At 35.1% G+C, this 70,812-nt stretch overlaps 5 protein-coding genes across 7 annotated transcripts; 2 read left to right on the forward strand and 3 right to left on the reverse strand.

The window, feature by feature from the left end:
* Positions 1 to 204: 204 nt before the first annotated feature.
* LOC142609057 (protein CUP-SHAPED COTYLEDON 3) lies at positions 205 to 3,371 on the reverse strand. The gene is made up of 3 exons (XM_075780699.1): positions 3,006 to 3,371; positions 1,804 to 2,078; positions 205 to 1,161 (listed from the first exon to the last, which is right to left on the reverse strand). Exons 1-3 carry the CDS (start codon positions 3,205 to 3,207, stop codon positions 418 to 420), a joined length of 1,221 nt encoding a protein of 406 aa, XP_075636814.1. The 5' UTR covers positions 3,208 to 3,371; the 3' UTR covers positions 205 to 417.
* Positions 3,372 to 19,315: 15,944 nt separating this feature from the next.
* On the forward strand, positions 19,316 to 21,676 carry LOC142644127 (cysteine protease XCP1-like). The gene is made up of 4 exons (XM_075818808.1): positions 19,316 to 19,845; positions 20,397 to 20,632; positions 21,106 to 21,246; positions 21,366 to 21,676. The coding sequence occupies exons 1-4, from the start codon at positions 19,386 to 19,388 to the stop codon at positions 21,579 to 21,581; spliced, it is 1,053 nt and encodes a 350-aa protein (XP_075674923.1). The 5' UTR covers positions 19,316 to 19,385; the 3' UTR covers positions 21,582 to 21,676.
* An 8,590-nt stretch (positions 21,677 to 30,266) lies between these two features.
* Positions 30,267 to 37,482, reverse strand: LOC142622835 (putative inorganic phosphate transporter 1-8). 3 transcript variants are annotated; one of them, XM_075796393.1, is made up of 4 exons: positions 37,019 to 37,482; positions 34,411 to 34,467; positions 33,623 to 34,298; positions 30,267 to 31,414 (listed from the first exon to the last, which is right to left on the reverse strand). In XM_075796393.1, the coding sequence occupies exons 3-4, from the start codon at positions 34,231 to 34,233 to the stop codon at positions 30,574 to 30,576; spliced, it is 1,452 nt and encodes a 483-aa protein (XP_075652508.1). In that variant the 5' UTR covers positions 34,234 to 34,298; positions 34,411 to 34,467; positions 37,019 to 37,482; the 3' UTR covers positions 30,267 to 30,573. The 3 variants fall into 3 exon arrangements, with proteins under 3 accessions (XP_075652508.1, XP_075652507.1, XP_075652506.1); XM_075796392.1 differs by having other exon boundaries at positions 33,623 to 34,467; XM_075796391.1 differs by having other exon boundaries at positions 34,411 to 37,482.
* A 5,557-nt stretch (positions 37,483 to 43,039) lies between these two features.
* On the reverse strand, positions 43,040 to 43,658 carry LOC142619099 (putative inorganic phosphate transporter 1-10). Its single transcript, XM_075792196.1, has 2 exons — positions 43,394 to 43,658; positions 43,040 to 43,305 (listed from the first exon to the last, which is right to left on the reverse strand). The coding sequence occupies exons 1-2, from the start codon at positions 43,656 to 43,658 to the stop codon at positions 43,040 to 43,042; spliced, it is 531 nt and encodes a 176-aa protein (XP_075648311.1).
* A 5,277-nt stretch (positions 43,659 to 48,935) lies between these two features.
* Positions 48,936 to 50,826, forward strand: LOC142619188 (uncharacterized). Its single transcript, XM_075792289.1, has 4 exons — positions 48,936 to 49,356; positions 49,399 to 49,778; positions 50,101 to 50,297; positions 50,514 to 50,826. The coding sequence occupies exons 1-4, from the start codon at positions 48,936 to 48,938 to the stop codon at positions 50,824 to 50,826; spliced, it is 1,311 nt and encodes a 436-aa protein (XP_075648404.1).
* The last annotated feature ends 19,986 nt before the right edge of the window (positions 50,827 to 70,812 follow it).

The raw sequence follows: 70,812 nt of genomic DNA on the forward strand, positions 1-70,812 counted from the left end.
CTACCACACTATCACATTGCATGTGACTGATCATCCAATCCCATCATCAATCATAAATAAAGGAAACGACGTCACCTCCAATCCCATCCATGGCATCACATCAAACATGCAGATCCTGTTCACCAATCTCGCTGCCTCATAAATCTATAGGAAATATCCAAATCCTATTTCCAAAGCGGCCAAAAATAGATGGATAGATAGATCTAAAAGAAAGCAATCTTTGTACAATAATAAAATACAACTCCTAAATCTCAAGCTGCAGAAAATGTCCCAATAATAATACATAGATGCGTGCATGGATAGACTACGAATTTTAGCACTCTACATTTACAGCACATACACATAGATTCTATAGATTGCCATCCGTATAAAAACTAATAGAATACTCCATATATAAAGTTAAAAGTAGAGATGATTTTAAGCATCCAAGGGCCAAGATTCTCCATGGATCCTCATTGGAGTGTCTAACATCAGTTGAAAGCCGGCCCTGTTGAAAGCAATTGAAGTGGACATCTCATGAACAGTGGCATCCGTAGTAGGAGAAGAAGCAAGTGCTGAGAGCCCCAGCAAACCACAATCAATCTGAAAAAGCAACGGGTTTTGATTTTGATATGTGTTTGGGAGAGTCCTATCCATCATCCATTGCAAGTTAGCTTCGGCTGGTAGTTGGAAATGGGAAAAGTTTCCCTCTGTCTTGCACTGTTTTTGAATAGTCACGTGTTCCTTAAAAGTGCACTCTTGATGTGAGAGCAGGGACTTGAAGAGCATCGATGGTAGTGGTGATGGCGATGGGTTGTTGGTGGTGTCTGTGTTTTTGTTTGTCGCGACTGTGGTGCTGCTCGTGATTGTGGTGGGAATGGGTGAAAGGGAGGGTTGGACTTGAAATCCATTTATTGGGAATAGGTGGGATTGAGACACAACTGGGTTTATCAGGCTTTTGAGGTCATTTTCTTGTTGATTGATCAAAAAATGATTTTGGAGATCCTGCATTGAGTTTTGAGATTGACATTCTAATAAAGTTGTAGTTGGGGTTTCTAGCAATGGAGGCAAGGAACCACTTGTGGGTGATGAAGCAGCTTCCAGAAGATAGCTTTGTCCTTGAAAAAGTGGATTTTTCTTCTCCCCAGCTTTGTGGAAAATCCTGCAAATCACCCATTCCTCCTGCAATATAACCATTTCATAAACAATACGCTACTAATAAATCCGATAAATATTTTCTCACTCCCTTTTCACAACACTTGTGCACAAAATAACTCCAATTGCATGCACTAATGTCCACATCATAAAATGCAATATGTGAAAAGTGTAGGTATACTGAACCGGTATAATAGATACCCTGACAAATAATACCACAAAAAGACAAAAAAAGACAAATTGAAATAGGCCGGGTACATGTTTAGTAAATCCATTAATGTTGCTTCAACTCTTTAATGTTTTTTTTTTGGCTGAATATGTGTGATGCAGCAGCACCCAGCAAAGTATAAAGGTAAATAAATCACATGTAAGGCATAATATAGCATAAGAAATAGTGGCCATGGACACCCACACAGATCTTTGTTAAATCAATCTTTTCCAGTCACGTCAAAATCTACCCCGAGGGTTAATAATCCAAGTGAAAATGTTATAATATATGTTCTGGTTGGCATGCACACACACAGATACGAGTACCAAAGAAAACAAATAAGTCAACCCAGAAAGTGACAAAAGAGAGAGGGAGTGCAAATATGCAGTGCAAAATAGGTAACTTGATTCTCACGGCGCACGTGTGGGGGGGAAAAATGTAGAAGTGGGGTGTTACATTACCTTACACGTGTGGCGGTAGGAGAAGTCACCGTCAAGGCGGTACTCATGCATGACCCACTTGGTCTTCTCGCCACGTGGGGCTCTGCCTTTGTAGAAAACAAGGGTCTTCTTCATCCCAAGTAGGGCTCCACTTGAAGCACTGTACACTTCTCTGTCTTTTCCTGTTGCTTTCCAGTACCCAGCTCCGGTTGCTCTGTTTGTTCTTAACCCAGTTGGGTACTTCCTGTCTCTTAAGCTGAAGAAGTACCACTCTCTCTCACCCATCTTTGCCACATCTATTAAAAACAGAAACCAACAAATACATGTTAAAAGTGAAGACCTGAACACACAAACATTTAACTTTTCTTCCCTTTTTCTCTTCTCTGTTTCAATGCACATTTATTTGTGATTGAGATATGTCAGCAGGTTAAGGGATTTTGCAGGTGTGGAGTTAGATTTTCTGGCCAAAAATATATGGTGGGAGGCTAGGCTTAAATTATAGCATATGTGAATCACGTACTCTACTTTTTCTTTTTAAAGAATCATCAATCATGTACTCAACTTGAAGAAAAAGATAAGGACAAATCTCACGGAAATATAGTGATGCATGAACTGTTAATTACAGAGAAATATTATTGGAAGTATATATTGGGTTGAAAGTCAAGAAACCCTTGCTAGTTTGGGAGAAATTAGTGGAACTATTATGTCCATTGGGAGGTGTTTAATCACAACCTCGTCTTAAACCATAAGATCCTCTAATCTAGTTTTACTAATTAGAAATAAATATTCAGTTCTATAATTTCCTATGAAGGTTTTTATTTTTATTCTTTTATTTTGTAGTTTTTATTTTTATTTTCATTTTCATTTTTAATAAAAATAATGGGTTGTTAAGTTTTGTATTAGTGGGGTTGTTAAATTTTGTGAGAGTTACATGACCAATAACCAGGATCATGAAGGAAGACCGTAGACCATAATAAAGCTTAGCTCAAATAGTTAATCTTAACAACATGTTTCACCCAAAAGAGAAAAAATTCATTCCAGGAATAATGAATAGTGAAGTACTATATTCTCATAAGAAAGGGGAAAATAAAACTCTCATGGGTAATATATAAGCACATCAAGCGAAAAATATACATGAGAATGCTAAGGAAAAAGTAAAAACAAATATACTTGGCCATATAGTTTTTATTTTTTCCATGATGAAATGGAGCAAGCTAGCATACCTGGAAGCTCCCATGGCTCACATCTATTAAGGTCGACCTCTGCAATCTCCACACCACAAAAGGCTCCATTAAACACTTTGGAAGCCAGATAAAAGGTTATAAGTTCTTCATCAGTTGGGTGAAACCTAAACCCTGGTGGCAAACCCCGCTCGTTTATTTCCTCCCCAGCAAGCTCACGCAGGACGTCTTCCATTGTCAACATGTCCACACAAACGTAAATCAAGTGTGTTTCTTCCCAGGGAGTATTTACTTGTCTGTGTTGTGAGTGCTTTGAGGGTAAGAAATAGAGTGATAATGCATAGGCAAAGTGAAGAGGAAATGTGAATATATAGGGGGAGAAGAGAAGCACTGAAACCAAAGGAGAAGGAAAAAGCTAATAGAAGGAGAGAGGGGATAGATTTTGGGTTCATAAAAGGTTATGTGGGGGACCTAGAGAGGCTCACCTGAAAGGCTACAAAAACAGAGACCAAAGAAATTTCGAAAAGTTATTTTTATAAAAGTTTGATGTGTGTGTGTGTGTGTGTGTGTGTTGGGTGGGGGTGTAGTTAATGCGAGGTTGGTTGCAGAGATTTATGCGTGCGTATGTTAGCATAGATATGTTTAGGGGATATAGACTCAGGCTTTTCTTTTAGACAGTCACAGAGATAACACGAGGGTAGCTCTCTGAGCAATGATATCATCATCACCTAATCCTTTCTTTTCTTTTTGCTCTATTTGTAATCTTTTATATATATATATATATATAAATTTTGTTAATGCGTACATGCAACTAATAATTAATTATTTTTAAAAATATTTTTTTAAATATTAAAAAATTATTGACAATTTTTTTAATTTTAAAAATAGATAACTAAAGGGATACATTAAGTTATTTATTTTGAAAATATTTTATAAGAAATTAAAAAAATTGTAAAACTTATTCAATTCTAGATAAATTTTTTTAAAAAATAATATACTATTGTATGTTTAGAGTACACGTTAATAAAATCTTATATATAATTACAATCAATTTATTTGTTTTTAGTATAATGTGTATTTTGAGATTATTATTATTACTGTGCTGAGCTTAAAAAAAAAAAAAAAAAAAAAAGCTCGAAATTCTAGGGTGGAGGAAAATATGATACCACTTTCTACGTGGTAAAAGGATATTATCGTTGCTGCGTAATTTTGGCAACATTTTCACTTTTTGTCCTTTAGATTCCATTCTCTACGTGGATTAGAGAATTTGTAATAATCGGTGCAAATTTTTTTTGCCTATTTTAAGGTGGGTTACATAATTATATATTTATTAATGTAGGTTATTTTTAGATAAAATGTGTAAAATTTACACATTTTTTATTATATACACATCGATGTGAATGCTTTTAATATTTAAAAAAGATGATTTGTTTATTTACAAAATATCAATAAAAGTACATTCAAAGATGAAATTACTTTAATTATCTTATAACAAATGATCCCTTTTGAACGAGTAAATAATTTCTCTACAAATATAATAAAACAAGATTTTAAAATTTTATAAACAAATTAATAAGCTGAAAAAATAATTATATAATAAATAAATAAAAAACTATTCCAAACTCGGAAAAACTCAGCTAGGGGCCCCCTCGTTCTGCTCATATTTGTTTGGCTTGGTATGCCTAACATTCCACTTTCCGAAATTTTTATTTTAGTCATTCATATTTTTGGAAATGTCTTAGAAATGAACAATAAACTGCTTCCGTGCATAACTAGTGCTTTTATATATATATATACCTGCACTTTCATTAATTAGAGAAACAAAAATAGTACTAAGAGGATTAGTGTGAGGATTTAGTTTAGGGTTAGTGTTACTGATGATCTACTCTTTCAACTGAACTAGAATGGTCCTTTAAGTTAGTCAAGCGTAGTCAGTAGCAAACCTTTGCCAATTTAAGTTTGTGCCAAGTAAATACTCAACAAACATGGCAGTCTTCATACTAAATTTGCGCAATCATGTCAGCAAAACGTTCTATAGTTTGGAATAATTAATTATTAAGCACTACAAGAATGTAGCGACGGGCAACTCCTTCATCCCAAAAAATAGTTAATTACTAATTAAATTTATAGTAGAATCTAATATTTATGCATGCAAGAGGATAACATATCACAGCATCGTATTCTAAAAATACTAAAAAATTATCTTAAATTGTATCTTCATTATCTAGGAAGTTAGACTATGCTCACAAGAGAGGAAACTGCGTGATTGGCTGATTGGCTGGGTAATTAGAATCAGTTCTCGAAAATAATAGACTATTCAAGAACAAGAATAGAAAATTGTATCATGTTGTAAAGGAGAAAAGAAAGGGAAGGCACTCCCTATAGAACTCTATCTTCTCTCTCCTTTCCTTCTAATTTGGGAGGAACGAAAAATAGTGGACCTAAGAAAAAACAATTCTCTCCATTTTGATTTTCTCTTTAAATTTCTCTTCAACCAAACAAAATATTTTTCCTTCCCTCCCTCTTTTTCCTTCCTTTACCTTCCAACTTGTCTCCAACCAAACCTTAAGAAATCCTAGGAAAGCAAGAGTGGGAGGATCCTTAGAAACCATCAGATTGAGGATCCTTATAAATCCTAATTATTAGTATCTATTGATCTCTATTAGAGTGTGGGCGTAAATGTGTAGAAAAAATAGTATATTGATAAAAAAAAAAAAGGTCATGTTAACAAGTTCCTTTATAGTAATTGTAAATAAACCATTTTTAGGAAAAAATTTATACCACTTTTATAAGAAATTGAAAAAACTACCAAAATATTAATTGTTTTTTTCTCATTTTTCACAAAAAATTTCCAAAAATAGTTCACTAACAAATGCCCTTAGGGCATTCATTAACATTTCCCTTAATAAAAATATTTTTTCCCACCAAAATCAAAAGAGCAAATTGAAAGTTACAAGTTCAAATATTGTACAAGCAACATTTTTTTACAAAGAAATACAGTTTTTGCGATAGCCAGTAGAAAAGGATCTCATGATCGTGCACCAATCTTACCTGGGATTGCAAATTCCAAGTTTGTTTATGAATAGCAAATCCAATTATATTAGTGTTTATAATTAATTTGTTTTCTATGTAATACTAATCGATAAGGCCTCATTGGTAAGTTCTACAAGATCTCGTACATTGAAATTCAGGTTATGGACTTGAATCCCATGTCTACAACTAAATTCATCTGATTACAAAATCAGCGGTTCGTATAACAATATGCACAACTCCTTTGTGAGCTTCATAGCAAGAAATGATATATTCTTACGCAAATTATTTGTTATGATGAGAGGTATCTTTATCCATATTTATCTCATCAAAGATGATAGTATAGATATAGAAAAAAAATTTAGATAGAATATATTTGGAGAAAAGATTAAGAAGAGCCCCTCAAATTGAGAATTTTCATTCATTTTATCATTTAATAACTAATAATTAGATCTTGATAACTATATTTTTTTTACTACTTGACAATTTAGTGTGCATTTAGATTTGGATGAAAATTATTATTTATTTTAATATTCAGCTTATTTTTACTACTATTTATGAGCCCACTGCACTTTTTAGTACTATTCATGGGCTTCACTGTACTATTTCAGCTAATTTTTACATTTATCTACAGTACTTTCAACAAACAAATTTCAGTTTCAACAAAATAAATGGATCCCAAATAGACCCTTAAAATAGAGTTTTCTAACCCCCTCATCTGAAAATCTTGGTTCAAACCCTTCGCAAATAAATTATTTCAAATTCATGTTACTAATTGAAATTAGTAATTGAGATTATACAGAATTGGAGCTAGAAAGTCGGGCTGTCTGTGCTTCTGTGTCATCCTTTCCGCAAGGCTAGTGCAAGTGCAAATGCTTTAGCCAAGGAAGGAAGAGGGCAGGAGGAGCAAGTGAAGGAATACTTGCACTGTCCAATGTTTATTAGGCAGGCGTTTGACAATGATCTAAGGAGAATAGACACTGCTCATTGAGTCATTGTATGACTTCTTTACCATGGAGTTTTGAACAATTAATGTGTTTTGCTTACATAAAATTTTCTATTTTAAAAAAAAAACAATGGGGATCTTTAATTTTTATGTTCCGCAAAACACTTTCTGTGTAGGTATTCCTTCAATAATTAGACAATTGAGCATATCATCAAACACGTCGGCGTTGCACTTGTAATATGATCAGGCTTTTTAAATAAGGATTTTGATAATGTATAATAATTAATTATTTTTTAAAATATTTTTTTGCGAATTGAAAAAATATATATAAATATTTAAATTTTTTTTAAAATATTTCAAATGTGCCTACCGGACCCCTTAAATGATTAGAATCGTTCTGATCTTAGTGACTCAGTCAAGCAAAAAATAACAACAGCTAGGATATACTGACTGCTGCCCTATATAAAAAATTATATGAGCCTACATGCCCTACCTCTTCTATTTTAATACTCCTATGTTAAACGTCTCTGATAGACCTTAGACCATTGATTGGTCTCGATATTTGCACCAAACAAATAGTAATATTCCATCCTGATAAATTTAGTCTATATGCAACATGTGTTTTCCTTTCCGAGTTATACAAATACGTAGAAATTACAAATATAAAGAGCATATGGTTGTAACAAATAGTTATCATTTTCAATAAAAAAAATTAATATTGTTATATATTTTACAAATATAATTCTTAGATTGTATATTCTTTATGTCCTAACATGTGTGTCAAATTTTGTATCAATCGAATGTTATATACTATTTGATCTATAAATTTATTTTTTACATATAATTTTAAATTACTAAAACTAAAAATATCAATGGATCATATAGCTATTTATTTTTTGAAAATTTTTCAAACATGAAAGATAGAAGAAGAAAAATCAATTTAATAGTAGATTTGTTAAAATTCAATTAAACATATCCTAAACTATTTATTTTTAGAAAGAGTTTTATTTCTTAATTTTGAAATCAAATGTGAGATCATATTATAAATCTCTATTCAAAAGAGTTATTCTACACAAAGATCAAAGAGTCTAGAATTAATGAACATAAAAATATTTAAAAAATTGACAATTTACATTCTACCTAATAACATTCTTACAAGATTTGTTAAAGAGTTGAAAAAAATATATAAGAATGACTATCAATAATATTTAAATTATATATGTAAGAATTATACTATGCATTTTAATGTGTATCTTTTAAGTATATCCATGCATATGCATGGGTTACAAGCTAGTATATATTAATAGGTAAAACTTAGAGAAAATCCAATTAGATTCTACAATTGAAGTCCAATTTTGCGCCATGTGTCCTAAATTATTTATTTTTAGAGAGTTTTATTTCTTAATTTTGGAATCAAATGTGAGACCAAATTATAAATATCCATTCAAGTGAGTTATTGTGTACAAAAACCAAAGAGTCTATAATTAATGAACATAAAAATATTTAAATAATGGACAATTTACATTTTTTACCTAATAACATTCTTAGAATACATTTTAAAGAGTTAAAAAAAATTTATCAATAATATTCAAATTATATATGTAAAATTATTATACTATGTATTTTAATGTGTATTTTTTAAATATATCTACGCATATGCATAAGATTATAAGCCAATTTATATTAGAGTTGGGAGATTGGTAAATATAAATATCCAGGCATATACGAGTAATTATTCATTACAGGTATGTTGTTGAGTTCATAGTAAGCTTACCCCACTATGGAATTGAAACTTGAAAGTCTCTACCAGAAGCCTCAATAGCCGCACTGAGGGGCTGGTTTGCGAGTGCCTTCAAAAGGCTTTGCTCATTATTTTGGGGCACGTCATGGTAGCCACTTATAGTCACTACATCCAATTCTCCCTGATAAAAAAGAAAAAAGAAAAAATGTTTTGGTAGATAGGAATTTTGATTTTCGTAAAAAGAGTAAATAAGATCAATTTAATTGGATGTTAGCAAATTAGCATATATATATATATATACTTGCCATGTTCCACAAAATATGAACAAAATGAAATTAAAAATCATTTTATCAAAAATAAAATAAAATAATCAAATTCAGTAGACTTCAACTAAATTTACAGCACACAAGCTCCCACATTTATGACTTTGAGATCTCACTCAAAAGTTTCAGATCATAGTTGTTGTTGATCCTGTTGCAGCAACTAGATTCCACCAGCACTTGATTGTAAATCTTGTTCCGGTAGACACTTGTACAGTTAGAAGGTTACAGAACTTCTCAGATCTCACAGGAGTAACTCACAAGTCTTCCAAGAGTCTCCAAAACGTAGTTAAAGTTTTCTTTTTATATCTAGAAGTGTTGGACTGAAACCTTAAACATTTTCGCAAGCTTGCGCTTGATTAAATTTTGCAAAATTTGATTTACTGCAATTTTTGATCGGTCGAATCTAAATTTCAATCGGTTGAGCTTCACTGAACTTGAACTCTTCTTTCTACAGCTTGAATGTTCTTAAATCTTAATTCGTACAATCTTGAACAATGTCTAACACCTAATCTAGACATATTTTTGTTCTTGGTTTGCCATCATACATAAAATTGGAATCTAAATATTTAATCTTAAATCTTTAGAACTTAACAGTATCACTGTATAAACTACAGAGGAAGTTGGTGTAAGACTAAATGAATTTGGTTTCCCATATGATAATGTAGATATGATTAATTAGAGGTCTAATGGGAATGTAACTTCATATCCTTAAGAATTTGGACGTGGTTGGTTAATAGAAAAGTTTTGTTTAGTTAACATACTTTGATGGATAAGTGAAGACTAATTGAAGAAGGAAAACCGGTCCTCCTTCAACACATAAGAGTAGTATTCAGTTTTTCCATCAATAGATTGAATTGAACATTATAGATCAAACATTATAAATTAAGTTTTTTAATTATTTAATTATATATATTTTTACATATTTGTGAAATTCATGATTGTACGGTTATTGACCCACTACCAATAGGTCTAAATGTTATGGGGTGGATGATGGTTCCACAGTGGGCCCAATCTATGTTGCTCGATAGCTTGAGCCAGGGATTGTTAGGACCTCAGGGGTTTGATCCTGTTCAGGTTCTATCCCAATGTACCTCGATAATGGCCTGAGGGATACTGCCACCGAGAAGCGTTCGACGTCTGGAGCAAGTCCCAAAGATAGAGTCCTTATTTTCAAAGTGGGGCCCCATTACATCAAGAATAATTCTAGTGGACCCCACCCGCACGAGAAATGCTAAAAGTAATCATAGCTAGCCCACTAAGGGAAGGCTATAAATAAGAGAAAAGCAAAAGAGAAAATGGTTGGACACTATAGGGAAAAAGAACTAGAGAGTGTGAGGAAGAGAGAAGAAACCTAAGAGCAAGACTGTTTGGGCGACCTAGTCGGTAGTATTACAAGCTTTAATTCTCATCCTAATGAGCTTCCTATTGTAGGATATCCATAAGTCTACTATAATAAATAAATGGTGAGCCCAACAAATCAACAAGCCCACTAGCCAAGGATTAGGTGCGCACAATGATAATTCTAGTTCCCGGGATTGGTGAAGTTGATAATGATCAAACGTAAATAAATTTAACACTTGGGTTGGGGGATAGCAATGAGCTTGTGTGACCGAGCCTGGTGACTACAATGGCGTAAAATTTTGAGGAAAGCCGAATGGCAACTTTAGGTAATGAATGACGTGACATACTTCAAGCTTTTGCCTTTTGGATCTTCGTTTGTGACGTGGTGCAATGCTAACCTTAAACTCGGCTATGACGTAGCTGAATACGTGCATGAGATTATATTTAGGCATAAATACACTTTTAGTCCCTACCATTTAATTTCACCACTTTTAGTCTCTAAATCAATTAACGCGTATTATTTTGGTCAAGTCTGCCAGTCAACAGATGAAAATATTTGAGGTAGCAACGATGGCGTTGGAGCCCCGGATCGGAGTAGTCGAGGTCGCTTTGCATTAGGAGTTTTCCGCCGGAGAAGGAAGGTAGAGAAAATTGGTGCTTTTGTGTTGTTGATGGCAGATTTGGGTTTATTGACAGCGGATTTGGTGTTGTTGATCGGCGGGGTGTTATTGTTAATGGCAAATGCTGGGTTTGTTTGTGTTTGTACATTTTTTTGGATTTATGGATTTGATTTCCTAGAGCTTTCAATGTTGATTGTGTTGGAATTTTTTGTGCTGAGATTGATTTTGAGTGGGTTAGTCAATTGGGTTTGTCTTGATTTGGAGAAGAACATGAAGAATGAAGTTCATGTTCTGGGTTGGAGGTTTGATAATTTTTCTAGGTTGGTTTTCTCATGTGGGTTTGGGTTTGATGATTTTTTCATGTTCTGGAGTTTTGGTGGAGAATAGGGATTTTGTATGAAATTTTGCATTGTTCTGGGTTTGATTGTGCTCTTGTTTTGGGTTTGGTTGTTCTTGGATTCGGGAAGAACATGAAGAACAAGTTCTTGTGTTCTTACCTAAATAATAATAATAATAATAGATTTTCATTGGCCATGTTAGCATTTGATGTACCAGCAGTGCACTCAATTTGTTACCTTGGATATTTTTGTCTGTTGACTGACGAAAATGACCAAAATAACATGCGTTAATTGATTTAGGGACTAAAAGTGGTGAAATTAAAATGATGGGGTTAAAATAGAAAAAAAAAACCAAAATGTAAGGATTAAAAATGTATTTACACTTATTTTTTAAATGTCTTAACGATAATTTTTTTTTTTTTTGGTAATTGATATTGTTGTACATATATAGAAGAAACCCAGGAACTAGGAGCACTTTTTTTATTAATTTTTTTTTATAAAAGTTAAAATATTATGGGAATATCATAAATATCGTACACTATCATTTTGTAGTATATATATAGTATTATATGAGGAGGTGATATATTAGGGCATTTGCATTTATTTTTATTTTTATTATTTTTTTCTATTTTAGGATCAGAAGTCAGAACTGACTTTTTCTATTATAACTAGCCACTTTTCAAAACAGGCACCTTAGCTTTTTTTTTTTTTAACGTTTTTTTTTTTTTTATTTAAATGTTTTATATCATTTTTTCATTCATTTTTTTTTTAAATTTCTTTCACTTTTTATTTAAATATTAACATACACAGCTACAGTAGTATCTTTCTAAAATGGAGAACCAGAAGGGAATATCAACATATTGCTAATACTCTATCATCCCACTCACATAAACGTGCGTCTCACTTTTTTTTGTATGTAATTGTAATTTTGTTGATTTATTTTTAATTTTTTTTATACAAGATATAATTTCTACTCTAACTTAATCTAAGTGTATATGTGTGTGAAACTCCCTTCTGGAGACTTAAACCTTAGCCCTTGCCCCCCACACCCCACAAACACCTATATTTATGAAGTGACCACCGCACCAAGGGTGCACAGTGGTAATTTTGTTGACTTTAAACAAATAAATAAAGGGTCTTGTTAACCGTATGTTTAAGACAATTGTTAATAAACTATATATATATATATATATATATATAAAGTTTAAACACTTTTTATGAAAAATATAAGAGCAACTGCACTAGTTCTTCTAAAAGATTCCGTCTGTTTTACACAAAAAAATTACCTTTCTCTATTTTACACCGTCATTTTTACAAAATATCCACATTAGTTCATCTATTATACATTATATTTTATATAAATAATATTTTTATGAGTTGAAGAGAGAGAGAGAGAGTAAGCGGAAGAGAGAATGTGAGGGGAAAGAAATAATACTAAAATAATGTATAGAAGAGCTACAGTTACCTATATGCACGATTACTGTAAGAGCAACCACATCAGCTCATTCATTTTACACCTTCATTTTTAGACTAAAAACCTACTTTTTCTATTTTACACGTTCAATTTTACAAAACACCCACATCAGTTAATCTATTTTACACATCTTTTAATTAAATAATCAATTTTCTCACATTTTTTTATTATTTCTCTAACTACCGTTATATATATACGCGCCTCTCTCTCTCTCTCTCTCTCTACCCATTTCTCTCTCTCTCTCTCTCTCTCTCTCTCTCTCTCTCTCTCTCTATACCCACACTCTCTCTGAATCAACTCTCCCTCTCCCTGAAAAACTCTCCCTTCGAATCAACTCTCCCTCTTGCCTGAAAAACTCCATAGCTCCGAGCTCCAATCCGCTCCGTTCCACAACCTCCAAGCTCCGATCCAAGCTCCGATCCGCTCCGTTCCACAACCTCCAAGCTCCGATCCACTTCGTTCCACAACCTCCAAGCTCCGATCCAAGCTCCGAGCTCTGATCTGCTCCGTTCCACAAGCTCCGAGCTCCGATCCAAGCACCGATCTTGTTTGTGTATCTCTGTTTTTTTTTTTTTTTGAGCAAGTGTATCTCTGTGTTGTGTTGATTTGTCTGCGTGGATGGGTTTGTGTGTGGGTGTGTTTGTGTGCATCTGAGGAAAAAGAAGAAGATGAGCAGTTAACTGTTTGCTGAGCACAGAGAAGAGAGAGAAAAAAACGAGCGAATGAAAATTAATAAAATAATCTATAAACGAGTTACAGTAACCGTGAAAATATACACGGTTACTGTAGCTCAGAGATGGATTTGCACAATTTTGCATGTTTTTACACCACTGATGTGTGCGTTTTTTAGCTCAAAATGTGTAAAATTGGTAGTTTAGATGATTTTAACTGGACTGATGTTGTTGCTCTAACATTTGTGCATTTATACACAAATTTATACCCATTAATATGAGTTTTTTTGGTTAAAATGTGTAAAATAATCTACTTTTTGTATTTTGTAATACTTTACAAGAGCTAATGTGGTTACTAGGAACCATAAAAAAAATGTAATTATTATTTTTCTTTTATATAAAAAGATCTTAAACCAGCGCTGCAATAAATGTTTCCATAAACAAATATAAAGTTTTCAGCAAAAAAAGAAAAAGGAAAAGAAACCAAATACACGTCAAGCTGATTGCATGTTGCACGGTGGAGAATAAAATGAAATTTTAGGGCTGGGGCAATAGTAGTATTGAAAGAAAGTTTGAGGGTTTTACAGAGCAAGGAGATGGAGGAGTCACATAAGAAAAGTTGTAGTAGTAATAGTAATAAATGAACGGGTCAGAGAAGGACCTGGCAGCACCGACCTGGTCTAGGTCTAGCCTCCCACAACCGCCCTATGAGATATATATATATATACATATGTGTGTGTGGGGAACCCGAGCACACATTAATTATTTATTTTAAAATTTTTTTTATAAAAAGTTGAGAAAGTTGTCAAAATAGTTAATTATTTTTTTATAGAAAATTTTTAAAAATAGTTTACAAATATATGCCTTAAAGGCATACAATATTATACTATTTTTTTTTTAAATTTTATAACGAATTAAAAAAGTTGTAAAATTTTTAATTTTTTATAAAATATTTTGAAAAATTGATGAGTTAATGTGTTTCTGTATAATAAAATACAGGGACATGTCATAGAAACCTAGTCAGTCGTCGTCTTATGAAGCTCTGTGGATTTTTTGAAAAATACGAATATGCGTAAAGCAAGTAAGCAACTCAATCATATAGAGAGTGTGCCATCTGTCTGGGAATCCAAGGCGACCTCAGCCTTGGCTCCTCCTAATTAAGATGCTCACTTTTTTTATCCGTACCTGACCATTTAATACTCCGGAATTTGCATCAGGGCCTTGGCTACAATAATCTATGAATCGATCCATATAATAGTTGGATAAACAATCTCCTCTTTTTTTTGTCGACAAGAATTTACGTTTTTTATTTTAAAATATTTTATATTAAATTATTTATTTTATGAATATGACTTGTATTTAGTGTCCAGCTTAACTGGACACAAAAAACTGCATTTCATTAAAATATTATTTTTATTTTTATTTTTAATTATTTTTTTTCATATACAATAATTATCATCTTTTCTTTTTTCATTCTATAAATACGAAAAAAAAACTGAATATAGAATGAATAATACTAATGTTAGTTTACATATTGTATGCATGTAATTTTACGTAATCCAGATATAAGTAAATTTTGATTTAATTAACTAAAATTAATGTTGTCTTTTTTCTATTATACGGCGTTTGCTTTTAACGAAGTAATTAATGAAGAATTATATGCACACGTGAGAAGGGTGGCTTTCTTGTGGGTGAAAAGTTGAGAGAGACAAGACAAGTCAGAATGCACTCGTGCAGGTTGGGTGGTATCTATTACGAGCCTTGGGAATAGGTTGGGGCACACACCTACTTCTTTTGTCGTTTTTTATTTTATCAATTATCAATTTTTTTTTTTTTTGAGGTTGAGTGGTCACTGTTGTGAAGGGTACTTTAACTTAGGCGATTCCCTCAAAATCCCCATAATTAATTCCTTTAAACGGCCAATCAATTTAGTAATTTAGATTTTGTCAGTAAAGATCAGATGGCCTTGGTCAGAGGGACAGAACAGTGCAACACTAGTTATTTATACAAGCTGGGCTCGTTGGAGCAGGCCCATCTCCATCGACAACAAAGACAAGTGCTATGAAAGACCGCCAAAATAATAATAATAAAATTCTAGAGACACCCCATTGTACCTCCAATTTTGCATCTTGTGCAATTATGAAGTTTTTCATTGATTATTCACCACCGCACAAGTTAGTAAATTGTAAATTTGAGTGTATGAATGGTTGCATCATAGTATTATAAATATTGTTGGAAAAAAAATGTTATAAAAGATAAGTTTGGGATGATAACAAGTCGAATAGAATTAGATCATGAACATCTGTTTTTGAAGTATTTTAAGCAATATTACATCATATAAATAATTTTTTATTAGATTAATTTTTAAAATATCTCATTGTTGGACTATAAGTTTTTTATATTCTTAGTAGTTAATATGCTTGCTAAATTTCGTATCAATCAGATGTTATTTATTATTCAACAAATTTATATACAGACACATTCACATACAAATGCACTTATAACGAGGCATAGCGATCAAAACTTGTCCTCACCTCATTCTTTATTCAGGAAAGGAAAAAGGTATGTGAGACAAGTCATATTGGGTGAAACATTTTACCATCCATAATCCAGGTTAGTTAATTTAGACCTGATGTGCTTTATCATGATTAGGAGTTCACACTAATTACGTAAGGATAAATGATGTAGGATGTATTTATTTTAATAAAGGAGAAGTTATCGTTCATCCTTGGTGGTTCGACCTAATTACAATTTAGTTCACAAAACCAACTGTTATGTTTGATCCCTTTTAAGGTTTAGATTAAAAAAAAATTGTTAATGATCTATATACAGAGATTACACAATTATTTCATTTTAATCCAAATTTTATTGGGTTATATGTAACCATTAAAAAACTTACTAATTGTGATGAGACCAAACTTTGCTTAATTATAGCGGCAATAATATTTGAGTTATATGTGGGCATTTCGTTGAACAGCCCAAAAGCAATTAGCAACATAGGACTGCCTAATAAATTATTAATCCTACTATTTTGTTATTAAAATTTTTTAAGAAGATAAAAAGCATTATAAGTGGCTACACATTGCAAATACTGCTACTTTCACATATTCTACTGATTTTGTATAGTTCTTCACTGTTACTACTACTACTACTTCTTCATCATCTTCTTCTTCTTCTAAGTTCTAACGCCAAATGAAGCTAATGGATAATACGGAATGCAACTAAAGATTTTGGTCCCTAACTCCTAATAATCTGAGTCATCTGACTAATACATATTCATTCTCCTAACAAATATAAGATGATGAGAAAACAACGTTTCATGGTGGAGTTATGAATTATGATACGGAGCAGCATCTTGTGTATTATTTGTCCGAAAATTCTAAAAAGACGTGCAACAGTTATATCATTGCCTTTCCTCGTCAAGAAACCGATTCATTATCTTCAATATATGATTTGCAGGAGATCATACAAAATCTGAATTCACTGTAAACTGAAAAGTAAAGGCCATTCAAAAAGTTGTACAGTTGCCAATTCCTTTGCCAACGTTTATTTATTTATGAAACTTTGCGAATGTTTATAGTTATAATCAATATACAAGACTAACTTTTGCAATGATTTTCTGTAGTCATGAAAATTATTTTCACATAAATTTATCATTTTTTTTTTATAACAATTTACAATCGACTCTATACTTTAATTAATAAAGTTGTATCCCCACATTCTCTTATATGATTTTTGAGTGCTGGTAAGGTTGTAGCGGTAGAAAATGATGGTTTGTAATTTTTTTAGTGGAAGATTGTAATTTGTTATTACTGTTTTTTTGATAACCTTGTAATTTGTTATTATTGGGAACTGTACGAGCTTGCCTTTAATACTTTTCAGTTCTCTATTCTGTCTTTTTGACATGCTATCAGCTCCAGTGAGGTAAATATACAGTCTTTCAAATTCAGAGCGTCTTTAGTGACTGCACACAAAGACACAGTATTAAAGTGCAATCACCAAAGTATTGAGGTAAAAAGGTAGTACAGTGGTTGAGTCCAAATGTACATCTTTCTCTCTGTCTCTGTATTATGTTTTCTGAAAAGTTGAGTGTTTAAACTTTAAAGTTTCTGCTTATTATGATGAACTCAAGTCGGTCAGTATGATATAAATCCATAAGCAACATTAATGAATTTCGTAACCATTGTTGCTCATCCGCATGCAAGTAGTAATTTAATTTCCTAAATATCAAGTAAAAAAGAACAAGTTATGATAACAATTTTCCTTTCCTTAAAGCCTTAGTATCATCAGTAGTTTTTGGTATAGCTTATTTGTATATTGTTTAACAAATGTAGTTATTGGTGACTTTTACGCTAAAAGTATTGCAAAAAGTTAAAAATTAGTTTAAAAAAAGAAGAAGAAAAGCTATATATTTAAAAACGACTGAAACACAAATAAAAAAGCAAAAAACTTTTGCCAAACGCACATATATTTGTATATATGCTGAATTATCAATTATGTTCAATACCTAGGGATTGAAATGATTGTGTGCGCTACCGCATGGATGATCAGCCTAGTAGCTAGGGAAATAGAATTGAAAGGTGAATTTTGTAATTTAAGTTATGTTGGCTAATTCTTGTGTCAAAACTTCATAAAATCCTTTCCTTTTTTGCTATAGATTGAGTTTCTTATAGAGTTTCTCATTCAAACCATTGATACATACCCGTTACTAGCTACTGAGTTCATTGGGGTATCCCTTCAAAGAATTCTTTGGAGTACCAGTAGAGTTTTGTCGATTGCATACAAGAATTTCAGAGTTCTGGAGCTAATGTGATGGGAGGTCCACAGTTTGTTTGTTGAGGTTGTGGGAAGAGTTTATTTACAAAGGTTTTGTAAGTTTATATTATTTGTATCTGTTACTTCAATAGTTAAATTTCTCGTGGGTAGGATATGCAAGAGTGGTTTTTTCTTTTAGGGGATTTTCAAAAGTTTTTTACTTTGTCAACAATTATATGTGCTCTTTATCTTCTTTTTATTGTTTTTATTGCTTTTGGATTGTGGTGGTAACAAACTTGAAAAATTATTAGGTACTCTCAGAGTACGTACTCTCTCTTCTCACATAAATGGTGGGTTTTATCATGAATTTAATTAGTAGGACTCACTATTCATGTGAGAGGAAGGAATACACATTTATGGTATTCCGGGAGCATACAATAATTTTTCGACAAACTTATAGTTGATTTTATTGTAATTGTATCGTCTGTTTGATTACTATTTATTAAATTGTTAGTACGGGGTCTATATCAAAAATTTAAAATTTCATAATGAACTTTTTCATCCCTATGCTAAGGGTCTTGTAGATGAATTGATATCTTTTAATTATAAATAAAGTGTTTGAGAATTTGGAGGGAAATGATTCGAGTTTCAGGGTTAGCAGTATACTGTAATTATCTTTAAAAAAAAAAAAGAACTTTTTTATCCTCATATATACACACACATACAGTGACACATAATCTAAAATCTTCGTTAATTGAAAAATGATATCTGATTTTACAATTGAAAAAGGATATATAATTTAAAATTACGTAGCAACATATTCATTTTTAGTTAATGAAATACTATATTTAAATGGATTTTCTCCATTGGGGAGCCCTTTGCGTGAATGTAATTTTTGTGACTGACTCATTGAAACTTCTGTCGTGCAATATGATAACACACGATAGAGTTGGTCATCTGCTGTATTATTAAGGCACATGATCGTATGCTTTGATTCAAAGCCTGCTAAAAGAACCAAGCTTAAAGACTCAGTATTCAGAGGAGAATTCTAATAACTTTACTTGAAAGAAACATATGAAACATAACCTATAAAGACGATCCCCATCTTTCCCTTGATCTCCACCCCTTCATTTTTCTTCTCCCTTATTCAGGAAAAAACCTACTATAACCCTAGCTAAAAAAAATGGTTCTTTCTTCATATTCTAAGGCACTCATTGCCTGCTCCGCATGCCTCTTGGCTTGTTCTGCTTTAGCTCACGATTTCTCCATCGTGGGCTATTCGCAAAACGATTTGACATCCATTGGTAAACTCATTGAGCTCTTTGAATCGTGGATGTCAAAACACAGCAAAACTTATGAGAGTATTGAGGAAAAGTTGCATAGATTTGAGATTTTTAAGGATAATTTGGAACACATCGACGACACTAATAAAAAGGTTAGTAACTACTGGCTTGGATTAAATGAGTTTGCAGATTTGAGCCATGAAGAATTCAAAAATATGTATCTGGGGCTGAACGATGCCTTGCCTAAGAAGAGGCAGTCCCCAGAAGAATTCACTTATAGAGATGTCACGGATTTGCCCAAGTCTGTGGATTGGAGGAAGAAAGGAGCTGTCACTAAGATCAAGAACCAGGGCTCATGTGGTAAGTACTTATACGTAGTTTTAGTCGCATCAATTTTTCAACGAGTCATTTGACTTATTTAAATAAAAATAATAATACATATAAATAATCTTATAAATGATCATGTAATAAGTTTTGCAAAAGATAATTTCAAATTCGTTTACAATTAGTTCCTCAAAAAAAAAAAAAAAGTTTACAATTATACTTTTTTTTTTTTTTTTTCACACATAGTATTCTCCATATATATAAAATACTCTAGACATTCTTATTACTTTAGGATATTAAACTTTATATAAGTGGAATTCATGATTTCATGTTGACATATATCAACTAGTTTTAGGGACAAATTGTGGGACCTATCACTCTGTCCTATGGCCTATTAGGCTTGCTTTTTATTAATTACTATTATCATAGGTGTTTTTATTTACATGGTTATATTCGATCCCACGCATCAAATTCATGTTGACTGTAATCATTCAACTTTTTAAGAATATCTAAATTAAGTGAACCTAATCTAGGTGCGCCTTGTCATGGCTAATATCCTGATTGACAAAATTTTTGGGAATACACAGGTAGTTGCTGGGCATTTTCGACCATAGCTGCAGTTGAGGGCATAAACCAAATCGTTACAGGAAATTTGACTTCACTGTCTGAGCAAGAGCTAATTGATTGTGACACAAAGTTCAATAGTGGCTGCAATGGGGGTCTCATGGATTATGCGTTTGCTTACATCGTCTCTAGTGGAGGAATTCATAAAGAAGAAGACTACCCTTACCTCATGGAAGAAGGGACTTGTGAGATGAAAAGGGTGAGTAGAAAAGCCATATTTTAAGTCTTTTTTATTTCCCGTGAGTCTAGGCCTAGGCCTGAGAGCTTTACAAATTAATGGTCAGGTTTGGGTAAGAGAGAGGTTTCATCAAAGCCCATCATCAAAACTTTTACATGGGCCCTGTATAATAATAGATTTTTTTTTTTGGATGAGCTGTATAATATTAAGGCAGTCGACCCGTTTATTACAGTAATCCCCTAATTAAGCTAACATTATAGTAATTTAAATATATTTACATATCACTTGAAGAGTTGAAGTCTACCGAATTTGATGATTTTAATTTATTTTTGATAAAATGATTTTTAATTTCATTTCGTTCATATTTTGTGGAACATGGCAAGTATATATATGCTAATTTGCTAACATCCAATTAAATTGATCTTATTTACTCTTTTTACGAAAATCAAAATTCCTAGCCACCAATACATTTTTTCTTTTTTCTTTTTTATCAGGGAAAATTGGATGTAGTGACCATAAGTGGCTACCATGACGTGCCCCAAAACAATGAACAAAGCCTTTTGAAGGCACTCGCAAACCAGCCCCTCAGTGTGGCTATTGAGGCTTCTGGTAGAGACTTTCAATTCTATAGTGGGGTAAGCTTACTATGAACTCAACAACATACCTGCAATGAATAATTACTCGTATATGCCTGGATGTTTATATTTATCAATCTCCCAACTCTAGTATAAATGACATATTGATGAATCTGTAGGGTATTTTTGATGGCCATTGTGGAACTGAGCTAGATCATGGTGTTACTGCGGTTGGATATGGGACATCAAAGGGTTTGGATTACATCATTGTGAAGAATTCATGGGGACCAAAATGGGGAGAAAAAGGTTACATAAGGGTGAAGAGAAATAATGGCAAGCCTGAAGGGATATGTGGAATCTACAAAATGGCCTCTTATCCTACTAAAAAGAAGTAAAAGGGAGAACAACAATGGTTGTATTTTAAAGATTTGCGTCTTTCTGATGTTTCGATACTCATATTAAAAATAATGTGATTTTCTGATTTTTATTAGCCAAGCCATCTCCTTTTTATTTTTTTTAATATTATTTTTTATTATTATTACATACTATAAATTCTATATGAGAATTTTAATTCTCCTACCTTTATAAATTGAAGTCTTCATTCCGTTTCAAGAAGGAAATCATCTGAGAGAACAAACTAATTCTCCAAAATACATGGGTATCCATTTTCACTATTTAATGAGGTAAAAAATTGAGGAAAAGGTTTTCCTCCAAATATTTTTATTATTTTTTTTTTAGAGTTGTTTACCTTCAAATGATTTTGGAGGAAACCTTATTTAATCTATTCCGTGGTGGTTAAAAAGGACTATCTAGGTGTACTTTTCATTATATAATTTTATAAATAAATCATATGACTTATTTAAATAATACACATAATTTTAACATTTTATAAACCATCGTGGGTTGAAACTTGGAAGGAATTCCTCCAAACTGATTTGACGGAAAACCTTATCAAAAAATTGATGTTTTACCTTTTGTTAGGTCTAGAGAACAACTTGATAAATTATATGATAACAATTCTCTCTTCTTTTACTTTTTATGTAGAAATTAATATCATATACTATATAATAAAAGTAGAGTTTAAAAGCTTTGGTTACGTCAAGTGGCAACTCTCACTAATTAGTAAATTAATTTTATATCATATATTAGGATATATTTCCTCTAATTTTTCTTATTAGTTTGTTAGAGTATCTGTTCTTATTAGTTATCAACTAGTCTTCTATTATAAAAAAAAAAAAACTATTATTCTATTATTACATTAAAAAAAAAGGATAAATTGCAAAGTATGCTCTTAACGTTGAGGTTGTTTAGATTTTACACCCTAATGTTTGAGAAATTAAATTTTATACTTTAAACTTTCATTCCGTTAGCAAAACTCAACCCTTCACTGGTGACTCGCTTACGTGGCTGTTAAATGACACGCTAATGGCTGATATGTATTTTTGTTTTTGTTTTTTGGGGTCAAATCACACTTCAAAACAAAGTCGTTTAAAAGAAAACACCATGGCGCTACAAGCAGCTTCCAAAATAGCGCCGTTTGGACGAAAATAAAACACAATATCAGCTAGCAATGACCCCATTTCACCAAAAACTAAATTCCCAAACCATCGCCTTCGATCTGAAGAGATCTCTCACCATCGCCGGCGAGCTGGAACAAACAAGATGGAGAGGCTTTGTGGGGAGCCATCTGCAATAACTGTTAGTAATTCAAAATTTTTAATTCTACAAGGTTCACAAAACGAAACCTTAGATTAAGAGAGCTGACTGTGCTAGATGAGATGAAATCCATGGAGGTACTTGCTTCAGTAATGTTTTTTTTTGTTTTGAGTATTTCGGTACAAATGGCATCCTTAAGGGCTAAAATGCCCTCTGTAACTCGTGAAACTGTTGGCCTCTCTGCATAAATTTTTGGTCATATGGTAGTTCTCATTTTGCAAAGTTTTTTTTTTTTTTGCCTCTCTCTGTTAGTTTATATTCTGACAAGAGAAGAACCTGACAGAAGAGGATGAACCAAAGAGGGCTGGGTGAGTGGGGATTGGGGAGCATCAGCAAGTTTGTGAATGGGTTTTTGATTTCTAGTGAAATGGTGCCGCAACACTTGTTTTGTGTTTTGATTTCAGCCAAAACGGCGTAGATCAGTAACCCAGGTGTCGTGGAAATCAAAGATACGTGGAGCCAACGCGTTTTGGGAGTATGATTTGGCAACAAAAAAAAAAAAATTACACGTAAGCTGCCAGCGTGGTATTTAACAGCCACATATGCGAGTCACTAACAAAGGGTGGGTTTTGCTAACGAAATGAAACTTTAGGGTATAAAATCTAATTTCCCAAATGTTAAGGTGTAAAAACCAAACAACTCCAAACGTCAAGGGTATACTTTGCAATTTATCTTAAAAAGAAACTATTATTTTATTGCTTTATCAATTTTAGGAATAAACGCAAAAGCTTAATTGTTGTTAATTTCTTATTAATTTTTTTTTCTTAATTGTTATTGTTAGTTACACAATTAATTCACGTTGAAGTTACACTCTTTTTCTAATATGTAGATCTTATCTTCTTTCTTTTTCCCCAAATCCCGGGTCTACTAATATTCCTATAAAACAAGCTATTTAGTATATAAATTCACCCCCACCAAAAAAGTTGATATATATATATATATATGTGTGTGTGTGTGTGTGGGATTTCACCATATGAGTCAGGTATACCCACCCTTCTTTTGTTTTGTTTTATTTACTTTTTTTTTTTTTTTTTCGTGTGAGGATGAGGTAATGAAAAAAAAGAATATTTGAATTTGAAAAAGAATGAAAATAAGCTAAGTTTTAATTTTATTTTATATGAAACCAAGTGGTTCCCAATATAAACCATGCAACACAATCACCACAAGCTTGATCCAATGATTACGAGGAAGAAAAAGACGAGGAAGAGTACTGTTAAATGATAGCATCAAGGTATTTATCATTACCAATTTTTTTTTTCAAATATAAATGAAATAATGATCTTAAAATATATAAACTTATATAATTCCCTTAGACTATATTTGATCATATATAATGATTTAATTAAGTAAATCGTCTATTTATTTACAATATCTTATGTTTAAGTACTACTAAAAAAATACTAATTGATATAAGTGGAAACATTTTTGTGGGTGGGGGGGGGGGGTGAACTTGATTCCCAGCCGAGGCTTAAAGGCTTAGAAGATCATACTTGAAGGAATTGGCCATACCCATCTTTATGAATAGCAAAGGGGAACATCCCAAGACGATTGCCACGGAGTTCTAAGTATGCCACCAATACTGAAACTCTTATTCGAGGTCATAAGCACAGGTGATCCTTCGGTGGACAAAAGAGGGACCACGGGGAATCGATTCCCCCTTTTTAGCCGAGGTACCACTTGTACTAAGTGCACCTTGGGAAACCTCCTGAAAGCATAAGGGTCATAGGGGCCGTCACCTTCATATTAATAAAGGGTTCTTTACCTAATCTCTTCCACATTAAATATATATAGGACAACCTAAACAGTGCAGATACCTCCCAAAAGTCATGTTTCATGATGAAAATGGTAAAGAACCAATGGAGGATGTGACAAGTATCCTGAAAAATCTGGTTGGGAGCAGGCCAGTTGGAGAGATGAGGGAAGGAAAGATGTTTATAAAAGGGGAGGAGGTTGCAACAGAAAGGAGATTAGGAAAGAGAAAACCGAAATGGGTTTCGAAGCGGTATTCATAACACTCTAAAATAACAAGAGAAAACCCTAGAAAAAAGAGTAAGAGAGAGTGCCATGTTGTATTTTTCTTTTGTTGTTTACTCCCCACACTTCGGGAAAGTGACCTGTATATAATTGAGCATCTCATCTTTATTCCTACTTTCTTAGTCAGGTGTTCGAGTTTTCCCATTGTGGAATTTCTACCTTGTTTTTATTATAAATTAATTGTGCAAGTCAATTATCTAGACATTACACCACACATCTATTTGTGTTTGAGTTTTTGACCCTCACAATTTTAATTCTCTAATTTAATGAAATTAATTATGTTTGACTGAAAACTAATGTTTTGCTCTTTGGGACCATATAAAATGTTTAAATGAAATAAGATTTTTTGATGTTTAGATATGCTTTATGTTTTCAATTGTAATTATTTTTGAATATATATAAATTTGGAGCAATAAATATGTTTTTTTTTTATATAAAAAATTAATCTCACACAGCATGCGTTCATTATATAACTTAAAATAAAAGATTACTTCACTTCCAAAGAAAAAAAAAAGAAAAAATTATTTTTATTATCTATTTTATTATTTAATTTTAATGAAATTAAGAAATATTTTCTTATTTTCTTTAGTTTACATGTGATTAATAAAAGTTGGGCTTAAAAGCCATGATTGCGCAAAGTGGCTACTCTCACTAAGGACAAAGTTTAGCTACAAAATTGGTTGTAGCCTAAGGCTACAACCTTACTCAATATCATTTACATTACTACATATTTTGAAAATCTAACCGTTGAATTGCATGTTCTTTATGTTCTTAATACACATATCAAATTTTGTGCTAATTGGATATTATTTATTATAGGATCTATAAGCTTACATTTTATGCATAATTTTAAACTACAAAAATTTGCAATTTAAACAATTTATTGATAACATAGTTATTAATTTTTAATTTTATAGAAATTTTGCAAGTATGGAAGATATAAGAAGAAGATGTAATCTAACGGTGGATTTGTCAAAATTTATCTCCAATAAAAATATATTGAGTAAGGTTGTAATCTTAGGCTACAACAAATTTTGTAGCTGTGCGTACCCAAATTGTGATTATTAGGCTCAACCTCTACTTTGGGCTCACAATCTATTGTATTGTGGGCTTAGGATTTCCTACTATGGGTGGTCCTGTGCTTAGTGACCCAAATACTCTCTAGTTTCTGCAAGCCCTCCTCTGCAAAATTGCTTTCCTTTCTCTCTTAGTTTCCTCACTCTTTTCTATCAGTTCTCTCTCCCCAGTTTTCCAACCCCCTTGCTTCTCATCCTAATCTCTTATTTATAGTGTAATGTCAGTGGGAATGTCATGATTATTCCTGATTATTAGTGGAGATGGGGGTCCAATTCCATTGTTTTCAAGTGGATGTTTGTTGGGAGTGGTAGTAGTGGCATTGGAATTAGTTCCTGCCTCCTAAAGGCTGTTCGGCAACGATATTCCCCAAGGCCTTACCGGACAGCCAAGATGTGTACCCTCGAGCAATCACGTTCTTATCTGAAAGGCAGTTGACGGAGATCATAGGCCCAATGTGCCCTGGGGCCAAGCACCGTGGCATAAGGCTTGGGCCCACGGCTTTGTGGGCTTAGGGTCTTACCCTGTATAAGGGGTTGGGCTAGGGACTTTTCCATAGGGCTGGGGTCGAAAACCCAAAGGGCTCGAGGATCCTGTACCATATAGGAGGGCATAGAAATTATATATACCATTTTTTCCACTTTATGTTCCATTAATTATAGTATGCTATGTGTCTATCTTTTTTTGAAGATGGGACAAGGCCTTTGTCCACTTCCATTTGGTGTACATAGATATTGAGGGTCTTTGTAAGTATTGATGATCCACATCCATATCTATGGACACCGCCAAATGACTCGTCCCGAAAAGGTTCTAGAAAAATAAATAGTTTAGGAAGTCAAGAAATTTTGAAAAATTTAGGAGTCCCAACTTATTTTATATTTTTTTAAAGGGAAAATTTGATAAGGGATTAAACCCCTTTTGAAAAAAACAACCCTATAGATAATAATGGTTTACATTCCACCAAGTATGAGTTCGTTCTTTCCATTAAAACTTCCAAATAGAAAAAATGAATGAAATATTCCAACATTATTATTAATTTTCAATCAATTCCTTTCCCTCCCAAACGGGCTGTTACAGTATTGTTTTTATTTAAAACACGTGTTTTTGTTTTATATGAAAAAATTTGTTAGTTATACATTTTTTCCTCCTTTTTAAGAATGTCCAAAAAAAAAAAAAAATTTTTTGAGGAATGCTAGAAGTAAAAAATTCGTCCCAATCAACAGTATCAAAGTGCCTTTGGTGTTGCTTGTGATTGTCTTTGTTTGCTGATTCTCAAATACTCCATTGTTGTTGTTGCTCTACAATTGCTTGTTTGTTCTGGAGTTTTGGTTAAGTGAAAAAGGTTGGATTTTTCTGGGTTTTCTTTTTGTGAGGCTTTGGGTAGGCGAAAAAAGAGTATTTTTTCAGCCGAAATGCTTGTTCTGGACTGAAATAAGGAGGTAACCTTTTTTACTGCTCCTATGCACTTGATCTTGTCAATGGAGGCGAAGAGTTTCTTAAATCTTGTCTTGCAGAGAGAAGATCTGCACAATATGGCGAGAAGGTAGATGTTAAAGAAGTTGAAATAGAGGAGAAGAGAGTTGTTTGAGTGTGAGAGTGTACTATAGTGTGAATGTTATTGCGAACAATAAAAGAAGATGATGAAAGTAAGGTCAAAGAGAGAAGGAACATTGAGAAGTGGGAAAGTAAAATTAAAACTAAAAAAAAGTAGAGGAGAGTCCAAGAGTCACGTGGGAAGGAGTTTGTGGGCCTTATTTTCTGTTTGGTGGGGAATCGGTGAAGTTGAAGATTTTTTTTTTCTTTCCCTTTGGGCAAATGACACCGTTTTGCATGTGCCAGGTCATCACTTCATTGCCATTGAAACTGTATCATTTTAGGGCTTATTTGGCAAAAAAAAAAAAAACACGTCAGCAAGATGATATGGCAGTTAACAGCAAAAACTAATTGAGGGATGATTTGCTAACAGAACCAAACGTTAGGGTGTAAAATCAAAATTCTGGAATGTTGGGGTGTAACATCCAATCACTTCCAAATATTAGGGGTGTACTTTGCAATTTACCCTAACATTTCAATAAACTTACATTTAAGCATTGTTTTGAGATTCGAACTGGATTGGCCGGTCCGACAGGGTTAACTAGGAACCGGTCTTTAGACTGGTTCTATAAGAACTTGATTCATCCATGTCATTATTTTGGTAAAAATTGATGCATATATGCACTGGCAAGACTTGAACCTACTCTCAGCAAGTGAAATAACATGTTCAGCATGCAAACTATTCGACCACACGCATCTTGTTGGTTAGGAATGAAAAATTAATAAACATAAACCAATTTAAGTACCAAATATATTAAAAAAATTTAGGGTAAACTACATATTTAGTCCTTAGCCTTTACACCATATTTCAATTTGGTCCTTAACCTTTCAATTATGTCAATTTGGTCCTTAATTTTTTAATGTCGTGTCAATTTAGTCTTTGCCATTATATATTAGATGAAAATTGTTTACATAGCAAATAGCCAAAATAAAATTTTAGTTTATTATCACATCAACAGAAGCTAATTTTTTATTTTGGCAATTAGACATGTCATTAATTTTCATCCAAAAGATAACTGTAAGGATTAAATTGACACGGTAAAGAAAGGTTAGGGACCAAATTGACACAATTAAAAGCTTAGGGATCAAATTGAAATATGGTGTATAGGATAGGGACCAAATACGTAGTTTACCCAAAAATTTAAATGACATATCACGGTTTGACCTTAGTTGAACCTCAGTCCAACTTCAAAAATCTTGAATCTCTCACTTTCCTGGTTCATTAAATGGTCTGGGTTTCAAAACCATGCATTTAAGTTGGATTTTCAAATGAGTATTAGAATTGATTGAGTGTGGTTATGCATATTCTATAATATGTAATATGATTATATGACATGTTGGGATTGAATGAGTAAAACTTGGGTTTTACACTACACCCTTACAGAATTTAATCTCTAAAAATTATATATAAGAGAATGGAAGCGATATTTCAAAATAATTATTTTTATTCAATTCCTTTCCCACCCAAACAAGCCACTATAGTAAAAATCACTTAATATTGTCAAGAATCTTGTAGTTTAATTGACATATATTAGTCTTTTTAAAGAAGATGTTCAAAATTTAAATCTCATTTTTCCCAATTATCAAAAAAAAAAAAATACCACTTAATAATCACATAAATAAATAGTTTAATATTTTTCATATTAAATTCAAGTACAATATGTGTATATGAGGCCAGTAATGCATATGAGTGCATAGGTGCGCGTGTCAAAATAATTTAACCTCTAAATCAAATCTCAACTCTGTTATATATATATAGGAGGAAAAATAAATAAATAATCTCAACTTTGTTACTACTCCGAGGCCGCCTCACAAATACAAGGAAGGAACCACCATTGGACAATTGCCCCCCCCCCCCCCCCTCTCTCCTAATTTAAAAAAAAGAAAATTATTATATACATGTATACTAATTTTAGAAATTTTATTCTATAAAATTTCATTTTATTTCCCTTTAATAATATCATTGATTTTTTTCTATGAGTAATGTTATACTCACAAACTTTTTTATAACATTTTTACAAATTATTTTGGTAGCAAATTCTAATTGGTTCGCATATAGGCCCACCACTCACATCATTTTTTTACTTACTAGTAACCATTTAATACATCAGTAATTTATAAAAAAAACTTGTAGCTCTAACATTTTCCTCATTTTAGTAACTTTAAAAAGATCCAAAATTTAAAACAAAATATACAAGCCTAAAAAAGAAAGAAAAAGCTCAACAACAAAAATTACAAACAAAATTAACAAAAATTACCAACAGAACTAAAAAAAATAGCTCAATTAACTAATTTTATCAAAAATAAATAACCCTACTCTTTAGAAAATTCTAAACAAAAATAATTTTGTTCTTACCTACAAAAAAAAAAAAAAAAATCTCAACAGCTAAGTAGCAAAGTTAGAGGTTAAAACCGCCGCACACAGCCAACAATATAACCACCCTTTAACTCAAAGTTTTAACCCTGTCCCTGAATAAAAGAGTTTTAATTATAGGATATGACCTTCTTCTTCTACTAATTTTTGTTTGGTATAAAACAACTTAATAAATTGTATGGTTTAAAATTCACAACCATTTGGAAAAAAAATCTTGATGACTTGCTTCAATATCAAGGATATATCATATATTGTTACAATCTACAAAACAGACGTAAAATTTATTGGATTATATCAATAACAATGTACAAAGATGTTACTTTGACATGGAATATGACGTACAAATTACTATGTGCAAAGTGCAAACAAATAGTTAGTTTTCTAAATACAGGAGGTTCAATTTTAAAAGAATATTTCAATTCAATCGAGTTTGTCGCATCTCAATTATATTGCACGATTCAGTCTAGCATGAAGGGAGATCATGAGGCCTAAACATGCATGGTTTGGACTTTTGACATAAAACAGATACAACCTTGCTCTTTAGGAAAACAACATTAATTGTATACTTATTCTCGATAAGCACAGCGCTAATTAGGTTAATCATCATTCTCATTCTCCTCTAACGATCTTCCCATAGTTTCACGAGTGAAAAAGAATGTAACCGCCATCCCTAGCAAACAAACTCCAGCAAGTATTATCAATGAGGCAGTCATTCCAAGTGCTTCGGGAAAATTCTCTTCTTTTTTAATCTCTTTTTTCCCATTTGAAGCCCATAAAAATCCTACAGAACCAATAATTGCCCCTACCTTCCCAATAGCCCCAGAAATGCCATGACATGTTGATCTATATCTTGCTGGGAAAAGCTCCGCTGGAACTATAAAAGTAGTTGTGTTAGGTCCAAAATTTGAGAAGAAGAAGGCGATGCCATAGAGGACTAAAAAACCTTTATTGGGTTTAGAGTTATTCGTTTCTTTGTACCAATATTGGTAATAGGGTATCCCAAGTGCTAAGAAAACCATTGCCATAAAGAAAAAACCCATCATTTGAATTTTGACCCTTCCAATCCTATCAATGAAATAAACAGTGAACCAATAGCCTGGAATTGTAGAACAAGCTGCGATAATTGCTTGGAGTTTTGCAACTTCAAAAGCATGTCGATAGGCATTCATGTTTTCATTCTTTGGGAGATGTTGATTATATATATGAGACTGGAAGAGGGTGCTACTGTAAAAAACAATATCAAGAAGAAACCATGTGAAGGAGCAAGAGAATAGATCACGACCATGGCGATGGAAAAATTGCTTGGAGTGGAGGGGATAGGGCGGTGGAATAGGTGACAATAGCTCATCTTCCACAATCTGACTCATTGGAAGTTCTAACACCTTCTCCATGTCCATAGCCGCTTGGACGACATTTTGTTCCACCAAAGCTGTGTATCTAGATGAAAAACAATACATAACTCAAAGAGATAAACTATCATCCATTGAATAAGATCAGAGCTTAATATATCAATTTGAAACTGTCACAGGCGATATCCCAAACCCCATTTCAATTAATCTTCTTCCATTTTGAAAAGTCCAGGACTATTGTTTTATTTCTAAAAAATATCACATAGTTATAACATACAACGGTTTTAACGAGTAATTCAGCTTTGTCACTTGAACCAGAATTAAAATTTATAAACCACAATGCTTTGCACAATATCGGTAAAACGGAAAATTTATCGTTAAAACTACTAGCGATGAACTATATATGTGACTTTTCCTGCTTAAAACTGATCGAACTCCTGAAATAAAAGTGGAATATATCATAATAGGGGATTAGTTGTGGACATTATTGAGCCTATTTTATTTTATTATTTCATCTATATATACTCTCAATTGAATTCAACATGTATATTAACAAATGAAGAATATGATTTAACGGACCCATAAAGAAGAATTGGTCGTTTGATACCTATTCCCATCCAATAATTGTGACTTTTTCCAAGAATAAAGATGCATTAAATTTCATTTTGTATAGAACTAGTATAAAATATAAATTTAGTTTTGCTTTCTTCTCTTACCCAAATAGCTAGGCTTCTACCCAATGGACACGCTGGTCCAAATATTTTAGTGGCTGTTATGTAAGACACAATATTCTTCTTGTAAAAGTCTAACTAAGGCACAATATTCTTGTTGTAGAAGTCTAACTAAGACACAATATTCTTCGTGTAAATGTCTAACTAAGACAAAATATTCTTCGCCTAACACTTAATGGGCCGTACAAAGTCAACTAACTTCAAGCAACATGGTCAACAACTTAGTAACTTATTAATACTTTTTAGTGTGTTCAAATTTCCTATCTTTCAAATATCAGATAAAATAAAATTAAAAAACTGGTCATTTGGGATCTCCTCTCTTTATGGGCGTATTATGTTTAATGTGCGCTTAAAAATTTATTTATTTGTTAAAAGTTGAAATAGTATAATTGTATTTAGAATACAAGTAATTAAAAAAAAACTATATATAAATAAATGTGTTAAAGAAACTAATAGAAAAAAAAAAATACACAATTTTTCTTTTTTCTTGTGTAAACGGAATGAAAGTTTTATACTTGCTTAAGTTACTTCGTGGTTATTCTCCAAAAAAGAAAATTAATGGTTAGTACTAAAAAATTTATAAGGCTGAGCTAAAGAGCTCTATTTTAGGAATTTTCATGGACTTCACCCCTCTCAATTAGTTAAGACATTCTTATACTCTTTCTTCATAGGATAAGATATATACAAGTTATGATAAAATATGTAGGTACTTAGGCTTTGAGGGGCAATGTCCCCCCTAAAATTTGATAAAAAAAATATTAGTATATTCATACAGGTACTTATTTAAATTTTGTAACAAAACTAATCTATGAATTTAAATTTCGGTCCTTCCATCAAACTCCCAAAGGAAAAAAAAAAAAGAGAGAGAGTGAGAGACGCATACTGTCACTGCAGCACAAGCATAACATGTGCATAATTGATGTTTTGGAGGACACTTGAGAGAGAGAGAGAGAGAGATAGAGAGAGAGTTTACAGTGGACGAAATGGACAAAAAGGAAGAAGGTAAAACGAAGAAAGAGAAACAAGCTGAAGAAAGAAAGGGGAAAAGTAAAAATGATTAATTGTGTGGATGTGGAAGAGGTGGAGAAAAATCAAAGAAGGGTCTGGAGGATAAGGAATGGTTGAAGGAGAATAATAGAGATGAAAACAAAAAACGTGGCTTGTAGATGGGTGGGAAAACTAAAACCATTGGACTAGTGGGATTATATGATAAAAGAAAAACAATTATGTAAATTGGTTCATAATTACTCAAAGATGATATAATTCTAGTATAATATATTTTCATATTACTATATATTAGATTAATAGATTGGGATTATACCATGTGCGGATTATTATTATTATTATTATAAAAGTAGCAAAATTTGAAATCCGTACTAAAATATTTTGTTTTCTTAGCTTAATTGAAACGGTTTTGGATACGAAAAAGAGTAAAAGACCTCCTTGATTTGCTATTACTACTTAGAATTTTCATTTTATGTACAGCCCCTAACTTGGAGTCCTGGTATAAAATGTTCATCAAAGAAAGTAAAACAACAATTTTTCAAATATAAAATTATATTTACCTGGCAGTTTCGGGCATCATCATTCGCCAATAAAATGTTAACCCAGCGGGAATTGCACCAATCATCAGTATCAACCTCCATGCGATATCTGCTTCCTTGGGCGTTGGATCTTTTGCTGACAAATTTGATGCACGGTCAAATATAGCACACACCACCATGGTGACCGCCGAAGCAGCCAAGATCCCAAAGCCTTGCATTGAGAACACGGCAGCTATAAAAGCACCACGCGTCCTCTTGTTAGCAAACTCCGACATAATCGTAGCCGACAAGGGATAGTCCCCACCGATCCCTAAGCCCAGAACGAACCTGAACAACCCCAGACTCACCAGAACACAGTTCCTTGTGGTGCATATAGAGAACCCACATCCAATGGAACTCAGCACCATGATCATCAAAGCGAGCCCGTACACGCGGCGCCTACCTATTTTATCACCGAGCCTTCCAAATACTAGTTGACCAATCGCGGTACCCAAAAGAGCGATAGCCACCATGGTGGACGCTACGATTGGTGGGATCACAAACTCAGGATCGTTCTCGTAGTAGACGCGTCCGATGAGTATCATAATCGGAGCGATACAGAAGAGGTCGTAGGCATCAGTGAAGAGGCCCATACCAGCTATGATGATGGCCTTGAAATGGTATAACTGAGTTTTTGCAGTGTCGAGGGCTGAAAGAACTTTCAACGCCATTGCGATTTCTTAGCAAGATTTGAAAAGCTAACCTCCTATCGAATTTTAATAAGAAGAGCCAGAAAGTAGGCCTTCAAAATTCTTTGGCCTCTTACTTACCAGGTAGTTTCCTTTGAAGTTGATGGGAAATGTTATTGCCGGGGAAGTACTGAACATCTGTTTCCACGATTTTCATCATGATTTTCCATGAATAGTATTTATTACACATATTAAGATCATTCACAGCAGTGGAGCTAAATAGCTATATTACTATTTTAGCTTCACTCAAACCATAAAAACCCACCTGCAACAGTGGAGGCAAAGCTAAAAAATTTTAGCTTTGCGCTACAGTGCTCATGTATTGATACATGAGCACTGTAGCTGAAAGTTATAAAAAAAAATACTATTTTATTCGGGCAGGATTAAAAAACAATAGATCACTCCTTTCCTTTTTCATTTCACGCTACACTCCGGAAAGCCTCTCCATTTCACTCCCTCCTTCTCTTTCTCTTCACAGTCCCTCTCTGAGCTCACCGCCACCGCCGTCGACGCCGTCTTCTCTCTTCAGTCACTCTGGAAGTCTCTCCATTTCACTCTCTCCTTCTCTTTCTCTTCACAGTCACTCTTTGAAGCTCACCGCCGCCGACGCCGTCTTCACCGTCAGCTGAGACCCACGCCAATCAGTTGAGACCCACACCGACGACGTCTCAACTCTCTCAAGCTCACCACCGATCAACCTCAGCCCACGCCGTCCAAGCTCTCAACTCTCTCAAGCTCGCCACCCCCGGCCCTTGCCGTCTTCAACGTCACCGTTCCACCTGCTAAGACCCACCGTCGATCAACTGAGACCCACGCCGATCAACCCTCTCGGCCTCAGACCCACGCCGTCCAAGCACTCAACTCTCTCAAAACTCTCTCAAGCTCACCGCCGATCAGCCCTTTCAGCTCACCGCCAATCAGCCCTCTGTTTCACTTCAGGTCAGTTGAACATTTGTGAATTGACCGAACGTATTTGTATTGGACAGAATGTATTGGAAATTTTCTATGTGCAGGGTAATTTTCTGTGTGTATGGAGTTTTCTGTGTACAGAATGTATTGGACTGAATGTATTTGTGATGAAATGTATTGGAATTTTTCTGTTTGCAGGAATTTATGGATTTCATAACCATGATATTACTAAAAAAAGAACCAAAATGAAGTTTGTAAAAAGAACCACATCCTACACAGTTTCTAGAATACACGTTTATATAGAGAAATGTTGGTTGACTGATTTCATCTCTGTCCATCAACTAGTACTAAAAAAGAATTTAAGTTTTGATATAAAGATTAGATTGGGAATTGTCTGTGTGCAGGGAACTTTAGCCAATTTTTTTTTTTTTTTTTGGCTTTTGATTCACAGCATCTATGAATAGACAAAATATATTTGTATTGGAATGTTGTGGGATTTTTCTGTTTGCAGGAATTTGTGGTGTGGTTTTATTATAAAGTTCCTCTATTTCATAATTTAGTTTGAGTTTTGTATATATATAATTTGGAGTTAAAATAAAATATTATTGTTACGCTATCATGATGATTGAGAAATTGTTTTAGTAAAAAAAAAAAATGTATAAGTATAATTTGGGCGGTGGTGGAAGGGTCGGTGGCGGCAACAGCCGCAGTGGTGGAAGAATCGGTGTTGGTGGTAGTGGTGGCGGTGGCTGCGGCGGTAGCGACTGCGGTGGCGGTGGCGGAGGCAGTTGCGGTGGTGGAAGAATCGGCGGCGGCGGTGGCGGTAGCGGCGACGGCGGTGGCAGCGGTAGCGGTGGCGGTAGCGATTGCGGTGGCGGTGGAAGAGTCGATGGTATCGGTTGCGGGTAGTTGTGATGGTTGTTTATTGTAATGAATATATTATTTTATTGTAGTGGATATATTATTTTATTATAGTGGATATATTATTTTATTGTGATGTTTATATAATTTTATTGTGTTGAAAACTAAAATAGATCCACTGCTGCAGCATGTTTTGTAAAGTGAATAGGTAAAATCGATAAAGTAACTTTTGGTGGAGCTAAAAAGTTAAATTTTTAGCTCCACTGCTGTGGATGCTCTAATGCACCTAACTTTACACACATGTGAAGAGTCAATGGAGTTGTTATGATTTAATCGAATTTTATAAAATATAGAGCAGCCTTTGTTGTGGCACTAGAAGTGCTCAGCAGCCAATAGAAAAACTGTTGTCTAATTCATGCATAGGGAACCAGAGAGTCATCAGAAATAAATGTATATCACAGGCTGGAAATTGTCACTCTCTTATCTTTTTCTAGTCAAGTCTATGTCCTTGGATGTATTTGCAAGAAAATTCTATCTCACACAAGTATAGTACCAAACTTATTACACTTACCTCCGGCCTTCTCTAACAAAACGCACTATCTATATTTTATGTTAGTGGGCCTAGACTACTGGGATCATGATTCACTGAATCAAAAAAAAAAAAAAAGGATCATGATTCACAAATGTTATTCCAAAACATTTTTGCAACAGTATATTAAAAAAAAAAAAAAAACTCATTGGTAACCTGATGCAGATGCAGGAAACAGAGAGATGAGAAACAGAAGTGCGAAAACATAGCCAAAAAAATAAAATAAAAAAAATTTGGAAATACAGGTATAGACTTAAATTTGCAAATGAATGGTTTATCAAAGAAACACCTTTGAAAACCGTGTTAAAATGTAGGGTAAGCAGTACTCACCGAAAATTAAGTGAAGAACTTAAATGGGAAACAGAACAATAGGTTTCTCATTTCAATTGAATTCCAGAAATATAACCATTGCAAGTTTCTAGCAGGTTCTATCATAAAATCTGGCCTTGTACCCAAGCACTACACCTTGACAGACTTAATTTGGACCAGTGACCAACCCTTGAGCATCTCGAATAATAACTTATAATGCACCTGCCTTTCCTGAACAGCTTCACTCATGGTTGAATTAGAAACAGAGGAACATTTTGCTTGAAAGTCTTGTTTTAGTATCGTATCATCTTGAACCATCTGTGTAGGATAATTAGATTTTCCACAATGAACTATTGAATTTCTCGATGTGTGTGTGATATTGAGAAAACATGAATCTGATTAGAACTCAAGCTTCTTTTGGTTTACTAACTCAATGGGCAACAAAAAAAGCCATTTATTCATAACAGAAGCATTTAAGGCAACCTCTAATACAACTTTGGGAACATGACATTCAGGAATTGTATCAAAAAGTTTGTGTGGATGAAAATTGTTAGAATGGCTTGAATTGTCGGTGGCTTGACATCACAAGCCAACAGTAAATGTTGCTGTTGTCCAGTGCTGTCAAAAAGTAAGGAACAGACACCTGTCATACAAGTCAAAATTAAATTTCTCATTGTAGCCGAAATGGATGACTCCATTGGAAATAAATGCTTGCCATTATTTTTGACCAAGCAAGTTTCACGTGCTGAAAGTCCTGAAACTATTTCCAATTCTGCTGAATCTCTAGTTTTAAATAGAGGTAGAGAAGAGTGGTAGTACGGACAAGTGAGAATAAGAGCTTTTTATGTGTGCGCGCCCACTAGAGAAACGAAGCTAGAATGTCTTGTAAGTTATAACCCTTGAGGATGTATTTAGAGTTTGAATTTGTGAGAGTACCTTTAAGTTAATGTTGTAATATTCAAATTATAGTGAAATTTCATTTTTGTTGTCTTTCCTGTACATAGGTATATTATTGAATTACGTAACTTTTTTATGTCATTCTTTCTTTTCTCTTTTCTTTAACCTTACGGAAAAAAATTATTTCACAAATTTTCACAACATAAATAAAAAGAGAAAAGAAACCATGAGCCTAATTGCATATCTAGTGCTTCAGGTGTCACTATTTCTGACACCACATACGACTTTAGCATGAACAACTAAAAAAATATTCATAATGTACCATTAATTTGTGTACACAAAACCATAAATTAAGAAACTTACTGTATCACAAATTTATCATAATAATTTTACAATAATGGTGTGTTTAGATATCGCTTATTTTGCTGAAAACTGAAAATATTGACACAATATAAATAAAAAGAGAAAAGAAACCATGAGCCTAATTGCATATCTAGTGCTTCAGGTGTCACTACTTCTGACACCACATACGAACTTAGCATGAACAACTAAAAAAATATTCATAATCTACCATTAATTTGTGTACACAAAACCATAAAGTAAGAAACTTGTCGTATTACAAATTTATCACAACAATTTCACAATAATGGCGTGTTTAGATATCGCTTATTTTGCTGAAAACTGAAAATACTATAATAAAATAATTTTTAAATGTGTGAATAGTACCGTGTGACCCATTTTTAATGAAAGTTTTGTTGAAAAAAGATGTAAGTGCACAATTGCACCTGGCCCCAAGAACAGTTACGGGCTCAGGCCCAATGAGCCTTAAACAATATAAATTTGTAGAGTGTGGGCTTGAAACCCAGGTTAGAAGTGTGTGAGGATTAAATGACAAGCCAAAGATTGCAAACACTCAAAAACAACGGGGAATATTGTAAATCAACCTCCTCGGATGTAAGCCAAGAGTTGTTCTTATATTATCTCTTCCTCTTTTTTCTTTTCCTTTTAGATTACAAAGTAGTCCGTCCCCATTTTCAGTTCTAGGTTGCTCCTTAAATACTCTTCTTTTTGATACTTTGTACACGTGTTGCCCCAACTCCCCCTTAGCCTAGATATTTCTTTTCTCAGTGCCTTTGAATAATAACCAGAAGTTTTCCTTCCACTGTTCAGGTGTCACTTCCCCATTAATGCGGCCAGGATGGTAGGTGCAGGGTCTTTAATGCGGATGTGGCAGCCTTTATCCTTGGTATTTCTCTAGCATCGATGCTTCTAGGACATTCAAGGATTCACTCCCTTTTACCATTGGTCTTCACCGTGTCATTCCCTAACCTTTACAATGAAGTCCCGGAATCTCCGATGTCCGTCCGAGGGGAAAAATCATCCTCGGCTGTACTCTCGGATCCTCGGCGTATGGGCCGACCCGTAGTACTAACAAGTTCTACACCCAGAAGCAGGTCGGCCTTCCTTAGCATGGCCCAAAGGCCCATATACCCATCATGGTCATTTTACTCCCCACAAAAGAGGTTTGTGAGTTCCGTGAACAGTGTACGGGATCCATTGGAAAGCTGAAATGTGCTTCTAAAAAAAAAAATTTAAAACGCTCATCAGTATCCAAATGGATACTTAATCCAAGGTAGCAAATTATTACTGGTTGTTACTAGTAGGTAAAAAAATAATTTCGATGGTCAACCAAGATTGGAACTGGTAACAACTTATGTGGCATTTGGTACAAGGTAATGTTTAAAGATTCTTACGAATGTTTAAAGATTATCATATTTGGTTAAAAATAACGCTAGAGAATCAGATGCCAAGGGAATCTAGATTCCCCTCTTAAACCCCTTTTAGTAGGAATGTGAATTCCCTTTAAAACAGGTGGGAATCCAGATTCCCAAACTTAAAAGAGATTGTATTTTTTATAAATTGACAATTTTAACCATTTTTCCTTATCATTTAAGTAATTAAGATAAAATATAAAATAAATTATTATGGATTAAACTCTTTTAAAATTTATTATTAAGAATAAAAGCATTTGAGAAATTAAATAGTTATTTTGGTATTGTACACATTTTGAAATATTAGACTATAATTTTAATGAATTTGTTATAATTAATAGTTTATATTTGATTTTTCATTATTTATTTAGAGGAATTTTTTTAAAGGACTTGGTAGTTCACATTCAAATCTAAGGATAGAATGAGAAAAATAAATAATTCATTAAAGATTCCTGGAAATAATCAAATATTATCATCTCACATTTTTAGGAATCTTAAGAGATTCCCAATGAAACCAAACATAGGAATAGCTACCTTCCTAGGAATGTGATTTTTAGAAATCACATTCCTAGGAATCTAGATGCTAAGAGTAATGTGGATTCCTCCATACCAAACGCCACATTATTGTCACATAAGATTTGTTATTAAATTATTGTGAAATTGTGGACATAACATTCCTAATTCTTGAATTCTTTTTTAGTTTGCCATGAAGGAGTGAAACATAAATCAACCAAAATAAGGCATTAGAGCTACAATTGCACAACATGCCACATATACAACAAGGCAGGAGTATTCACTTCCGAAGGAAGCAACCATGGAAAACCAACTCTAACTCTATGCATTTACAAAGACTGAAACTAAGAAAATCTGGGAAGATGAAGAAGTACAAACAGGAAGAGATTGTGCGTATGGTTTGAGTCCAACAAATACATAAGAGGGAAAGAGAAAGATAAGGAGAGTAACAGTAATTGAAGAATGTAAGAAATTGAACATGCACAAAATGACATCGTTTTGGACACCAAAAAGGTATTGCTATTTTTTTTTATATGAGGTAGAATTATACTCTAACATAATCTAAGTGTATATATGTGTGAAGCTCCCTCTTGGAGACTTGAATTCCGGCTCTTGCCTCCCACACTCCACAAGTAGAGTGACCATCGCACCAAAGGTGTGCATTGGTATTACTGTGTTAGATAGTAGTAAAAATTACAGTAGCATTTATTTTTATTTTTTAAGAATCAATTACGTAAGCAGTGGTATTACTGTGTTAGATAGTAGTAAAAATTACAGTAGCATTTATTATTATTTTTTAAGAGTCAATTACGTAATTGATTCTTAAAAAATAATAATAAATGCTACTGTAATTTTTACTACTAACACAGTAATACCACCGCACACCTCATAGTATACTATAGGAATTGAAGTGAAAATTGATTCAAGAATGATACATAAGCTCAAATTTTTAGTAGGAATTTGAGATGTTACGGTTTAATTCAAGGAATAATATTAGTGTCTAGATTTATTAATTATTTTTGACATTTTAACGAAAAGAATAGGAAAAAAATTGAGCATCTCATTTACATTTATTTACTATGACACATGGCAAGACAAATAGTTTGACATGTACAAATCATATTATCTACATATAGTATATGTCTTCCTGGAGCAATAGAAGTAACAGAGGAAGTCACAACGTAAGATCAAAAGGGGGTGTTAGTAGAGGTCATTGGGGCGACAATGTCCGGATTGCATGAAACTTGACAGGTTGAAGGAAATCAGCTTTCTGATCCAAACTTGAGACAACAAATCTAGCGTTATCTAAATTTAGGCAAATTTCTTTGTTAAGGTCCCAAAAACAGTATTTTTGCTGTTTATAATAATATTTTTTTTCCTTAAAAACTTTTAGTTTGAAATTCAGAATAAGGTCCCGTCTGTTTTGGGACGACCCTTAAGGTAAGTAGTTTATGATTTTGCATTTAACTCAAATTTTTACTATTTTTGGTAAAATTCAGTATTTTTGCCACCTAATCTCGTAATTAGTGTAAATTAGAGCTTCAAACATTTTCTAATCGTCCTAGGGTTTTACTTTCTCAGTATATATAGGCTTTTTAGCCGTCAAAGGAAAAACAAATTATTATCAATAAAATTGCAGAGTTTTTCTCAAAATTTTCTCTAGTGGATTCTAGTTTATCACCTTGTGTATTCGAGGTTTATTATCAAAAACTAATAGTTTAGTTTCTGTTCCATCAAAAAAAGTATCGTGTGTACTTTATTTGGACTCAGGGACGAAACCAGAATTCGAAGTTGGGAATGGCCAACATATAAACCCAAAAAAGTTTATAAAAATCAAAACTAACATCTACTCAAGCTTTGTGGAATTTCATCACGTTCATTAACATTATGATCTCATATTTTTACAATTTGGACCAAATACTAATTTAATTGGTGGTAATTTTTTGAAATTTTTTTTGAAAATTTTCATGATTTGGGACATCAACACTAGAGGCAATGTTGCATTATCAGCTTCAAATTATTTGTAATTTTTTCTCTTTAAAAAAATCAAATATTATAGATAATTTTCCCATCATCAACAATTCAAGTAAAAGTTTCGTTGTTTCCATATTATATATCTCTATTGTTTCAAAATTTAGTCCAAAAAATAAACCAAACAAACATACCCCATAAGCTATTACAACATTAATGTTAATAAAATATTTTCTAAAAATAGTTAATAATTAATAAAAATAAACCTACAAACAAACATTAGTATTTATTGCACACATTTGATCATAGTTCCCACGAGCTTCGTATTTTTGGATTAATATGTAATGGGAAAAAGGATGTTGCAATTTTCTTTTTAGTTTTTATGGATTAAAATGTAAAGATTTTGAAGGAAGGAGGCCAAAAATATATTTTTTAGGGGAAATATTTGTATATAGTGCTTTTTTTTTTTTTTTTTCAAAATTGTAGGGGGAATGGGGGGGGGGGGGGGGGGGGGCATGGCCCCTTCTGCACTAACTTGGGTCCGTCCCCATTTAGACTTCCATAACATCACTTTATCCAAATTATTCTAAATTTGGACACATGTAAAGCCTTAAAAGCTTCAAATTGACTTGACATCGCTCAAGTAGTAAAGCTTTGTAAAGTTTTGTAATTTTGAAAAGTGTACTGTACACAAAATTTTCACTAACAAATTTTAGGTGCTGTTGAAAAATAATGGTATTTATCTTATTTTATATATATATATACACACGTATTAGATAGATCATAGATTAGATCGATGGATTTAGTAGATTTACCAGACTGCAGTTTCAGACATATTCATTCGCCAAATAAAATGTTAACCCAGCCGGAATTGCACCAAGCATCACTATCAACGTCCATGCAAATCTGTTATCTTGGGTGTTGGATCTTTGGAGGCTCCATCATATGCGTGGTCAAGTATTGCGCACACCACTTTCGTGACCGCCAAAGCAGCCAATATCTCAAAGCCCTGCGTTGAAAACACGGCAGGTATAAGAAGCGCCATTTGTCCTCTTGTTAGCCAACTCCCACATAATTGTAGCCGACAATGGGTAGTCCACAGTCCACACCAATCCCTAACCCCAGAATGAACCTGAACAGCCACAGTTCCTTGTGCTGCATTTCGAGAAACCAAACGCAATGGAACTGAGCACCATGATGATCAAAGCGAACCCGTACAGGCGGCGCCTGCCGATTAGATCACCAAGCCTACCCAACACCCGTTGACCAATCGCAGTACCCACAAGAGCGATGACCACCATGGTAAACACAACTACGGGTGGGATCACATACTTGTTGGGCTCGGCCTCCTTCTCATAGTAGAGCCGTCCGTTGAGTATTATAATCAAAGGGATGCAGAAGAGATCATAGGCGTCAGGGAAAAGTTCCGAGCCAGCTATGATGATTGCATTGAAATGGTGTAACTGAGTTTTTGCAGTGTCAAGGATGTAAAGAAATTTTAACACCATTCTTATTTTTGCAAGATTTGAAAAGTTTACCTTATCGTTTGAGGTTTAATAATAGCAAGACCCGGATAATGAAAGGAATTGAAAATTCTTTGGTCTTTTTTTTTTTTAACAATAATATGGTGCGTACATGCCAAGAAGTTTTTTGTTTGCTTGTTTGTTTATTTGTTTTTTTTTTGAGGCAAGAGAATAAACTTTCATTAATAAGGTCAAAAAGCTACAGAAATATCCTTCAATGTCAACAGTACAACATGAGATGGTAAATATTCCATTCAAACCTGTAAAGAGTAGTCAACTATCCTTGCATTTTTTTTTGATAGACTATTCTTGCATTATGTGACAAAGCATGTGCTACTCATTTTATATTGTGCGGGAAGTATTGACCATTTGTGTCCATAATTTCATCAAGATGCGGATCGAACTTAAAAGCCATATATATACTTCAGATGCTTTCCGTATTTAATTATGTTTTTCTTAGAAGTTATTAGTGCCAGATTGATTTTTGACTTTTTTTTCTCTCAAGGAAAGTTTTTGTTGTCTATTCTACATCAAGAACGCGTGTATGGGCTTGCAAAAACAATGATGGGATGCACGGAGTGATTTTTTAGCCCGAGGTTTGTATTGATACGGGAACACGTCCACATTTTTTTTTTTATTTTTTACATTTATTGTAAGTGAATGGGCATGTGCTTGTTCTGCAAGTCTGCTAGCCATGCAAGGCATTCAATTATTTGTTTAGTTTCTTTCTCAAAAAAAAAAAAAAATTGTTTAGTTTACTGTACGCACCCAAATATAACTAGTGGGCCTAAGAGGTATTTGGGCTCACAATCTATTTGTATGGTGGGCCTTTGAATTTCCTACTATGGGTGATGCTGTGCTCGGCTAGTCCAACTCTGTAACTAACCCTTTACTCTAGTACTTTTCTTTCTTTTCCTAAGTGATGGCTCTTTGGTTATACCACTTTTCTCCCAGCATTGCCAACCCCTTCACCCCAATTTCCTCTGCCTATTTATAGAACAAGGTAGTGGGGTTGGCACGATCGCTTTCCTGGTCAGTGGAGGGAGCGGTCCAATGTCGTTACCCTTGAGTGGGTGCTTTAAATGCGAATGAGATAAGATGAAAATAGCATTGGAACTAGTTCCACCGTTGGGTCTGTTGCTCAGCCGAGATGCTCCCTAGGTAGTGGAAGGGATGTCCAATACCGTTGCTCCTGAGTGGACGTTTGGTGGTGGATAGAGGGTGGTAGTGGCATTGGAATTAGCTCCACCGTTGGGTCTGTTGCTTGGCTGAGATGTTCCCGAGGTGGAATTGTACTCTCTAAGCTATGGCTGTTCGGGTAGCCTAATCATCGGGGATGGTGAAAACTCCCGTTGCCGACCATGTCATAAACGTCTTCAACTTTAGGCCTCGGGGTTTCGAGGAGCACCTAAGCTTATCCAAAATGAGATCGTACATTTGGCCGACACTAGATTCCACACAGTGGCGTTAGCATAAAGGGCTTTTATATCCGTCTAGGCTTTGAAGAGGGGAAGCCTGCACATTTACGATAAACAATTTTTATCATTTGTACAGGATTATGACATCAGTGTTGGTATATCTTGCATTCTTGCTGTTCTCCTTTTTGCCATCCCGATTTTTTTAGTATTCCTTTTTGGTCCATTTTTGTTCATTTGCAATATATTCAGTTTGAATTCTGCTTTAATATAGTGATTTCAATATTTTGGCTACGCCATAGCCGGAAAGACATGGAGGAATCCATGGCCACCAAAATTTTCAAATTAGTTTCCATCTCTTTTTTTGTAATTCCCCCTTAATTTTGTTGGTTCTTACTCCGAACTAAAATGATTTCTTTAGCCAATGGCCACAACAAATTCTGACCAATTCTCTGTTAATTTGAAACTTTTACCTGTAGCAAAGAATGAAAAACCAGCCTCAGGAGGTAAAAAAAAATGGCGCAAGAGATCTTGGTGGGCTTCAACTTCTAGAATTTCTTCCTCTTTGATCCAGTCTAAATCTCAACATTTCATCCCTAGGTTCATTAATTCTGCTTCCAAAAATTTCCCTTTTATGTTCTTGATTTTTTATTCATTATTTTGTGACATTAATTTCATTCTTTTTTCAATCAGTACTGTACGGGATGCGGGCCCAGGCCAGTTGAACTTTGGGCCATGGCCCATGACCCGACGCATGGATTCAAGTCGTTGGGCCTTTGACCTTGATCCGAACACATCTTTGGGCCCAATTCAAGCCCAAAAACCAAGACAGGCCCGTCTCCCTTTAAACATGTCAGAAACACGTTCATGCCGATCATGCTACTCCATAAATGGGAGGAGCGCATGCCGAGAACGCCTCTTTGTGGAGTAGGATCCCACCAATCTGGATCTCATCGACACCGGGATCGCTCGCAAGAATATGCAGACCGGGACTCGATTTCCCTAGAGGAGCAGCAACCTTGAAACGCTACCATGGACGCTATGAGCCACGCATTGCACCGAGCTGCCCGATCACCATTTTCAAGGAACATTGAAGAGGCCCTTATGCCTAGCAGATTTAAATGGACCCGGTAGAACATGTAAGCCATTACATTCAAATGATGTCCTTGTACTCTCATAACGATGCATTGATGTGTAAGGTATTTCCTTCGAGTATTGGTCCCACTGCTTTGAGGTGGTTCAATGGATTAAGGAAAGGATCAATCCACAGCTTTTTTGAGTTGATATAGGAGTTTGGTGTTCGGTTCATGACCTACAGCCGAGTTCTGCAGCTTGTGGATGCTCTGCTATCAATGAAAATGGGGGCTGGCGAAACCCTCTGCAGCTACGCCAATCGGTACCGGAAGTTGTACAACGAAATTGGCAGAGGTAATGAAAAGATCGCGGCAAGTACTTTTCAGATGGGATTGCCAGAGGATTTCAAGTTACGAGACTCGTTGACAATGAGGCCTCCCAAGGATATGAGGCAGTTAATGAGGCACATTGAAGAGCATGAACGATTAGAGGATGACCAATTGCAGAGCAAAGGTAAGGCCCCGGTCATAAATAAGCCTCGGCCAAGCAGTTTTCAGGCAAGACCCTGGAAAGATTTGAGGATCCAGGGGCTAGGCACGCAAATCGAGAAAGTGAATGTGACATTCAAGGAGTCGGTGCATAAGATCGTGGATCGGATAAAAAAATGAGCCATATTTTCAGTAGCCAAACAAGATGGGGGGAGATCCGTCTAGGAGAAATAAAAACTTGTATTATACTTACCATAAAGATAAGGGGCATACCACCGAACAGTGCAAGGTGTTAAAAGATTATCTAGAGCAGTTGGTGAAGGCAAGATACTTGAAAGCATTCGTGGTGGATCCTAAGAATCAGGAAGTCGGGCAGGGTGCCTAACCTTGAGGGATCCATCTCCCACCCCCATTGGGAGTGATAGAAGTCATCCACGTAGCCCCAAGAGGCACTTAGGTGTTCGACAGAAAGGGGATACTGGCCATGGTACCGACGAAAAGTTGCACAGGTGATCAACCCGCCGAGAAGAAGTTGAGGTGTACTCGGGAGCCTATCGCCTTTAATGACGATGACCTGGAGGGCATGATTCAACCACACGATGATGCTTTAGTGGTTACAGTCCGGATAAATGGTTTTGTAGTAAAAAGGGTAATGATAGATCAGGGGAATGGTGCCGAGGTGATGTATCCAGACTTGTACAGGGGGCTTGGCTTGAAGAAGGAAGATCTATCCAAGTACAATACACCACTGATGGGGTTTGATGGTCGAATGGTAATCCCAAAAGGGTAGATCTCGCTTTTCGTGAATACGGAAGGCAAGGAGGTGATGGTAACATTCATAGTGGTCACTTCATTTTCTCCTTACACGACGATTCTAGAGAGGTCGTGGATTCATACAATGGGGGCAGTACCGTCCACCCTGCATGTGAAGGTCAAATTCTACACGGAGCAAGGTATTTTTGTAGTGAGGGGTAACTAGCAAATGGCTAGGCAATGCTTGGTAGCCGCAATTGGCCCGGGAACAAAACAAAAGGAGTCAATCAAGGAGGCTCCCTTATAGCAATTACATGAATCCCAAATGGAAGCAGGGGCTAGCTATGCCGAGGGCTTGGTACGAGTAAGGATATTGTCGGATGATGATAGGAGTTTTCTAATAGGAGTAAGTGTGGAAAACAAAGAGAGGGTAGAGATGCTGTTATTCTTTGTGCAAAAGGTGGACGTGTTCGCTTGGAGCCTATATGAGGTGCCTAGGGTGGATCTTGAATTCATAGTTCACAAACTTAACGTGGACCACTTACACCCCTCCAAGAAATAGAGGTCGAGGAGATTGGCTAAGGAGAACGTCGAAGTTGTCAGGCAAGAGGTTAAGAGACTCAAGGGAGCTAAGGCAATAAAGGCTAGCAAATATCGTGGTGGTAAAAAAGAAAAATGGCAAGTGGAGGGTTTGTGTTGACTTCACTGACCTGAACCGAGCATGTTCAAAGGATCCGTTTCCTATGCCAAAGATTGATCAGCTGGTAGATGCCATTTATGGGCACTCGAGAATGAGCTTTTTGGACGCTTTTTAGGGTTATTATCAGATCGCCTTGGCTGTCGAGGATCAGGAGAAGACGACATTTATTTCACCTGACACTAACTGCCATTATACCGTGATGCCATTTGGGTTGAAAAATGCTAGGACCACATATCAATGGATGATGACGAGAATGTTCAGAGATAAGATTGGGCGCACAGTCGAGGTCTACATTGATGATATGGTGGTAAAGAGCAAATGGGAGATGCAACATATTGGCGACCTTAAAGAGGTGTTCGAAGTGCTTCGACTGCACAAGTTGTGACTCAATGCCAAGAAGTGTGCTTTCGGAGTGGGGGCTGGCAAGTTCTTAGGGTACTTGATCACTAATCGAGGAATAGAAGTCAACCCTGATCAAATTGAAGCAGTAAAACACCTCAAACCACCGAGCAATTCAAAGGAAGTTCAAGTATTGACCAGTATGTTAGCTGCCTTTAACCGGTTTATTTCCAAGTCTGCTGATCGGTACCATCCATTTTACCAACTTCTAAAAAAATGGAAGGGATTCTAATGGAACGAAGAGTGTGAAAGGGCTTTCCGAGGTTTCAAGGAGTATTTGACGCGGTCCCCTCTGCTGACAGCCCCAAACCTTGGAGAGGACTTATACATGTACCTCTCGATTTCTGAACATGTAGTAAGTGTCATGCTGCTGAGAGACCAGGGTGTACAATAGCCTATATACTATATCAGCAAAACCTTGGTCGATGCCGAGATGAGGTATTTGCCTTTGGAGAAGTTGGTGTTGGCGTTAGTTCATGCCATGAGGACGCTACCCCACTACTTTCAGGCTCATATTGTTTATGTATTGACCGAGTATTCTCTACAGTCGTTATTGAAGAGATCTGATTTCATAGGAAGAATAGTTAAGTGGGGAACTCGGCTAGGCTCTTTTGATATTAGGTATGGGCCTAGAAGCTTGGTGAAGGGTCAGGTCCTCATTGATTTCATTGCAGAGTTTTCCCCGAGGGTGGGGAAGGAGATGGTTTGCCTTGTTGAGGTAATCCCGTGGAAGCTATTTGTGGATGGTGCATCCAACGCATTAGGAGCCGGGGTTGGGATCGTAGTCATCACCCCAGAAGGAATAAAGTTGGAGCATTCCTTTAGGTTGGGCTTTATGGCCTCTAATAACGAAGGTGAGTATGAGGCCCTACTGGCTAGATTGTGAGTTGTTTCAGATCTGGGTGCTAAAGAAGTAGAGATCTACTCGAACTCTCGGCTAGTGGTCAATCAAGTACAGGGAAGCTTTGAGGCTAAGGATCCCCAGATGATGGAATACTTATGGTTGGCGAAACAAACTATGGACCGCTTTCATAATGTTAAGGTGGTTCAAGTAGCTAGGGGGCAGAATCGGCATGCCGATTCTTTGGCCATATTGGCGTCGTCCTCAACCGAGGAAATTCCTCGGTTGATAAAGGTAGAGTTAGTAGCAAAATCAAGTATCAATGCAGGAGTAAGTGTTTCAATTGTGACAACAGTTAGGCCATGTTGGATGGACCCGATCATCGACTTTTTAGCCGAGGATCGAGTGCCTGCTGATGAGAAGGAAGCAAAAAAAGTACACCGAACAACTGCTTGGTATTAGCTATCAATTGATCGTAAGCTGTATCAAAGATCTTTTGACGGGCCTTACTTATAGTGTTTGCACCCAGCAAGATTGAAGAACTCCTGGCCGAGCTACATGGGGGAGTGTGCGGCAGTCACGTGGGAGGGTGTTCATTAGCGCACCAAGCAATGACTTATGGATTTGGTGGCCGTGAATGTAAGGAGATGCTACTGAGTATGCACATAAATGTGAGTAGTGTCAGAGGCACGCCCTAATGATCCATCAACCGGCAGGGAGCCTAAATCCCGTTAATAGCCCTTGGCCCTTTGCGCAGTGGGGGCTAGATATCGTTGGTCAATTCCCTCGGGCTACAGGAAATCGAAAGTTTGTTTTAGTAGTCGTAGATTATTTCATCAAGTGGGTAGAGGTAGAGGCGTTGGCCAACATCCGGGATGTGGATGTTAAGAAGTTTGTATGGAGGAACCTAGTAACAAGGTTTGGGGTACCAGAGTCCTTAGTGTCAAACAACAGGTTGTAGTTCGACAGCCGAGCTTTTTGTGAATTTTGTGGCAGTCTCAGCATCACAAACTGATATTCTACCCCGACATATCCTTAGAGCAACGGCCAGGCCGAGGCTACAAACAAGGCCATTGTGAACGGGTTTAAGAGAAGACTAGAAGGCGCTAAGGGTAGGTGGGTAGAGGAGTTGCTTAGTGTTTTATGGGCATACTGAACAACCTTGAGAAGGTCCACTATAGAGACCCTGTTCTTTCTAACATATGGAGCGGAGGTAGTCATACCAGCAGAAATAAACTTGTGTAGTGCCCGGGTTTCGGGTTTCAACCTCACCGAGAATTTGGAGTCGATGTTGAAACAGTTGAACTTGTTAGAGCAGCACCAGGAATCGGCGACTATATGGCTGGCAGAATATCAGCAAAAATTTTCCTGGAGATACAACAGGGATGTGAGGAAAAGGGAGTTTAGAGCGACAGATATAGTACTTCGGAAGGTAGTAGGGAATACGGGGGATATCAATGCAGGGAAGTTAGCACCGACCTAAGAGGGACCTTCTAGAGTCACTGCCATTGAGGGTGCAAGGGCGTATTATTTGGAAGACTTGGACGAAAGACCACTTCCCCGGCCATGGAATGCTCACAATTTGAAAAACTTCTTCCACTGATTATCATTACGTGGCAGTACGGATTGAATGTAATGTTATATGTGTATATTATTAAGTAATACAAAAGTGATGATTGTCCATGCAGGTGAATTTGTACTTATAAGTCTGTTGTTAACCCGTTATCTCCGGTCAATGAACATGAAAACTGAAAAATTATTCTAAGGACAGAAAACTATTCCTTACTCGGTCTTCATCATCGAGCAGGTGGAAACCTAATCTTAAATTTTATCTAAGGATAGAAACTTGTTCCCAGTTCGATTTTTATCACTGGACAAGTGGAAACCTAATCTCAAATTTTATCTAAGGACAAAAACCTATTCCCAGTTCGGTCCTAATCACCAAGCAGGTGGAAACCTTAACCCTAAAAAATTTCTCAAAGGATAGAAGCCTGCACCCAGTTCGACCCTAATCACCGAGCAGGTGGAAACCTTATATCAAGTCATTCTGACAAACCTGCTTCTCAGTTTGATCCTTGTCACCGAGCAGGTGGAAATTGTAAATCAGAACATTTATGGGCAGAAATGCACTCTCGGTTGGACGTTAACCGTTGGACAGGGAACAATGTTTTCAGCATGAATAAAATCAAGTGTCAAGGAGGTGCAAACCTAACGACTCTTAATAAATGTAGAGACTCACCTCAGACCCAATTTCGGTCACCAACGTGGTCCGTCCCTCTCGAATGAAAGGGTAAGGTTTTATTATCAAACTGGGGTGAACACTAATGTGGATACCCGGCCATCATAAATGAGAAAGTAAGGTACGATGAGCAAGTTGACAACCACAATCATTTATAAATTCAGCAATTATTTACAAACATGGATATAAAAAAAATAAATAAAAAAGAAGAAGAGAAAAGCGTACAGTTGCCATCTTAAGACGACTAATCAAAATAATTCAAAGGTTAAACCATTGTTTTGTCACCAGAACCCGGCGACCTAGGCAAACCAAACACATAAAAAGTAAGAGAAATGAAAAAGAAAAAAAATAAAGGGTTTAATACAAGCGAAGCATCAATAATCATACTACGGTATCGGTAGGCGAAAGTTGGGCAGTAGGTTGTTCTGGCGCATCCTTGGCTGGTTGGGCTGCTAGGGGTGTCCGGGCTTGGACGTCCTCGGTGGTAGCATGAATGTTGCTGGTGACTTCCAGATTGACCAACTCCACATGGGAGTCAATCGCCCGCATCAACTCCCTCATGCTAGGGGTATCTTCCTCATCTGCGGCACCGACTTAACTCTGAACGGGGGGAGGAAGGGCTAGGTAGGGAATTTTCTTGGGATTCCTTAGTGGGGAATCCTCGGCCACCCCCATTTCTTGTAGGGCTGCTAGTAACCCCTCCTTGAACCCATGATGCCCGCCTTGATGGACAATGGGCTCTATAGAGTTTTCAGCTTCCGTAAAGCCTACATTATACCACTTTTCCTCGCAGGCTTCAAGGGCTATTTTCACGTCAGTGATCTCGCCAGCTTGGGCCAAGTTTAGGCTGTCTGGCTTCACCAATTTGAGCTTTATTTCCCCCAGCTTAACCTCCATTTCTGTCAATTTGCTCTCTACCGCCAACCAGGATTTCTCGGCAGTATGTGCCCTCTTCTCGGAGACCTCAGCAGCTTTGCTCTTCTCCTTCACTGTGGCAACAACAACATCTTTTAGCGTCCTTTCCAGTTCGGTATCCTCGGTAGCCTCCTTTAACCTCTCACCAATGACGTAGGTCAGCCGCGCGGCCTAATGACGTAACAATAATATGATGGTAAGTGAAGGCAAAGGAGATGCACATGCATTGCTACAAATGAAAAAGGATGAGATAGAAAGTTACCGCTATAGTATGCCACTGCAGCTGCCTAGCAAGCGACTCGTCGGTCCCGTCCGAGAAGAAGTGAACATCCCTGGGCAGTAGGAGACCCCGCGCCAAACTCTAGGTGATCCGCCCCCCTTCACCTTGTGCCCATGTCCTAATACTGGTAGACACTGGTAGAGGCTTATCACCTAGTCTAAAGATGGTTAGACAACCCACCTCGGATTGAAAAGAGGACGTCACATAGGTCCCGACCTTGACAGTTGGTTAAGAACCACTAATCGGCTCCTGGATCGTGGGCCCACTAGATACACGGGGAGGGGTCCTTGAAGGAGCGTCACCTGGGACCTAGGGTGGTTTCTCGGCAACGCGCTGCCTTTTTCTAGTTTGACCAGCAGGAGGAGGAGGAACTTGATCCCTGCCTTGAGGGTGTTAAGGTTGAGCTGCAGGGTAGGTGCCCGACAAAAACCAGTCAATGGTCATCACTCTCTTCTTCACCATCCTTTCGCCTTGATCAACCTCTGCGACTGAAGAATTAATTGACTTGGCTGTTTCTTCGGGCTCTCTAACAGGCACATGGGTTTTACGGCTCTAAGATACGATGTCAGCTGAGGCATCCCTTATCGGTGCAAGATCGTCCGCATTAGTGTATCAGGGGCCAAGGTCCCTTGCTTTGCTTATCCTGAGAAAGGAGGGGAGCAAGTTGGCGTGCTTTACGTCTATGTAAGATAGTAGAGGGCTGTCCACTAACAAAGATTGACTGAAGTTTTGCCAAGTAGTGTACACTGGATCAATGCTGAGAATCAGGTGAGATGCTCAGAGTTGTCCGTCCATGTGCACAAATATCTCCGATCTGAGCACAAAATTAAGGTCTCTCACGTGCATAACTCTTAGGTTGGGTTTGAACCTCTTACTTTCTGCACCAAAGGAATATGAAAACCGATTAATAAATGTACAAGTAAAATAAGCAAAGAAGAAAGATCCAAAGTAGATAAAAGTGCACGGTACCAACCAACATCCCCGGCGATAGTGGGTAGGGGAGCTCATCGGCAAACCAATTGTTGTTCACCCGTAGGAATTCTCCTGCTGAATTTCTATTGGAGTCGGGAAGGCATGATATGAGCCGTACCCATACATCCCTGGCTTTTAAATAGTAATCGGACCTAATGTTACCATATAAACTATACATAAAGTTTATGTCGTGATGGTTTAGTTGTAGCTAGTATAGTTGGTTCAACTTACTTATGCAACTAACGATTTGGAAAATTTTGGGGGGGGGTTGGTCGGGGCACAAGCCGTAAAACCTAAGGGTGCTGAGTATGAAGGGGTCAACTAAAAATCTAACCCCACCCTCCAAAATGACCACTAAAGGGAAAAACACTACGTTTGGGTTAGAACGTCGCTGGAGAGCAATATCGCCCTTGTGACAGTAGGCGATACCAACGTTTGCAAGGATGCCATAGGCCGCCCTAAAGCTAGCCAAGGCTGCCTTAGACTCAAGAAGGTGAAAGTACCCTATATCTAAACTCTAGAACGAAGAAAAACTGAAAGAAGAAGAGAAATTAAAGAGGACTTACTTTGGGCTCTAGGAAATGATGATCTGGAGTTGTGTTTACGCACGAGATGAGTATGCTTGGCAGAGAGGAAATTGAAGGAGAGGATGCAAAAAGTGAAATGGGAAATCTGAGGGTACTATTTAGAGGACTAGGGCATTTAATGAATGAAGAGGTGGGAAAGTCCCTCTAGCATCTTTTCATAACCCTCCACATGTGCAGGCACTGATCACGAACCATCAGGGTATGGAAACGGTGAGACTTAACAACCTAATAAGGCACCCCTTTTGAGAAAGCATTTATGACTATCTTGTTTGTTTAAATAACTGGCGGTTGAGGGTCCCCAACAGGTCACTAGCGCCTATCAAGTTGTCCGTGGTTCATTCTTGGTAGCCGAGTATGAACCAAGGGGGGGCTATTGTAAGGGTACGGGCCCAAGCCCCGTTGAACTTTGGGCCATGGCCTATGACCCGACGCACTGATTCAGGTTGTTGAGCCTTTGACCTCGATCCGAACACATCTTCGGGCCCAATTCAAGCCCAAAAACCAAGACAGGCCCATCTCCCTTTAAACGTGTTAGAAACATGTTCATGCCAATCACGCTACTCCATAAACGGGAGGAGCGCATGTCGAGAACACCTTGCGTTCTCAGTTGCCCGGTACTGCCTTGGAGAATATCGCTACCGGGTGGGTTTTTGGAGGTGGGAGTTAGTTCCAATGCCACTACCACTTTCCCACCAAAAACCCACCTAAAGATGATAGAATTGGACCCTCATTTGCACTAATAAGGGGGAGTAATCGTGGCACCTCCACTTATCTAAGGCTATAAATAGGAGAATGCAGAGAGAAATGGGGGTTGGCAATTTCCGAGAGAGAGAGAGCTGGTAAGAAGGAACGACCAAACTAAGAAAGGAAAGTGACATTGTGAGAAAAGGGTTTGTAGAAATAGGAGAATATTTGGGTCACCGAGCATAGGACCATCCATAATAGGAAATCCAACGCCCACAATACAAATAGATTGTGAGCCCAAGTAGAGGTTGAGCACAATAACCATATTTTGGGTATGCACAAGTATCGAGTTCTACTTTTCAAAATTTGGAAATAGATGTAGGTGATGCAACTTGGTTGAATTTCAAAGCATTTACTAATGTAAATTATAAAAAAAAATTGCATTTGGTCTTTAAGAATTACAAATTTATTTCTACGCTATAGTTCAACCTACTTGAGATAACTTTTGTGATTTGTTACTAAAGGCACTAAATATATGAGATGACAATTTCTTTTGATGTTATATATTAAAACAAACATCAGCTAGCACTTGGGTATGGGAATAATATATACTGTATCTGTATTATAGGATAACTTTTTTTTTTTTAATTTTAATCCTGGCCTCTTTTTCAATTTGTTCATTGAAGGAACTAATTAAAAACATGAGAGGACAATTTCTCATGATGTTATATATCAGAACAAACATCAGTTAGCACTATTATAGCATATTTAAATATAAAAAAGTCAAATACCCAATTCAGAAAGCTCTCACTTTTTTGCAAGGTTTAAGAGTATTTATGGTGGGAAATTATTGTGTACTCCCAGAGTACCATAAATGCGTACTCCCTCCTCTCACATGAATGGTGAGTTCCACTAATTAAATTCATGGTGGGACTCACCATTTATGTGAGAGGGAGGAGTACACATTTATGGTACTCTGAGAGTACCTAATAATTTTCCATTTATGGTAGGCAACTTAAAACCCAATATGATTCTTGGACTTGAACTCATGACTTGTTAGTTTTGATGGGAGACACTTGCTACTACGAAAAGACCCAACCTCAAGGACATTTCAATATAACAATTTTTTTTTATCCTATCTCTTTTCAATTTAATTTTGGAGTACACTAAGAATTTTAATGTTGGTTTTAATTGATAGTAGTGATTTCATATATGCAGTTTCTGGTAATATATATGAGCTCAATGGGAAGCAATTTGTGTCTATGCTTTGGACTAAAGCTTAGTTATGATGGGGAGCTTTAGCTGTAGAGCCCGATAGAAGAATGAAGTAATTTGTGTGCCTATCAGAGAGGCACTTTGGGCTAGTGCAACACAAGGGCATATGGAGGGAATTGGTGTTACTGGCAAATAAGGAAGTTCATATATAAGGTCTAAAGAAAACAGATAACCACCACATATTTTGGAAGATATTTGGTATGTAGTGAAGAGTCTGCATCAAAATGCTTAGCACCTCTCATATCTCTATCTATATATGTCTAAAAGCTGAAGCGTAGCATTTATTGTTGCTACGCTCTTGTTGAGCCACATCAGCAGCCATATCATTAGTCCCACTAACTTTCTTTTCTTCTTTTTCTTTTCCTTCCTTTTACAAATTAACATTTTCTCAATTATTACTCTATCACATAAATAAATAAAAAATTCATCTTGTTAGAAATAAAGTTTGATTAGAATGTGTAAACTTTGGACAAAGAAAATGTTACTTGGGATGTGTAAAGGCTGAAATAGGGAAGATGTATATTCATAAGTGTACTAATTATTACAACCTTATCCCATAAACTCTACAAGCATTCTAAGGTCCTATATATATATATATATATATATATTATTATTTTTTTTTTCTTTTTTTTTGGGGATTACTCTACTGTTATTGTATACACATCTAAGTGAGATCAAAAGAATTGTGGATGACCACTTGAATATAAGACTTTATCAATATATATTTCTTGTTTCTTTTTACTTTGTTTTTTATTATATATTTCTATCATTCCACAACAGGTTTTCAGCATGAGCTTCTACCCAATTTTGGAAAGGAAGTTGTCCTCCCATTGTCCTTCAAACATCAACGACTATTTGTGTAGTTCTCCCAACTCATTGTAAATTTTTTTATTTAAGGAATTAGTAATTATCCGATTTGTTTGTCTTTACACTTTATGCTCATAATTTTAGTGATTTTTAATTGATTAAAAATTTATGAGATTCACGTTATCCTATTGTTGTATATTGTTATGAGATTCACGTTTAATTGATTAAAAATATATTGTTAAAAATGGTTAGTGATAAAGCAACTCAATCATACCTATAGTTATATGTAATGTGTTTTGATAAACTTTAAATATTTAAGTATTGTTTCATTACAATCAAATTTTGAATATGTATGTGTAGTATTGTTTCATTAAAATTTTGTATAAAAAAAATTTGTTATTTAATTTCTTTTGTAATTTTATATTTGATATAGATGTCAAACCTTACAAAGCTTAAATTTGTTGCCCTTGACATATTAGGCAATGATTCCTTATCATGAATCCTTGATACTAAGATTCATCTAGATGAATCTTGATGAGATCTATGTTGATGTAATAAATCCTAAAGATATTTTTATGGATGGTGTATCCTAGAAGGATCGTTCAAAAGTAACAACTTTTATTTGTTATTCTTTACATAAAAATTGAGTACTTTACAATAAAAGACCCCTTAGGAGAATAAAAGTTCTAGAAGAACTTGATCATTCTAAAAACTCAGCATGACTAAAGTTGCAATAAACTAAAGGTGTAAGTAAATTAATCTGACACACAATTACAATTATATAATAGAAGACATATATCATGTTTCGAATGTGCTCCTACAAAAGCAATATTGAATGCATATGTTCATAAAGTGTTATGAACTAATGTTTTATCCTCTAACGGCTTAACAAAATAATGAGTTGTTGCTGAAAAACCATCAAAGGGCCATGAAATTAAGTGTTATAGGTGTGGTATGGAAGGTCATTGATCACGTACCTGTCGTACTCCTAAACATTTGGTAGATTTGTATCAAGCCTCCATAAAAGAAAAGGGAAAGGGAATTGAAACAAACTTTGCTAAACATAATGGTCTTGAAGATCCTATGAATTATCTTGATTTTTCCAAATGGAGTGGATATAACTCATCTTGATGTCTTTGATTTCTTTGAGGATGTTGATGGAAAATTTGATAATCTGATTGGTGATGGAAATGTCCATACCAATTAATTGTTTTCTTTAATTATATTATCGTACACTAATAAGTATGATTGGTAATGGAAATGTCCATACCAATTAATTATTTTTCTATCATTATATTATGGCATTGAAATAAGTATTTTTATTTTGATATGTTTTATTTATATTTAAAGTAATAAAGTTTAATTTATGTTTTGCATATGTGAAGATAAATGGTCATACTAGTAAAATCAATTCTGAGATGACTAGGGAAGATTTTTGTCTAGCAGATAGTGCAACAACTCATATGATCCTTAAAGATAAAAAAATATTTTCAAATTTTAAAATTATGCAAAGCCAATGTCAATACCATATCAGGTTCATCAAACTTAATTAAAGGCTCTGGAAGAGCGATTATCATGTTGCCAAAGGGCACAAAACTTTGCATTGATGATGCTTTGTATTCTTCTAAATTAAGCAGAAATTTACTCAACTTTAAGGATATACGTTATAATAGTTATTATATTGAAACTAATGACGAAGGCGTGAAGAATTTCTTTATATTACTTCAATAGTATCGGGACAGAAGCTCATATTAGAAAAATTGTTTATTTTCTCTTCTGGGTTATATTATACTATAATGAGAACAGTTGAAACAAATGTTGCAATACACCAGAAGTGTTCGGATCCAAAGGTTTTTATACTTTGGCATGATCGTCTTGGACATCCAGGATCAATAATGATGTGTCGAATTATTGAAAACTCTCATGGACATCCCTTAAAGAACTTGAAGATTCTTTTATCTAGTGATTATCCATGTAGTGCATGTTTTCAAGGTAAATTAATTACCAAACCATCACATTCAAAGATTGTTGTTGAGTGTCCATCTTTCTTAGAAAGAATTTAGGGTGATATATGTGGACCAATACACCCACCTTGTGGTCCATTCAAGTATTTTATGATTTTAATTGATGCATCAATCAGATGGTCACATGTATGTTTACTTTCTACTAGAAATGTTGCATTTGCTAGGCTTCTTGCTCAAATAATTTAGTTGCAAGCACAATTTCCTGATTATCCGATTAGGAAAATTCGTTTTGATAATGCTAGTGAAATCACATCTCAAGCTTTTGATGACTATTGCATGTCGATTGGAATTGATGTTGAACATCCTGTTGCCTATACACATACTCAAAATGGTTTAGTTGAATCATATATCAAGAGACTTCAAATTATTGCTCGACCTTTACTTATGAAATCAAAATTACCAGTTTCTGCTTGGGGTCATGCTATTTTACACGTTGTTTCATTAGTTCACATTAGGTCAACTGTTTATCATAAATTTTCACCATTACAACTTGTACTTGGCCAACAATCAAATATTTTTCACTTGTGTACATTTAGTTGTGCTGTTTATGTACCTATTGCACCCCCACAACGCATTAAGATGGGTCCTCAATGTAGACTTAGAAAATATGTGGGTTTTAATTCCTCATCTATCATTAGATATCTTGAACCTCTAACTAGTGATAGTTTTAAGGCACGTTTTGAGGATTGTCGTTTTAATGAAACAATCTTCCCACCATTAGGGGGAGAAAAGTCATTGCCTGAAACACGGCGTGAGATTACTTGGAATGTTTCGACATTATCTCATCTTGATTCTCGTACAAATCAATGTGAACTGGAAGTTCAAAGGATTATTCATTTGCAAGGTATTGCAAATCAATTATCGGATGTATTCACCGACAATAAGAAAATAGTGAAATCTCACATTCTAGCTGTTGATACTCCAGCGCAGATTGAAGTCCCTGTAGGACAATCGGTTAATACAACAACAATTGAATCAAAGCCACACCTGAAGTGTGGAAGACTTGTTGGTGTTAAAGATAAAATTCTCTGGAAGAGAAAAGTACAAGAAAAACAAGTTGCAACCCATAAAGAGGCTACACCCAGGAAACAGGTTACATAAATAATTGATCTATCCAAAATTTATGAACAAAAATCTCCTGAAAATAAACCTCTTGAAGAATTATCCCCTGAAGATAATCAGGTACTTGAAAATAATGAGATCTCAATACATTATGTACATACAGGAGAAATATGGGATAGAAATAAAATCGTTTTCGACAAAATATTTTCATATAAAGTTTCTCTTGATATTACTAGAAGTAATGATAATAAATATGAACCACAAACCATTGATGAATGTCAACGTAGAAATGATTGGCCAATGTGGAAAGAGATGATTCAAGCAGAATTAAATTTACTAAGTAAACGTGAAATTTTTTGGACCTATAGTCCGAACAACTAAAGGTGTAATGCCTGTTGGATACAAATGGGTATTTGTATGTAAAATAAATTAGAAAAATGAAATTATAAGGTACAAAGCGTGACTTGTAGCACAAGGTTTCTCGCAGAGATCTAGTATTGATTATGAAGAAACATATGCTCCTATAATGGACGCAATTACATTCAGATTTTTAATTAGCTTGGTAGCAAAAGAAAATTTGGATATGCGATTAATGGATGTTGTTATAGCATATCTGTATGGATCATTAGATAATGATATCTACATGAAAATTCCTGAAGGATATAAAATGTCTGAAACATATAATCCTACATCTCGAAGTATGTATTCTATCAAGTTACAAAGATCCTTATATGGGTTAAAGCAATCCGGATGCATGTGGTATAATCGCCTTAGTGAATATCTTTAGAAATAAGGATTTGAGAATAATCCAATTTGTTCATGTGTTTTTGTCAAAAAATCAAAATCCGGATTTGCTATTGTTGCAGTATATGTTAATGATTTAAATCTTGTAGGGACTTCAGAAAAGTTAACAAAAACAGCAAATTGTTTAAAGAATGAATTTGAGATGAAAGATCTTGGTAAGACAAAATTTTGTCTTGGCTTGCAAATTAAACATCTTCCAAATGAAAGTCTTGTTCATCAATCAATGTACACAGAAAAAGTTCTGAAGAAATTTTACATGGATAAAGCTCATCTTTTGAGCACTCCAATGGTGGGTCGGTCACTTGATGTCAAGAAAGATCTGTTTCAACCACAAGAAAATGATGAAACTCTTGGTCCTGAAGTACCATATCTTAGTGCAATTGGTGTTTTAATGTATCTTGCACATTACATATGACCTGATATAGCATTTGTAGTTAACTTACTAGCAAGGTATAGTTCTGTACCAACTCGAAGACATTGGAATGGAATTAAGCATATTTTACGTTATCTTCGTGGGACTACTGATTTGAGATTATTTTATCCAAATGGATCAAAACCACAGTTAGTTGGATATGCTGATGTAGGTTATCTTTTTGATCCACACAAAGGCCGATTGCAAATAGGATATTTATTTACTTATGGAAACACTGCTATTTCATGGAGATCTGTTAAGCAAACAATTTCTACTACTTCCTCAAATCATGCAGAGATTATCGCAATTCATGAAGCGAGTCGTGAGTGTGTTTGGTTGAGATCGGTAATTCAACATATTCGTAAGAACTGTGGATTATCATTAATCATAAATAGTTCAACGATATTATATGAAGATAATGCCGTTTGTATCACTCAAATTAGGGGAGGCTATATCAAGGGTGATAGAAACAGGAATATTGCATCAAAATTCTTTTATACACATGAGCTCCAGAAGAGTGGCAATATTGATGTCAAGTAGATACGATCATGTGATAATTTGGCCGATATGTTCACTAAGCCATTGCCAATTGCGAATTTTTAAGAAGATGGTGCACAACATTGGCATGCGTCAACTTAAGGATATTTTTACCATGACCAATGGAAATCCTATGTACTCACGAGGGGGAGCAAATTTTCTAAAGGATGTGTGCTGATTGTACCCTTTTTCTTTCACTAAGATTTTTTCCCACTGGGTTTTCCTTTGCAAGGTTTTAATGAGGTAATCCTAAGGCACTAGAAATTATACAAGAATATTGTACTCGTTTTCCTTAGCCAATTTTTTTTTTCCAACAAGGTTTTTATTTGGCAAGGTTTTAACGAGGCATATTCTTAGAAAGTGGTCATCCAAGGGGGAGTGTTAGAAATAAAGTCTAATTGGAGTGTGTAAACTTTGGGCAATGAAAAGGTTACTTGGGATGTGTAAAGGCTGAAATAGGGGAGATGTATATCCATAAGTGTACTCATTATTACAACCTTATCCCATAAACTCTACAAGCATTCTAAGATCCTATATGTATGGGATTACTCTACTTTTATTGTATACACATCTAAGAGAGATAAAAAGAATTGTGGATGACCACTTGAATATAAGAGTTTATCAATATATATATTTCTTGTTTCTTTTTACTTTGTTTTATATATTTCTATCATTTCACAACAATCTCCCAATTAACGTTTCCTAACTTTTCAACTTTCCATTTATTATTCCATCAATCTCAATCTGATAATAATCAAACTTCCTTCAACTCTACGACTTTTCATCTTCCCAATTAAGCAGCTATGAAAACTGTTCAATTGCCACTCTATTAGAATTCCACCAACCAAAAAAAAAACCTACTTATTTCTTGTCTATATATATTTATATATATATATATATATATATTTGCAATTGCTCTACCTCACTTCTACAAATTTGGAAAGTCCCTCTAAAGTGAGTTAAATTTTTTTTTTCCCATATTCTTCAAATTTTCCAAATTAATTTTGTTGGTGATGTGCCATCGGAGAGCTCAAGTGCCAACAACATTGGTTCCCGTAAACCAACCAAAAAAATCTCAAAACCATGATTGGTCACAAGGATTGGTCATGATGTGTAAAACAAATGAAAACATTTCCAATGGAAAAACCATTACATGACGTAAATAGTCTCATAGAAAGTTCACAAAAAAATATATTGTTAGCAACTTGCAAAACCTTTGCCAGCCTTGACTCTATGCAACCTCTACAAATGACCCACTTGCCTTCAGTAGTCCTAGAACATGTGTACTCTTTCTATATAGTGATTTCCTTTGATTTGGCTACATGGTTTCAATCTCACAAACATTCAAACTGGGATTGACATAAGTGGGCTAATACATACAATGGGTATTTGATTGAGCACTTGACGTGGCTATTTTATGATAGCTATTTCATGGGTTTGCAAAACAAAGGCTCTAGATCAAGAACACAACTCTCTCAGTTGTTAAAATAGCCAACAACAAAAGAATTGCAATGGGCTTTTACTACTATAATTTATGTGTATTTGTGTATTCACCATTATGGATAAATAATTCTCTTTGTGTATGCATAACATAAATCAATTTCGTTATATGTAAATATTAGTTGTATCATGAGTGTAGATGCATAACTTAGTACAAGATATGTTACTTTTTTTGGTTTTGCATTGTAACAAATTTAGATATTATTATGGAGAAATCAATTGAATTGAATCGAGTTTCCTATCACAAGTTCTCTCTCTTCTTCTTATTGTTCTAATTTAGCTATTTTGAAAGTCAGAATTTGAATTTATATTAGAACACATTAGGGCTATAAATGAACCATGCTGATCATAAACAACTCGAGTTCGGCTTGATAAAAAGTTTGTTCATGTTTGTTTGTTTATAAATAAACCAAACTTGAGCCTTAGTTTTAGGCTTGTTTAATAAACAAGCTGAGCCCAAGCAAAAAAATTTGTTCGCGAACAAGCTTGTGAGCTATTAGACTTGATACACAACAATTCAAGCATAAACTTATGTATAAGTTTATATGTGTTAGTTAAATATACTCATTACACATATCTTAATAATGACATGGCCAACATGGGACTACTACTTATATTACCTTAATTTTTTCCTTCCCTTTAAATTGATCAAGAACCACTTTAAACTATAGTTACATTTAAAAATAAATAAACAAATAAGTAGACCACATATGGTCCTTTCCTATTAATCATCTAAAGTAAAGTTATGAAACATGTTAGTATTTTCTCATTCATAATAGTTACAAACAAGCATTTTTTTAGTCCTTCACCATCTAATGTGAATGTAAAAATTGTATTTTGAATAATTACTAAACTGTAGACAAGGAATGATGAATGAATGAATTTAATTATGTAAATTATTAATTTGAATAATAGCTAATCATAAGTAAGACTAGATGCATGATAAAATGAGTATACTATTTTCTTTTTCTTAATTTTAGAGATTTAAACATTTAATGATGTAATTTTTTTAGATTTGAAGCTCATCAAAAACTTAACCTGAGCTTGAGTTTGAGCTTGATATTAAGTTTGAGTTTGGCTTGACTAATTAATCAAGTCAAGCCAAGCCAAGCCAAGCCAATCTCAAGTTTCTTGGCTTTCCCACAAGTTCAAACTCAAACACTATTTTTAGGCTTGTCACAAGCTCAAGCTTTTGATTTTTCCTGACGAGCCAAGCTTGAACATGCACTACTCGACAAAGCTTGACTCGTTTACAACCCTAGAACACAATCTTGGCTATGTATTTGAGTGTGCCTATCGGTTATTTGACTACTATCAAAGGTATTTTTGTGATGAGTTTTGATTATCATAATAATATCTTTTAAGAGAATGATAATTTTGAATAAAAAATTTGAAACTGAAAAAAATGTAGTTGTAAAGAAAAAAAATTAAAAAAACATAACGCACTATAACATAATTTAGAGGAATATGAACCATCTAAAAATGGATAAATATCAATCAAATGCACCCAAAAAGAATAGAATGGTATATTTGTAGAGATAGAAAGATGAAAAATAATTTTAGAAATTGTTTAATTTTTTTAAAAGTGCTACGTATACAATGTTTTCACAACAAGTTATAGTTGGCAAGTTGTTATCGGTTCTAATTTAAATCTATCACTAAATTTACTTTTTTGCCCACCAATAACAATCAATAACAATCTGCTACGTATGATTTGTTGTGGAAGGGTTATAAAATTATTGTCGACATAACATTTCTCTTAATTTTTAGGGAGAGAATTATTTTCAACAAATTTAGGAGAAACAATTTTACGTATGTCAAAATTACAAAGTAATTATCTATTTCCATGCATCACAAGGGTCTGCAACTAGTTTAGTATAATAACTTAAGTAGAACACATATGAAGGTGTATTGGTGAAATAGAGTTAATGAAGCAACTCCTAATCAATTTGATAAGACTTTGTCAAGTTGATTTGCATGGAGTTGCATCTTGACTCTTGATTTCTTTCTTCAAAAACCACTAATAAAAACATGAAGATATGGCCTTCTTGGCTAATCAGTAATGTTATTTTCTGCATATTTAGGCTGCACTTATCATGTAAATTAAATTATGCATGATTGCCCCTTCTTGTGTTGTTTCATACATGAAAATTGTTTTCTTCTCACAGTTTCTACGCAATGGTAGAGGTCGGGAAATTCTAATGTATTCTAGATCAAAACAGCAACCCAAATAATTTGGGCAAATTTTGAGTAAGGTGAACCACAAAAAAAAAAAAAAAAAAAAAAATCTGGATGAACATAAAACTAAGTGTCAAAAAGAGAGAATCAGTATCTAAAAATGTATTCTTTAGATCTTATTTTCAATTGCTTTCCAGTGCATTGCACAAGTATGTAATTAGTATAATATTTATTTATATACCTTGCAGCTTCCGAAGTCTTGTAAAATGTTAGCGCAACCAGAATTGCACTAATTAAGCACCACTGTCCACGTCCATGCAATATCTGTTTCCTTGGGCGTAGGATCCACTTGATCAAATGCACAGTCAAACATTGCGCACATCTTCATCAAGACCGCCAAAACACCCAATATCGCTTTGAAAACACGGAAGCTATAAAAGTACCACTCTCATTAGCTGAGAAAGGGTAGTCCACGCCTGTCCCTACGCCCAGAACAAACCTGTACAACCCCAAGCTCACCATAAGAGAGTTCCTTGAGCTACATTTAGAGAACCCACACGCAATGGAATTGAGCACCACGATGATCAATCTGAATCAGTACACACAACGCCTATAGATTAGATCATCGAGCCAACCCAACATCCGTTGACCAATCGCAGTACCCACAAAAGCGATGACAACCATGGTAAATACAACCACGGGTGGGATCACATGCTTGTTGAGCTTGGCCTCCTTCTCATAGTAGGCCCGTTCATTGAGTATCGATATTAAACGGATACAGAAGAGGTCATAGGCTTTAGGGAAGAGGCCATAGGCTTCGGGGAATAAGACGCCATAGCTATAGGCGTCATAAAATAAGCCCATGCCAACTATGATGATGGCCTTGAAATGATATATTTGAGTTCTTACACTGTCAAGGGCGAAAAGAACTGTTGACGCCATTCTTATTTCTTGCAAAATTAGAAATACTTTTCTTCTATTGTTTTAGGATTAATAACATGAACAAGAGAGTAAAAGGGAATTGAAAATTCTTTGGCCTCCTTGTTAATTGTTTCCTTGATTGTTTTTTTTTTAGAAGAAAGAGAATAAACTTCCATTGGTAAAGTCAACAAAAGCTACAGGATTTTCCTTAAGGTCAACGATACATGATGAGATCGTAAATCTTCCATCCAAACCTGTAAAGAGTTGACTAGCCTTGCATTTTGTGACAAAGCATTTGCTATACTCATTATATACACTTTTTTCAGACCCGAACTGGATCGGGAGGTCGGACCATAAAAACCGAAAATGGGGATGAAAATTGGTTTTTTAAGCATAAAGAACCAGCTTTTTTGTTAATTCTGTGAACCCCTAAAACCAGGGTTGGACCGCACGAACTGGTGGCAAGAACAGTGCGGTCCAATCCCTTAGCAATTATTTTTTTATTATTATGAAAACAACTTAACACAATATTATTTTACTTAATTAAATTATCCATCTCTTATAAGGAATAAAAAAAAATTATAATTAAAATCCTTCAAAGATATTCAACTTTACTTAAAAAATTAATCATAAATTTTAATGTTTTCATGGTTATTATTTTATTTTATTAACTTTCTTATTTAATTATTAAATATATGTTTAAAAATCATTAAATTTCCCTCACATATATAGATATATTAGTCAATTTGCTAGTTTTATAAATTTAATATCTATATTTAGGCTTTAATTAATTATTAAATTAATTATGACATTATCACGGTTCGACCCCGGTTCAACCTTGGTTTGACCTTAAAAAATTTGAACCTCTCCTTTTACGGTTCAATGAACAGTCCGGGTTTCAAAACCATGACTATATATTGATGGGACGTATGGACCATTTGTGTCAATGATTTCATCAAGATTGAAGCTCATATCATGGTATTCTGAAAGTACAAAATAATTTTTCATACTTCAATTGTTTTTCATATTTAATTTATGTTTGTATTAAAATTCATTAGTGCAAAGGGTTCAAAGATGGACAAGGTCGTTGTCCACTTCCATTTGGGGTACGTAAATGTTGGTGGACTTTGTAAGTATTGATGTACCACATTCATATCCAAAATCTCAAATTAATTTCATTTAATTCATTATGTGTGGACAAAGCTTTTTTTTTTTGTTGATACAGACAAAACTTTCTTATTGAGTGCTATTTAGTTTTTTATAAATTCTATGGTTATGGTAACAGAAGAGAGATTTAAACATTTGATAACTGTATTGAAAACATCAAAAAATGCTTGTTAAATTACAATGTGCTTGGTAGTTCAGTGCTATTACTTAATTCTTCTAATTTATAGAACCTTGCTAGATTTATATCTAGTTCCATTGAAAAAAAAAACCCTTTAAACTTTTAAGCTTAAACCAAGGGTTGCTGCACTTGTAATACAGGGGGTTCAAATGAACCCCCTGACTTGAAAAAACATAAATATTTTTATATATAAAATATTTTTTTATTAATTTAATTACCCTTAAAAATATTTTTGCACAATTTGGCTTAAATCTTGCACACCATGATTACAAATAAATGCCAAAATCAAACAACATAGATCAGCTCATCCCAAAACTAATTAACAACACAAATCACTCTCATTTTCTCTCATGAATCTCATATGATCTCTGTTCTCTATCGGACTTTCTATGTATCTCCGAATACAAGAGTAAAATGTGAGTATTTGTGAGTTCTGAATGTTTCTCTTTATTATAAATTTATATTATATATATATATGTGTGTGTGTGTGTGAGAGAGAGTGTGTGTTTGATACTATTTGTGTGCATTTGTTTTTTGATATAATGTTATTTATGTAAATTGTGAAGTGTGTGAATGTGTACATGGTATAAACATAATATAAGTGTGTATAATTTAATAACGAAGTGTGGTGGGCCTTTTTTGAAATGTTGGGCTGGGTTGCCTCTTGTTGCACTAAAGCCCAAGTATTCTGGGTAGGAGAGTCAGGACTGGTCCAATCACAACTCACTTGGATCCGGTTTGTGCACAAACTATGCCCCTTTTCTCTTTGGTAGAAACTTCGGTCACATGCACATGGCAGACACTGCTACTACAACAAAGCTATGACAGGCAGAATGTAATGATAAATAGTAAAAGACACGTGTTTGCTGTTAGACAAGGCAAATAAAGGATCTCTAATTGAAATGGGGAATACAACAACAGGAAACGTGTCGCGAGAGGAATGGCAGAAATAAAGAGGGGAATAATAAGGGTGATTAAATCAAAGAAAAAAAAAAGGTTAGTCTGACATATTAAATCACGTTACGGGATTGAGACCAAGGAGAGAACCACCTCCTCAATGTGAACAACTTCTCAAGAAGATTCTCCTGTAGAAATTATTCACTTTGAGGGAACGAACTTGAATGGTTTATGCCCAAGCAAATCTTTTATCTTTAACAGAGAGTAGGCTTTTAGAGGGAGAGAAGGAAAAAAAGCCTTTTAGTGCATGCTTGCCATTCTACACTCTCTCTTTCTCTTCCTAATCATCTACTTCTTTTTCTCTACTTTTGCTACTTTTAATTCTTCCCCTTTCTTTTCTTCCTCTCTTAATGTTCACTTGTGTAGTATGATGGTGGTTACTGTTGTGATTCTAATCCCTTATACACGGCAGGAGCTCTATATATACTGCTTGCCATGACTGGTTTTTACCATTTTAGCCTTTAACTACTTTGGTTTGGATCTGGGTGTCCTTCCTGATCATCCATTAGTCTGTCAGCTATCCAGCCATCACTACTTACCTGTGCTAGCTGTGCCACTCCCTATTTCCAGAAAAAGAAGATTATCTTATTTGCTTGCCCATCGTGGCATTCTAACTCTTCACTATGTGGGCATTCTCTCTTACTATCCCTCATGGCATGCACCTAGTGGTCACAGCTCATCCTCCCTCTTTTGGGTGGTATGTCATCCTAGTAGAACATTTCCCCCAAAAGAGTTTGAGCGAGAACCCCAGAATAGATTTTCCTTTCTCCCCACTGTCAGACCATACCCTCTCTTACTTCTAACCCATGACCCACTACCCCTGTATTGGCTGGGTACAGGTTGGTAGTGTCTGGGCCTTGAGCGTGCTCCACTTCTGTGTGCGTCAAAAGCTTGTCCGCTGCCCATGTGTTTGCCGCGGTCTGGAGGTTCATCTGTGCATTCTGCCGCTCATCCTTGACCTCTTATGGTGTGAAATGTCTTCTGATTTTCCATTCTTTATTGGTTTATTCCTTTCAAGGGCTGGGTCTTGCCCGATTGTGGGTTTTCCTCTCTTGAGCCCATTCTTTGTGCCTTCCATAATCTTGTTGCCATTCCTGCCATGCCACTCTACCGTGGTGTTACTTGACCCATGCTTGCTGGGCTTCCTCTAGGCCTTTTGCATGTTCTTCTCCCAATTGGTCTCAATGATCTAGTGTGATTATTGGATTCATACTCATGCTACTTTGGGCTTCTTGGGCTCATTACATTACTTGTGGGCTCCTTTGGCCCATTTCTTCCTTGTTGGGCATCCTCGACCTATTTTCTCTCTTTGGGCATCCTCAGCCCATTTCCAATTCTACATTTCTATGGGTTTTTATAGGAATGGCAACGGGTCGGGTTCGGGTTGGATTTTTGCATACCCGGACCCGACCCGCGGGCCAAGACCCGAAACCCGGACCCGGCCCAATTATTAATCGGGTTTTTTTTTCCCGGGGCCCAGACCTACCCCACGGGCCCCGTTTATCATCTTGGGCCCAAATTTGGGCCAACCAAAAAAAAAAAAAAATTCAAGCCCATTAAAAGTTTTTGCCTAGATTCAAGCCATATAACGTGGCCCAAATGCCAAAATTTAGCATTTAGGCCACGTTATATGGCAGCCAAATCAATCCAAATTATAGGTTAATCATAAATCACCTATTAATTATACATCAATAAATCATAACTAAGATTTTAAATCAATAAATCACTAAACTAAGATAATCATTAATCAACAAAATCATAGCTACAAAATAAAATATAAAAAGCTACAAAATATCACAAGTCCAAGAAATAAATATCAAGTCCAAGAAATTAAAAAGTTACAAAATAAATCCCACTAATCTAAGAAATTAAAAAGGCTAAGAAATTACAAAAGGCTTAGAATAATTACAAACCAACAAAAGGCTTAGAATAATTACAAACCAACAAATGAATCCAACAAGTCTAAGAAA

Source organism: Castanea sativa, chromosome 1 (assembly GCF_040712315.1).
Source record: "Castanea sativa cultivar Marrone di Chiusa Pesio chromosome 1, ASM4071231v1".
NCBI classification, from domain to species: domain Eukaryota; kingdom Viridiplantae; phylum Streptophyta; class Magnoliopsida; order Fagales; family Fagaceae; genus Castanea; species Castanea sativa.

Bases quoted from the DNA above. Each gene is read 5' to 3' on its own strand.
- LOC142619188 (XM_075792289.1), top strand. From the start codon at position 48,936: ATGAGGTATTTGCCTTTGGAGAAGTTGGTGTTGGCGTTAGTTCATGCC. The intron at 49,357-49,398 runs GTGAGTATGAGG...GAGTTGTTTCAG, and splicing joins TATGGCCTCTAATAACGAAG to ATCTGGGTGCTAAAGAAGTA. The intron at 49,779-50,100 runs GTACACCGAACA...CCCTTTGCGCAG, and splicing joins ATGAGAAGGAAGCAAAAAAA to TGGGGGCTAGATATCGTTGG.
- LOC142609057 (XM_075780699.1), bottom strand. From the start codon at position 3,207: ATGTTGACAATGGAAGACGTCCTGCGTGAGCTTGCTGGGGAGGAAATA. The intron at 2,079-3,005 runs GTATGCTAGCTT...TGTTTTTAATAG, and splicing joins TGAGCCATGGGAGCTTCCAG to ATGTGGCAAAGATGGGTGAG. The intron at 1,162-1,803 runs GTAATGTAACAC...GTTATATTGCAG, and splicing joins CCTACCGCCACACGTGTAAG to GAGGAATGGGTGATTTGCAG.
- LOC142619099 (XM_075792196.1), bottom strand. From the start codon at position 43,658: ATGGTGTTAAAATTTCTTTACATCCTTGACACTGCAAAAACTCAGTTA. The intron at 43,306-43,393 runs GTGATCTAATCG...CTCGAAATGCAG, and splicing joins ACGGGTGTTGGGTAGGCTTG to CACAAGGAACTGTGGCTGTT.
- LOC142644127 (XM_075818808.1), top strand. From the start codon at position 19,386: ATGGTTCTTTCTTCATATTCTAAGGCACTCATTGCCTGCTCCGCATGC. The intron at 19,846-20,396 runs GTAAGTACTTAT...GGGAATACACAG, and splicing joins CAAGAACCAGGGCTCATGTG to GTAGTTGCTGGGCATTTTCG. The intron at 20,633-21,105 runs GTGAGTAGAAAA...CTTTTTTATCAG, and splicing joins GGACTTGTGAGATGAAAAGG to GGAAAATTGGATGTAGTGAC.
- LOC142622835 (XM_075796391.1), bottom strand. From the start codon at position 34,519: ATGTGTAATAAATACTATTCATGGAAAATCATGATGAAAATCGTGGAA. The intron at 34,299-34,410 runs GTAAGTAAGAGG...TGGCGTTGAAAG, and splicing joins ACTTCAAAGGAAACTACCTG to TTCTTTCAGCCCTCGACACT. The intron at 31,415-33,622 runs GTAAATATAATT...TTTTTCATCTAG, and splicing joins ATGATGCCCGAAACTGCCAG to ATACACAGCTTTGGTGGAAC.